Genomic DNA, 72089 nt, shown 5'->3' with positions numbered 1-72089 from the left:
TCCTTGGTAGGGGGAAGGTCCCAGCAATTAATAGCAACAAATAATACGCCACACGGGAAATTCATACCACAATTCCATTAAATGATTGGCGCAATACAAAGCGGGAGGAGGGTCGTGACTAATCATTGGTGGGTTTAGTGAGCTGTCGGGCTTTGAACTGATTGGCTAATGGGTGAAGGGAAAGACCCAATATGGGGTCAGTGGAGAAAGCCGACAAGGGGCCAGACTAACAGGCAAAGAGAAAGACCCAATACGGGGTCAGTGGAGAAAGACCCGACAAGGGGCCAGACGGACAGGCTAACAGGCTTGTGCCTAGTTCGCTGGCCCTCGCAAGTCCGACCTTGTAACTCATGCTCCAGATCCGGGAGTGTCTGGGTCCCCGGGGTTGTAGATTAGCCACGAGAACAGCAGTTACATTCCTCAGGGTTTTAGCAAGCAGGATACATAAGCAGAAAGGCAAGTTAAGAAAATACAAGTATACCTTTTATTAATTACAATAAAAAATATATATTTTAAAAAATACAAGTATAAAAATACAAATGAATACAAGTATAAAAATACAAATGGCTAGCATAGGTTTATAGAAAATATATAGATATTTTCTACGCTCCTCATAAACTAACTTATTAAGGTGTAGATACTAACAGAAAACATTTATTGCAGCTAATATAGAGAGTCAAACACAGCAAGTCAGCGACATATTTTAACATGTAGCTTTCAAATGTAATTTACAAGAGAGCAGTTAATAGAGAGTGAATTTGTTTGGGGTTACATTAACTATATGCATGTAGGGGAATACAACTAAAATATGCTAATAAAAATGTTAAAGAGGGCAGGGAGTGTGGCCTAGTGGCACAGTGCTCGCCTAGCCTGCTCCAAGTCCTGGGTTTGATTCCTTGGTACCACATATACAGAAAAGGCTGGAAATGGCACTTTGGCTTCAAGTGGCAGAGCACTGGCTTTGAACAAAAGTGTCCAAGGATAGTGCCCAGGCCCTGACTTCAAGCCCCAGGACTGGCAAAAAAAATGTAAAAGAAAGAAGTAGCTCCATGGCTCAAGTGGCAGAGCACTAGTCTTGAGGCTGAAGACCTCAAGGATAGCACCTAGGCCCAAAGTTCAAGCCCTGTGATGGACCAAAAAAGAAAAAAAGCATAAAAAAATCATCAACCTGGGTTAGTAATGAGCCAATCCCCCCTCCCTCTCTCTCTCTCTCTCTAAACATATATTGGCCAGTTCTGGGACTTGAACTCAGGGCCTGGGTACTGTCTTTAGGCTTTCTCAAGGCTAGTGCTCTGTCACTTGAGCCACAGCATCACTTTTGGCATTTTCTGTCTATGTGGTACTGAGAAATTAAACCCAGGTCTTCGTGCATGGCTAGGCAAGCCACATTCCCAGCCCCTCCCTCATTACATTTGAAAAGATCTCATAAGATCTCCCTGAGCCAGTTATATGGTCCAGAAGGTTTAGCCAGCATCCAGAATGTTTTCAGTTACACACAGTGATTTTCTTCCTTCCTTCCTTCCTTCCTTCCTTCCTTCCTTCCTTCCTTCCTTCCGTCCTTCCTTCCTTCCACAGTGATTTTCTTCCTTCCTTCCTTTCTTCCTTCCTTCCTTCCTTCCTTCTTGCTAGCACTGAAGCTTGAACTCAGGACCACATGCCTTCATTTAACTTTTTCTCTCAAGTCTGATGCTCTACCAGTTGAGCCACAACACCACTTCCATCTTATTTCTGTTTAATTGAACACGAGTCTCACAGACTTTCTGCCTGAGATAGTTTCAAACCATTGATCCTCAGATCTCAGCCTACAAAGTAGCTAGGATTTCAGGTATGACCAACCAACACCAGACTGGTTTCTGTAGGAATCTCTTGGTGGACATTCTGCTTATCAATTACACAGGCCATTTTATCACATTTCAGTTCAGAGCTGTTAGTGCTAAGGCTGAACCAGCTCACATAAATAGGTTTCAGATTAGTCAGGTACAACAATCAATTGGTATCTGCAAAATCAGTATTTCAAGGAAGAAAGAAGCTCTTCTTAGTCACCAGCAAGGGGTATACATTGCAGAAATATTCAGCTGTGTTCCATATTCAAGTGACAAGCTAGACTTTTTTTTGCCAGTCTTGGGGCTTGAGCTCAGGGCCTGAGCACTGTCCTTGAGCTTTCTGAAGGCTAGAGCTCTTCCACTTGAGCTTTCATAGTACCACTTCTGGCTTTTTCTGTGTATGTGTTACTGAGGAATCGAAACAGGGTCTTCGTGCATACTAGGCAATACTCTACCACTAGGCTAAGTTCCTGCCCTGACAAGTAAGACTTTTTTTTGCCAGTCCTGGGCTTGAGCTCAGGGCCTGAGCACTGTCCTTGGACTTTCTCAAGGCTAGAATCGAATCCAGGTGTTTGTGCATGCTAGGCAAGCACTCTACCACTAGGTCAAACTCCCAGTCCCAAGCAAGACTTTTGTAAAACATTTTTGATCTTGTCAGTCTGAGTCCAAAATTTGACTTCCTCAAAGCTATGCACATAGAAAACAAATCAACAGCCTCCGATGGTCAGACATTTTGATTTTGAGAACGATTCATCAGGAAAGTAAAAGCTAAAACTATATTTTAGGGGCTGGGAGTGGGGCCTACTGGTAGAGTGCTTGCACAAAGCCCTGGGTTCTATTCCTTGGTACCACATACACAGAAAAAGCTGAAAGTGGTGCTATGGCCTATGTGGTAGAGAGCTAGCCTGGAGAAAATCAAGGACAGTGCCCAGGTCCTGAGTTCAAGCCCCAGAACTGGGGAAAAAATAAAATAAAATAATACTACATTTGATAATCCAAAGGCATATCTCCATGTGAATTTGCTACTCTTTTCATGATATCTGTCTTTTTCTACAGGCTCTAGAAACTAATAATCATATCAAAATAATAAGTTATATGGACTTACTCTCTTCTTGATGCCCAAAGAGTTTAAATTCCAATCTCCTCATGAGCTGGGTCGTGTTCCCTTTTTGCGTTTGCTGAGTTCCCGAACCATGATGATCTCACTATCATTTATGAAATTTCAAGCATATACATTCTGCATATATTTTATTGGCCATGTGCATACAATAGCTACACAATAGAAAGTTGATTTTCTTCCAGTAATACTTTAATTTTTTTTCAGTAATATAAGCTTATAGTCAACTATCTTGGCAAAAAACACTGAGAAACTTACAATCCAGAAGTCACCCAGAGTAGGCTAGTTGAACTAAAACTACAAAACAAAATATCAGCAGTATATTCCCTCCATATTAATAACTTTGCTGAGCTCCTCTATTCTAATTGTTTATTAATGGAATTTTGAACTCAAGCCTCATCCCTGTTAGGCAAGAGCTCTACCAGTACTTTTCTGCTTTAGTTATATTTTATACATCATACACCCTTTTTGCCTGAGGCCTGCCTCAGATTACAGTTCTACTTATGCCACTCATGTAACTGTAATTAAAAGTTTGAATCACATGCCCAGCTTGCTTCTTAAAAGAAAGTCTCTTTTGGGGGCCAGGAGTTTGGCCTAGTGGTATAGTGCTTACCTAGCATGCACAAAGACCCAGGTTCAATTCCTTTGTACCACATACATAGAAAAAGGCCAGAAGTGGTGCTGTGACTCAAGTGGTATAGCCCTAGCCTTGAGAAAACCCAAGGACAGTGCTCAGGACCTGAGGCCAAGCCCAGGACTGGCCAAAAAAAAACCAGTCTCACAAACTTTAGCACCAGACTGGCTTTAACCTGCTATCCTCTGCATCTGTCTCCTAAATATTTATGATTATAGGCATGTGCAATCACGGTCACCTGGGTCTTTCTTTATAAAAGATCATATCAACTACAGTGATAATTTGACTTCTCCTTTTCCAGTTCTGATGTTCTGTATTTCTTTCTCTTGTTAATTGTTTTAGCAAGAACATCCAGCACCACGCTGAATAAGTGTTGAAAATATGAATCCTTGTCTTGTTTCAGACCTTAAAGGCATTCAGAATTTCCCTCATATGGTATGTTGTTAGCTATTAGATTATTATATATTGTCTTTATTGTGTTGAAACCAACTTCTGTGTGCCCAGTTTCAGAATTTTTACCATGAAGAGGTAGTTAATTTGACCAAGTTCTTTTTTTTCTGTGTGAAGTGTGATGACTGTATGGCTTTGTACTCCAGTCTGTTAATGTAGTGTACACTTTTATTTATTTGTATATATTAAACATATACTTGTGACAACATTCTCCACTTGCATCACTGGGATAACCCCTATGTGATAATGGTGAATAATATTTGTTATTTGCTAAGCTTAGCTTAGTAATATTTTGTTGAGTCTCTTTGTATGTATGTTTTTCAAGGATATTGGCCTATAATTTCTTTGTTGCGTCCTTACCTGGTTTTCGTGTCAGAGTAATCTGGTCTCAGAGAATATGTTTGGATGACTTCATTCTTCAATTTCTGGAATAAAATAAGGAAAATCACAGAATGAAGCCATGTGGTTCTGTGGGGTTTTTTTGAATGGCAAGGCTGTGTTTGTGGCGGGACCAGTTATTCGGGGGAACCGAGGGGGACACAGCCTGAAAATAAGAAGGGTGAGAAAGAAGAGCGAGACCAAGCAATATGTTGTCAAGGTCTGTTTATTAAAAATTTTTAGCAGGCTTTTAAGAAGTAGCTAAGAGGAAATAGGGAGGGGGAAGCAGGGCGGTGGCATTCCGCTTGCTGACGTTTACGGTGAGTCTCTACCTATGTAAAATATCTGGTGATCAGGTCATTGTGACAATTCTCAGAATAATATGACTCATGAATGTTGCCAGGTGAATGGCCGCCAGTCTTTAAGGTTAAGCAAGGACTTGAGGGAAATGGCTTCCTACCCAGGCTAGGGTCTCCAACACTCAGGACCTGAGTTCAAGCCCTAAGGCTGTCAAAAAAAGAGCCAGCGCAGTGGCTCACACCTGTAATCCTAGCTACTCAGGAGGCTGAGATCTGAGGATCAAAGTTCAAAGCCAGCCCAGGCACAACTTCTAGAAAATGGGAAGTGGGGCTTGGCTCAAGGGTAGGGTAGTAGCCTTGAGCTGAAGAGCTCAGGGACAGCACCTAGGCTGAGTTCAAGCCACATGACCCCCCCCACACACACACACAAAAAGATGATCAGTCTTAATAGCATATAATAATTAATAATAATCTCTTATTTTGTACTTCTGTGTATCACTTACATTTCCCTTCTCATCACTCATCTTATTTATTTGAGTCTTCTCCCTTCTTTTTTTTAAATATTTTTAAAAATTTTATTGTCCGGATAATGTGTAGAGGGGTTACAGTTACATTCGTCAGGTAGTAGGTGCATTATTTCTCGCACATTGATACCCCTTCTCATGTTTTTTTCCATTTCCCTCCCCCACCCTCTCCCTATTTTAAATAAACAACTAAACGTATATACAATATACCAGATATCAAAGTCAGATACAGTAACAACATATGATTAACCATAAGGGCAAAAAAGAGAAGAGAAATGACATAGTACATTAAGAACAGCAATCACACAAGATAAAGCTCCTGTTTCCATATCCTAGAGTTCCTTTCTTTTAGTCTCATTCTATATGTCCTTATATACATAGATTTGGGGCTATTGTAATCCTCTGCTAGGAGAGTCCTAGATGTGTACTAATTATTATCTCCTTTTTTGTAGTTAATCTAGCTGCAAGTTTGTAAATTTTGCCAGGTACCGAATGGCTCACATCTGTAATCCTAGCTATTCAAGAGGCTGAGATCTGAGGATCATAGTTGGAAGCCAGCCTGGGCAGGGGAGTCCATGACACTCTTCTCTCCAATAAACTACTCCAAAAAAGACTGAAGTATCCCTGTGGCTCAAGTGGTGGAGCACTAGTCTTGAGCAGAAGAAGCTCAAAGACAGCACCCAGGCTGAGTACAAGCCCCAGGATAAGCAAAATATTTTTGTATATTTTTTTATTTATTTTTTTTTGCCAGTCCTAGGCTTGAGCTCAGGGCCTGAGCACTGTCCTCAGACTTTCTCGAGGCTAGAACTCTACGACTTGAGCCTCAGCACCACTTCCGGCTTTTCCTATATATGTGGTACCAAGGAATCGAACCCGGGTCTTTGTGCATGCTAGGCAAGCACTTTAACCACTAGGCCAAATTCCCGGCCCTATATTTTTGTATATTTTATTTCTTCAAAGGAACTGCACTTACCAAGTGCCAGTGACTCATGCCTGTATACTAGATAGGAGGCTGAGATCTGAGGAGTGTGGGTTCGGATCCAGCCTAAGCAGAAAACTCCATGAGACTCTTATCTCCAGTAAGCCAGAAGAGGATTTTTGGGCTCAAGTGGTATAGCACAACATTGGGCACAAAAGTTCAGGACAGTTCCCAGGCTCTGAGTTTAAGCTTCAGTACTACCAAAAAGAACCTGCTCTTGGTTTCATTGATTGCTTTATTATTTGAAATCTTCATTTATTTCTGGTCTGATTTTATTTTACTTTTTGTGCTGGTACTGAGACTTGAACTTCCACCTGCTGAGTTTGCTTGCCAGGGTGGCACTTGAGCCACGCCTCCAATCTAGCAATTTGCTGGTTAATTGGAGAGAGTCTTGCCAGCTTTTCTGCCTGAGCTAGCTTTGAATCATAATTTTCCAGACCCCAGCCTCCTGAATAGTTAGGTTTACATGACTGGTACTACTCTGGCCTTTGTTATATTTTCTTTATACTAATTAGGGGTTTGGTTTGTACTTATTTCAATAGTTCCTTGTAATGCAGTGACAGGTTGTTTATCTGATATCATTTTATTTTTGTTCAAAAAAGGTTTAGAGCAGTACCCACAGTTGATAGCCTGTCCCCACAAGCTTCTCTGTGGGGCCGGGATGGGCACAGATTCCTCATCCAGGTCTGTAGTCAGATGCTACAGGAATTTTCTAGACTCTGATCAGTCACTATAGATAGGCCAACCCCAGGCTGCTCAGCAACACCTCTTGTCACCAAAGCTTCTGAGCGGTGTCAGATCCGGAACCTACACCCCACGGAGAATAACATCACCTATTGAATTCATGGTAACAAGCCCCAGGCCATGCTAGCTGGAATAGAAATCTAATCTTCTGAGACAGTGTGTTTTCCTAGGACACTGGAGATGTTCTAGAAGTTGTCCACAGGCAGATCTGAAGATGGAGAGCTTTTAGTATCTGACAGTGTGTCACCAGTTACAGCACAAGGTTCCAGGGCAGTTTTGTATTTGTTACTCTGTCCTACCTCCCCCAAACTGGGGTTTCACCTGATGTTATGCTGTGTGAGGTTGGTATAATGTTGGTGAACACTTAGCCATCTAGGCTAGTGTTAAGCTGGGTCATGTCTGTGTCTCACAGTCTCAAGGACCTTCACAGTCTCAGGGATGCATGTGATGATGTTGCAGGTGAAACCTGGATCTATCTCACTGAGGCAGAGATCTCTTCCTGGTGGCAGGGAAGTTCTGGACACTCCTCTTGAGTACTGGCCTAATGAGATTTGTGCTGCTGAAGCTAGATGATGGGTGGTAGAAATAACCCTTTTACCACCAAAGCTTATACTAAGCTGAGTCTCACCTAGATTTCTTAGTTGCAAAGGCCTGTAGAATCTTGGAAGTAGGGAAGGTATTCAGTAGGCCCAATCCAAAGGTAGAACTAATGTACGGAAAACTCAGGTCTGTCCTGCAGGCATTTATATCTCTGTCTGATGCTGGAGCTGGTGTAAAGATTCTGAATGTGAGCCTTTACTCTGGCCTATATACACAGCCTGTATCTCCTCAGTGCTTGGCTTAAGCAAGACAGGCCTGATTCTAGGTTCTGAGAAAAAACTCTTATGCTAGCTTTTGTGCACTGATACCCAGTGAGTGAAATCCTATTTGCCATTCTATTACTAATGTTGGAGGAGGGGTCAGAGAAGTGTTTTTGTTATCTGCTGAAAGCTGTTCAAGCAGGGTGCTGTAATCCTAGCTACTCGGGAGACTGAGATCTGAGGATCAAGGTTCAACGGCAGCCTGAGCACATAAGTCCATGAGACTTTTATCTGCAATTAACCACCAGAAAACTGGAAGTGGCTCTGTGGCTCAAAGTGGTAAAGTACTAGCCTTGAGCTGGCCCAGAGTTCAAGCCCTACTACTGACAGAATGAAGGAAAGGAAAGGAAAGGAAAGGAAAGGAAAGGAAAGGAAAGGAAAGGAAAGGAAAGAAGGAAGAAAGGAAGGAAGGAAGGAAGGAAGGAAGGAAGGAAGGAAGGAAGGAAGGAAGGAAGGAAGGAAGAAAGGAAGGAAGCAGCAAACTATTCAAGCAGCTTAGTCTGTAGGCATTGACTTGTTAGAAAAGGTCACAGGGCTTTACTCAGCCCTGAGTTTCCCTATGGCATATCTGAGGCTCAGTTTCTAAGACCTGTACTCAACTTGCTCTCCCAAGTGGGAGGCTCCTTGCAAAACACTGGGCTGCTTTGAGTGAGAGTAGGAAGCAACACTTCCCTTCCTGCTTTCTTCAATATATTATTATTATTATTATTATTATTATTATTATTATTATTATTTGTGAATCAAGGGGCTTGAACTCGGCTTGGGCGCTGTCCATGAGCTCTTCAGCTCAAGGCTACGGCCCTTCCCTTGAGCCAAGCCCCACTTCCCATTTTCTAGACATTAATTGAGATAAGAGTCTCAGGTCCTTTTGTGCCCGGGCTGGCTTTGTACCTTGCTCCTCAGATCTCAATCTCCTGAGTAGCTAGGATTGCAGGCATGAACCACCGTGCCCAGCTTATTTTCTTATACTAAAAGGAGGTCTGTGGTCTCTTGCCTGATCTTCTTGTCCTGGTAGCTTTTCCCCTGGTAGTTTGGTATGTAACTCACTATTCAAGGTCATGTCTGGAAGGAGATATTTTGAGATACTCTTACCCCCCCCATTTTGTTTCATCCGCTCTAAGGTGATTTTTTAACCCCCTCCCTTCTTTTTTAACCATCTCCAGTTTATCCAGACTTCTGATAGAAGTTTTCAGGGTAAACAGTGCAATTTCTGAAAATTCTGAATTGAATTCCATGTGAAGTAGGAGAGTAGTTGAAGTATGTTCTATTTAATGAATAAAAAAACACTTTCTTTAATTTTTTTCTTTTCATCTGGTTGATCTAAAACATTGCTGCAGTCTGGAGATTATTTTACCTTTTCTTCTCCACTCCCACCAGAAAGAAATAGCAACACATGCTCTTTAGACATGTCTAGCCCCCCTTTGAGTTTCTCTTTAGACATGCATGAACTTTTTCCCCCTCCTTCTTGGAGAATAGAACAAAATCATGAAGATATAAATCAAGCAGTGCTTTTAATCTTTTTATTTTAGCTCGCTGGTAAGGCCAGAATAGTGATCAGGACAAACAATCTTCTGTGGTTGTATTTGTCACTTGACCATTCTACAGGTAACTTTTAAATCTTACAACAGAGCACAGCTCAGATGATATTTCACACTGTGGATCAGTCTGTGACACCCAGTCATCAAAGGATCTCCCTTGCCATATCATCCTTCCTTTGCCAAATGTACCTGTGATATTTCAGTGAATCTGAGTCATTCTATCCAAGCCTACTTTTAAAGCCAATAGCGTCAGAAGTCCCTCAAGACTACTGCCTGGACTAGTGATTCACTAGAATGACGCACATATTGTCATACTCAGGCTAAGATTTGTTACAGTGAACAGAGACCAAGAAAATCAGAAAAGAAGGTTTGGGAAAGACTAGAGAAATCTATCATGACTTTTTAAGATTCCCTTTCAGTGGAGTCAAGTAAGGATACATTTCATAAAAGTTGTGACAATGCCTGAAAAATGTCATCATATCAGGAAACTCTTTAGAGACTGATGTCCAGTTTGTTTTTTGCTTTGCTTTAGGAGGGTGCATCTGGTCCTATAGACACCAAATGTTTAACATGAACTAAATTTACATACTCAGAAGGAAAACAGGTGTCTATCATATATCAGACTCTGCAATCACTGACACACAATGAGCCATATTTATCAGTTAAAGGAAGTTCATCAGTGTAGAAAACAATATACTAACAAAGTTCCAGAAAGCCAACTAAGTCCAGCCTTGCAAGCTTCCATTTCTAAGTGTAAGGCCTGCTATTTAGCCCTTTTGTTCATATTCATCTACTGATAGTAGCTCATGCTTACAATCCTGGCTGGTATTCAGGTGGTTGAGATCTAAGGATCACAGTTTGAAGCCAGCACAAGCAGGAAAGTATATAATACTCTTACCTTCAATTAACCACTAAAAATCTGGAAGTGGATCTGTGGTCCAAATGGTAGATATTTAAAAACCTCAGAGATGGGGCTGGGGAACCTCAAAGATGGGCTGGGAATGTGGCTTAGTGGTAGAGTGCTTGCCTAGCGTGCATGAAGCCCTGGGTTCCATTTCTCAGTACCACATACACAGAAAAAGCCACAAGTGGTACTGTGTTTCAAGTGGTAGGGTGCTAGCCTTGTGCAAAAAGAAGCTCAGGAACAGTACTCAGACCCTGAGTTCATCAAGTCACAGAACTGGGAAAAAAATCTCAAAGACAATTCCAAGGTCCTAAATTCAAGCATCAAGACTGGCACAAAATAAGAAACACCCCACACTAAAGTCAGGAGCCTGTGGCTCATGCCTATGATCCTAACTGCTCAGGAAGCTGAGATCTAGAGAATAACAGCTTGAATCCAGCTTGAACAGTAAAGCCCAAGAGACTCCAACCCCAAAATAACCGTAAAAATCCAGGCTCAAGTGGTCAACTAACGGCAGAGCAAGAATTAGGCCCGGAGTTCAAGCCCCACTAGTGACATAAGGAAATTGAGAGAAGGAAAAGAGAAAAGAGAAAGAGAGAGAGAGAGAGAGAGAGAGAGAGAGAGAGAGAGAGAGAGAGAGAGAGAGAGAGAGAGAGAGAGAATGTTAGAGAATTTTCCTAACTTAATTAAAGTCATCAAATTACTCAGAGAACCTCAAGCAGAATAAATACCAAAAGGCAAAACCTACACATGTTCAGAATACAGAAAAATCAGATGACGGGGGCCGGGAGTTTGGCCTAGTGGTTAAAGTGCTTGCCTAGCATGCATGAAGACCCGGGTTCGATTCCTCGGTACCCCACATACATAGCAAAAAGCCAGAAGTGGTGCTGAGGCTCAAGTGGTAGAGCTCTAGCCTTGAGAAAGTCCAAGGACAGTGCTCAAGCCCTGAGCTCAAGCCCAGGACTGGCAAAAAAAAAAAGAAATTATAAGAGGAAAGTCCTAACATACAAAGGAACAAGAATAAGAATTTGGGGCTAAGAGTTTGGCCTAGTAGTAGAGTGCATATCTAGCATGCACAAAGACTCAGGTTCGATTCCTCAGTACCACATACACAGAAGAAAAGCCAGAAGTGGTGCTATGGCTCAAGGGGTAAAGGGGTAGCTTTGAGAAAGTCCAAGGACAGTGCTCAAGCTCGGAGTTCAAGTTCCAGGATTGGCAAAAAATTAAATAAAAAGAATTAACTATGACTTGTCTAAAAAAACTGTAAAGGGAAGAAGAGAGTAGAGTTCAATGTTAAATTGTTAAATGATGGAATATGCCAGAACACCACCAGCTTAACACCACCAACTTAGACTTTTGTGTCAAAAACTATCATTCCTAACAGCATTTTTTTTAATCGAGGGGAAAATACTCTTTAAGAAAAGCAAATCTGGATCCAGGTACTGGTGGCTCATGCCTGTAATCCTAGCTAATCAAGAGCTAACAGCTGAAGAATGTGGTTCAAAGTCAGCCCAGGGACAGCACCTAGGCCTAGAGTTCAAGCCCCACAACCAACAAAAAAGAAAAGAAAAGAAAAAAATGGAGTGAATTTGTAAACATTGCATTTGTCTTGCAAGAAAATGTACATAATGTTTTTCAGAGAGAATGAAAATAATATGCTTCACAAAATTAGATGTATCTACTACCTCCCCTCCTGGTCAGATATTCAAATTTGCAGTTAGTTTTAAAAGTCATTCATTAACCCTGCCCTGTTGGTCAACCGGTGTGGTAGGCTCCACTGCACACTCCTAACTACAGCATCTGCCAGCCATATTGTCTAACAGATGATGCTACCAGTATTCGTGAATAATCATAAAACATTTGAATCATTTCTGCATAAGGCAAAACACTGTAACATTAATTGTTAAATATAAATCTAGTACTTCTGGCTTCTTAAAATTAAATTTTAAAGACGCAGTATATTTGAGCTTTTCAACAAATGTATTTTCCTAAAAAGTTGGTATTTGGCCAATAATTCAAGATTGCTTTTTTTGAGTCTTTACTTAAAAATAAAATTATTAAAATCTTGATACTCTAAGAAACATATATATATATATATGAAAAGACCACAAAATAAAATTAGGATGCATTTTGATGAGAATAACTAAACGAAAACTACAAAATATATTCTTTTATTGAGATAAGAAAAATGTTTTGGATAAAAAAAGGATTCTGTTTGGTGTAATGTTTTTCTTAAATTCAAATGACTGAATTGAACTGGATGCCATTGACTTGTGCCTGCAATCTAACTACACGGGAGGCTGAAATCTGAAAATCACAGTACAAAGTCAAGCCAGACAGGAATGTCTGGGAGACTTCTACCCTCCATTAAACTAGCAAAAAAGCCAGAAGTAGAGCTGAGGCTCTAATGGTAGAGCAATAGCCTTAAGTAAAAAAGCTCAGGGACAGTGCCCAGGCCCTGAATTCAAGCCCCCAGGATGGACACCAAAAATAAAATAAAATAAAATAAAATAGCTGACTTGTTCCAGAATAGGGGGAAAGATAAGGCAAAAAGACGTTTAAGCAAATAAGAAAAGATTGAGCAGTTTGCAAATGGATGAATTTTATGACAGAATGCTTGTGTGTGATAAACAACTATAATTAGAAATCTATTTATATGGTTTTTCTAAGAATTGAATCTTAATACACTAGTAGAAAAAAACCACAGTCTAATTCTCTATGTTTAAAGCAACAAGCTTTTCTTGAATATATGGAGTTATTAGTAAAATTGACAAGTCTCATGGTCCTGGTATAATTCTGTCAATACTGATTAGTCTTTTATTTTTCCATATATTTTTTTGTAATTATTAGAAGGGTTACATTATATTCACCAGATAGAAGGTGCATTACTTCACATTGATACCCTTTCTCATGTCTTGGTTACTGATTAGTCTTAAACTATTGAAGGCAGTGAAAATAACTTCTTTGTCAACAGTTTTGTGTGATCCAGTCCTAGAGCTTGAACTCAGAACCTGTGTACTACCCTTGAGCTTTGTGCTCAAGGCTAGCATTCTACCACGTGAGCCACAGTTCCCTTTTCAGTTTTGAGTGATTAACTACAGATCAGAATCTCTTAGACTTTCCCGCCTGAGCTGGCTTTGAACTGTGATCTTCAGTTCTCAGTCTCTGAGAGAGCCATAGGTTTCATCAACATTTTTTGCCAGTCCTGGGCTTGAGCTCAGGGCCTGAGCACTGTTCTTGGACTTTCTCAAGGCTAGAGCTCTACTACTTGAGCCTCAGCACCACTTCCGGCTTTTTGCTATGTATGTGGTACCAAGGAATCAAACCCAGGTCTTCGTGCATGCTGGGCAAGCACTCTACCACTAGGCTAAACTCCCAGCACCTTCATCAACATTTTAAGCATGGCTATTCTAAGTATTTTGTCACCCACAATTTTGCTCTTTAAGCATTTTCATTTGGAGTTATGAAAAAGACTCAGCTGTTACTTTTAAGTAGTTTTTAATACAATTAAGCTCAATTTATAAAGTATATTTTATCAGTGATAAAAACTGATATGAGGGCTAAAAGTTTGGCCTAGTGGTTAAAGTGCTTGCCTAGCATGCATGAAGACCCGGGTTCGATTCCTCGGTACCACATACATAGAAAAAAGCCGGAAGTGGTGCTGAGGCTCAAGTGGTAGAGCTCTAGCCTTGAGAAAGTCCAAGGACAGTGCTCAGGCCCTGAGCTCAAGCCCACAACTGGCAAAAAAAAAAAATACTGACACCTATCTGGCAATAGCCTGTTAGATCTTGGACTAATCCCACTCTTACTATTAATCATCATGGCCAAAGATGGTTGTTCTTTTTCCTTTGCCTATATAATTCTTGAAAACTAAGCTCCATTTGCCTACTGGCAGAACAAGAAGACATATGCATAATTAGTAACACCTGCTGCTACACATGAGTAAACACCTTAGGAGAAGTGAAAGTAAATATAAAAATCATTTATAAGGAAGGCCAAAAAAATATATACGAATTCTACCCAAATGAAAACACTACCTCTAAAATGTGAGAAATAATAAAAGCTAAAAAATGGGAGAGATATTGTCTCTCCATTCTTGAGACTCTTATTGGCCATTCTCCTCTTGAAGTAGGTTAGATATAGGGAAAACCAATTTCCTCTCCTAGTCACACTTTGAAAACACCCATGAGTACTACCTCCACCCTACTGTTCCCAGGGTCACTCTTGTGGGCATTTAGTGGTCTGTTTGAGAGGAAAACTTCTCCTTAGAGGTAGAAAACCCTTTCCCAATCAAGGCACTAGCACAGTAGAAATTTCATTGTTAGGTGATCTGAGCTTTTCAGACCAAACACTTTCTGAACAGTCTATGCATATGGGTTGCATCTCATACATATGCTTAAAATTATGGAGTGGCATCTTTGTACATGTGCAGATTCCTTCAGAAAATCTGCCAAATCATAATCCTCATTTCCCTAAGATCAGCCCACTATTACTACTGTGAATTCCTTCTAAACTCTCCTCCTAGCCTCAGACGGTTGACCTTTTGTAATCACATGCTCATTCATAGCATGTTTTCTCTCTCTACTAAATTCCTTGTTTTTCTACTTCACACTGGAGTTAAGAACCCTTGCCTACTATGTCTGTGTATTGGCTTGTTCGATCTCATGAGAGCTTTTCTGACCACTTTGTCTCTGTTTATCTTTCTTTTCACTTTGATGCCTCTCTGTCATAGTCTCAATTGCTTTCCTTTCTGTTAGTTTTGCATCTGAGAAGAAATCCTGCTCCTTTAAAAAAATTATTGTAATTAATAGAAGGGTTACATTACATTTGTCAGATAGAAGGTACATTTCTTAACAATCATTGCTACCCCTTCTCATGTTTCTGTCCCATTTCCCTCCCCCGTCTCCTCCCCTCATCTTGTCTTCCCCCATTCCATATCCCATTTCAAATAAACATATATACAATATATCAGATAACAAGGTAAGATGGGAAATAACATTAAGAACAACAGTCACAGCCAGGTGATGGAAACAATCCAGATGCCCTACTTCAGATGAATGGATACAGAAAATGGAATTCTACACAAGCAACAGACAAGATAAAATTATGGCATTTGCAAGGAAGTGGATGAATCTAGAGTGAATCATGTTGAGTGAGACAAGACAAGACCAAAGGAACAAAAGGTGCATGGTATCCTTAATATGTGGCTATTAGATCCAAACAGTACAAGAGTGAGGACTCAATATTTGCATACCCAGTGCTATGGACATGGTATTGGAAATATAAACACAACTACATAGACATAAAAATTTGTGACTCCATAGACATAATGTTTTATTACATAGATTAATATTTATATATGACATACAAGCCCTCAGCCTAATTTTAATTATGTTCTCAAATCTAAGTGTCAGTGATTGTATATAGAGATTCCCTTCCTGAATACTTGTTTGTTAAATACATCATTTAAAATATGATGTAAAAATAAATGTTAATAAATTCCTTTTTTTTTGCCAGTCCTGGGCTTGAGCTCAGGGCTTGAGCACTGTCCTTGGACTTTCTCAAGGCTGGAGCTCTACCATGTGAGCCACAGCACCACTTCCGGCTTTTTTCTATGTATGTGGTACCAAGGAATCGAACCCGGGTCTTCGTGCATGCTAGACAAGCACTCTACCACTAGGCCAAACTCCCGGCCCGTTAATAAATTCTTTAATTAAAGAATAACAGTCACACCTTATATGGCTCTTGTTTCTATATCTTGGAGGTCCTTTCATTTAGCCTCATCCTGTATGACCTTATGTATCTAGGTTTTGCCCTTTTGTAAACCTCTAGGAGAGTCCTAGGAGAGTCCAAGGTTTATACTGATTATGACAAATGGAAATCCTGCTCCTTTTTGTCTTTTCTTGCTTGTACCCTGATACTTTGGGCCTTCTCTGTTGGTCTGTTTTCAGATTTCTCTTGTGAACTAGGTTTCTCTGATATCCACTAAAGCACTTGATTCCTCTAAATAGTTTGGGCTTTTTTTGATATCTCTACGCCATGTTCCCCTATGCTCTCTGAGGCTGGAATGTTATAATAGCCTCCTTTATGCTAGCAACCAAGGTAGTCTCCCAAATAGACCAATTTAAATAGGAAATAGATTTTAGAGCATACTGCTTGGCCAGTGGTGCACCCATTTGCAATAGGAGTTCTACACCTCCTCCTACTCAGAGATGTGTGAAATCTAACAAGGGGATCCTCCATGCCCTTAGGTTCTGAGTGTTCCACCGAAACACCTGATCTCCAGAGACCCACCACTCCGTTAGTAACAGTAGTCCCTATTAGAGAAGTAAGGCAGAAGTAGATGAAAAAAGACTCGTTATCAGCCAGGTTTTATTGAAGAGAGAAAACCTGTGGTTGGGGATGTCCAGCAAAAATCAGAGCCCCACTGTCAGAGATCACAGAGGAAAAAGAACATAATCAGTCCTTTATCCAGTATTTGAGGATTACTATCACTACCTTCTTTTGGTGTTACCCTCTTGAGTACTGTCTTTTCTTTCTCTCGATAGTTCTGGTGCTGGTACCCCTAATTACTGAAATTGGGTGACTGGCTGAACAACCATGAAACGTGCATCTGTATATATGTCAGTACAACTTGCCAAGACACTCAGTGAATGATCTAATGAGTTCTAGGCTTCTATACTGACCCACTAGTAGATTTGTTGATAGGTATTGTTTGACAAACTAATAGTCCCAGATTTGTTAACATCTGGGGGAAATGTTTTTATGTTACTATCTCGGGAAACATCATAGATTATGTAAACTAGGCCTCTTATCTAGTACACAAAGTTATCACTGTATATGGATGGTAGGGCTCTTATAAGGACCGGCTCCTAAAATAGCCATGACTATCAATCACTAATTAATCCTCCTGCTTATTTTCCTCCACTTTGGACCATGTCTACTGCAACTACATATTAAGGCTGTAGCCTTGAGCTGAAGAGCTCAGCGACAGCGCCCAGGCCAAGTTCAAGTTCCATGAGCCACCAAAAAAAAATATGAGATAGCAACTGTGTACGTATATCAATTGTTTCCAAAAACATGGAATTTTCACTACGTGAAATATGAAATTTCACTAAGATCAGCCCACTATAATTACTATGAGTTCTTCCCACACTCTTACAGTCCTAGAAAGCTGAATTAGAACTGAACTGGAGCTTCTAGCTCCAGCTAGCTGTTTCTCTTACCAGTGATCTTTCTCTACAAAATTCCTGGTATTGTCACACTACTTTTGTAGGTGTCTTCATTCAGTTCTTTGTTTGACACGTAAGAATCTGGGATTTTTCACCTCCGTGACCACTTTATTTTTTGCCATTCCTGGGGCTTGAACTCAGGGCCTGGGCACTGTCCATGGGCTTTCTCAAGGCTAGAGCTGTACCACTTGAGCCACAGCACCACTTCTGGCTTTTTCTGTGTATATGGTACCAAGAATCAACCCCAGGGCTTTGAGCCTGCTAGGCAAGCATTCTACCACTAGGCCACACTCTTGGCCCTCTGTGACCACTTTGGCTAATATTCTTATTAAATTTTGAACCATGTAAGCAAAAGGCTTAAATCTATTAAACTCCAGATGGTTGTGGCTGAGGGATAAGAGCAACTGGGATTTCAACCTAGTAGAAAGTGCCTTTATCTTAAGCTATCTAGTAAAAGGGTCCACTCTTTTATAGGCCCTATGATCGTGTACATCATCATCAGTAGGATCTATAGAAGCCAGACCAGGGGTCTGGGAGTTTGGCCTAGTTGTAGAGTGCTTGCCTAGCATGCATGAAGCTCTGGGTTCAATTCCTTGGTACCACAAACCCAGAAAAAGCTGGAAGTATTTGTAAGGAAATGGAATGACTTAGAAAAAAATAATATTAAGTGAAGTAAGCCAGACTCAAAGGAACATAGGCTCAATGGTTTCCCTCATTTGTCATAATCAGTAGAAACCTTGGGCTCTCCTAGCAGAGATTTGCAATAGAACAAAACCTAGATACATAAGGCCATGTAGTATGATGCTAAATGAAAGGACCTCCAGGATATAGAAACAAAAGCCATATAATGAGTGAGTTGGCCTTAATGTACTATGTTATCTCTCATCTCTTTTTCTGTCCCTTGGTTATCTCATATTGTTACTGTATTTCACCTGGTTATCTGATATATCGTATATATGCATATTTGGTTGTTTGAAGTTGGATAGGGAAGGGAAGAAAACAAGATGAGGGGCAGGGGTGGGGGAGGGAAATGAGGACCAAGACATGAGAAAGGGCATCAATGTATGTGAAGAAATGCACCTTCTATCTGGTGAATATAATATAACCCTTCTATTAATTATAATAAAAAAATATGTGAAAAAACTGGAACTTGTGCTGTGGCTCAAGTGGTAGAGTGCTAACCTTGAGAAAGCCCAAGGACAGTGCTCAGGCCCTGAGTTCAAGGAAATATACATACATATATATATATATATGAATGTAAAAAGCCAGGCCCATCTTTCCTTGGTATTCCTCAAGAAGGAAGAGTAGAACATAGATGGAGGAGGGAAATTGTCAAACAGTCCCCAGTAACTTTACTTCTTGGTGTTTTTTTGTTTGTTTTTCTTGCTGGTCCTGGGGCTTGAACTCAGGGACTGGGCTCTGTCTCAGAGTCTCTTTATGCTCAAGGCCAGTATTCTACCATTTGAATCACAGTGCACTTCTGGCTTTATGGTAGTCAATTGGAGGTAAGAGTTTATTGAATTTACCTTCCCAGGCTGGTTTCTCAGTCTCCTGAGTAGCTAATATTACAGGCATGAGCCACTGACCCCTAGTACTTCTTATTTTTTTAAGAGATGCTTTAAGACTACTTTTTTCTGAGAAACATTGACTTCTTACTGAGACACATAAATTGACACAGAACAGGCTAAAATCTAGGCAGCTTAGACAACTTATTTTTAAATCTATGTCCTTTATCCTGAGCCATTCTCTTCTGCAGCCCTTTATAGATATTTTGCAATCAAGGCTGGACTGAGACACCTCCCAGTCATCAATGGATTGTTGTAACAAGGCTCCTTCTGAGGCCACCTCTGACCACCTCCAAACAGGCCTGTGACGTGGTCTGTGTTAATCATACATACATTTCACACTTTCTGCCCTCCCAGTCAATTCTCCCTGTTTAACATATCACTGAAGTTGTCTGAAGATAGCTAAACGTGTATAGCTAAGCCTTTGCATCGCTGCCACATAGCAAACCACATCCTGCCATTCATCACATCTCTTTATTTGGCATATGGGTGAAATGTGGAACCCCTAGAGTTTCAGCCTGAGGTGTAAAACTCTAGTTGCTGCCATGGATAATTGCTCTTAGAACTGTGCTTGTCCAATAAAAATCAAGGCAGAAGTCCAGATAAATAACTAACCATAAAACCAGCCAGAATCAGAAAAATCCAAGGTGGTGATAGACTGTGCAAAAAGATGGTAATTATAAAAGAAGCAGACCGGTACACAATTTTTTCCTACCTGGTCCCATGGCATCTACCCTCTTTTGCTATAAAAGCAAAATTCTCTTGCCCAACCTCTGGGAGAAGGTGTCTTTACAACATGACCTCTTCCTTCTCTATTCTTTGACCAAAGAATAAAGTTTCTACTCTTCTTTATCAAAGCTAAATTAATTTTACTGGCATGAGAAACATGTGCAAAAAAACTTTCTGGGAGAGTCGGTGACATATTCTTGTGGGAATAATGATACAAATGAGTAGAAAAGTAGGCTTCACTTCAGAAGAACAATTCCTTTTCTTTCTTTTTTTCTTGCCAATCCTGGGCTTGAGCTCAGGGCCTAAGCACTGACCTTGGACTTTCTCAAGGCCAGAGCTCTACCACTTGAGCCTCAGCACCACTTCTGGTTTTTCTCTGTGTATGTGGTATCGAGGAATAAACCCAGGGCTTTGGGCGTGCTAGGCAAGCACTCTACCACTTGGCCACATTCCCAGACCGTCTTTCATTTTTATTTAAATTAGACACAGAATGAAGTGATATTATTTTTGCCAAAACCAGATGATCATTTGAGCCGTATGGAACCATTATTAATAATACTCAAGAAGCTGAGCTCTGAGGATTACAGTTCGAAGCAAGCCCCATTGGGAAAGGAAATGAGACTCATCTTCCATTAACCACTAGAAAACTGGAAATGGAATTGTGGCATAAAGTGGTAAAGAGGTAGCCTTGAGCACCAAAGCTCAGAAACAGCCTTGAGAACCTGAGTTCAAGCCCCACGACTGACAAAAATTTTCTTAATTTTTTTTTGCCCACTACTGTATATAATTTGAATATCTTTTTTTTCCTTTTGCCAGTCCTGGGCCTTGAGTTCAGGGCCAGAGCACTGTCCTTGGGCTTTCTCAAGGCTAGAGCTCTACCACTTGAGCCACAGCACCACTTCCGGCTTTTTTTTCTATGTATATGGTACTGACGAATCAAACCCTGGTCTTCCTGCATACTAGGCAAGCACTCTACCTCTAGGCCAGACTCCCGGCCCTATAATTTGAATATGTTTACTTATAAAACAATAAAGACCTATATAGTAGCATTATGTGCTATGCATACTTTCTAGCACTATACATGATAAACTTTATGAGATAAATTTACACTTAGTATATTCTTTTTACAGACGTGAACACACAGGTATTCAAAATGACATTGACAAGGTCACTCATCAATGGAATTGTATATAGGGTTAGAACTGAAATCTAGGCAGCCTGGCTTCAAAGCCTAAGCATTCTGCTGTACAATACTGAAGATCATAATTTATGCTGCTTTTATTTACCCAGAAATTTTTTTGCCAGTCCTAGGGCTTGAAATTCAGAGTCTAAGCACTGCCCTTGGGCTTTCTCAGGGCTAGAGCCACACCACCATTTATGGCTTTTTCTATGTATGTGGTACCAAGGAATTGAACCCAGCTCTTCGTGCATGCTAGACAAGCACTCTACCACTAGGACACCCGGTCCAGAAATTGAATTGTATTGGGTTTATATGTTTCACAGTATGTCCTGGGAATATAAAAAAATTTTTTTGCCAGTTCTGGGGCTTGAACTTAGGGCCTGAGCACTGTCCTTGGGCTTTCTCAAGTCTAGAGCTCTACCACTTGAGCCACAGCACCATTTCTGGCTTTTTTCTATGTATGTGGTACCGAGGAATCAAACCTGGGTCTCTGTGCATACTAGGCAAGCACACACTCCCAGCCAGGAATACAAAAATTCTAACAAGGTATCTCAACACACTTTCCAGGACAATGCTAAAAACAAAAATGCATTTTAAGCCAGGTGCTAGTGGCTAACACCTACAAATTCTAGCTACAAAAGAGGCTAAGATCTGAGGATCACTGTTCAAAGCTAGCCCAGGCAGGAAAATCCATAAGACTCTTACCTCTAATAAACCATCAAAAAGCTTGAAATGGCAGCTGGGAGTTTGGCCTCATGGTAGAGTACTTGGCTAGCATGAACAAAGACCGGGGTTCAATTCCTTGGTACCACATACATAAAAAGAAGCCAGGAGGCTGGAAGTTTGGCCTAGTGGTAGAGTGCTTGCCTAGCATGCACAAAGTCCTGGGTTCAATTCTTTGGTACCACATACATAGAAAAAAGCCAGAAATGGTGCTGTGGCACAAGTGGTAGAGCTCTAGACTTGAGAAAGCCCAAGGACACGGGGCTGGGAGTTTGGCCTGGTGGTTAAAGTGCTTGCCTAGCATGCATGAAGACCCGGGTTCGATTCCTCGGTACCACATACATTAAAAAAAAAGCCAGAAGTGGTGCTGAGGCTCAAGTGGTAGAGCTCTAGCCTTGAGAAAGTCCAAGGACAGTGCTCAGGCCCTGAGTTTAAGGCCAGGGAATGGCAGAATAATAAAGCTTGAAATGGAACTGTAGATCAAGTGACAGAGTATAGTCTTGAGCATAAAAGCTCAGGAACAATGCCTAAGCCCTGAGTTCAGGACCCAGGACCAGCTCCCCCAAAAAAGTCAGTTAGAAAAGATAATTTTAAAATAAAGTAAATTTTATTATTTTTTCATTATTTTTATTTTTATTTTTTGCCAGTCCTGAGGCTTGAACTCAGGGCCTGAGCACTGTCGTTGGGCTTTCCTCAAGGCTAATGCTCTACTTCTTGAGCCACAGCAACACTTCTGACTTTTTTTCTATGTATGTGGTACGAAGGAATGGAACCCAGGTCTTCATGCATGCTAGGCAAGCACTCTACCACTAGGCCAAACTCCAGGTTCTAAATTTTTAATTTGTAGACACATTTTGGTTCTAAACTCTAGGAAAAAGTACTGTCTGGTATCCTGTGGCTGGTGGCCTACCCTTATATCTTAAAGGACCCTTACACTAGTCCCAAATGTTATAGGAGTAATGACAGCCTCAAAGGAAAATCAGAAGCAGTCCTAATATCAAGAAGCTAACCTAACCTGGTTAGCTAGGTTATGTTATTCTCCCGTGACACAGAAAACATTTCATAGAATACTAATGTCAAACAAAGTTTCTGCAGAATAACAAATGGAGATATAGCAAGGTGTCTTGTCTTCATTTTGTCTTAGCATGGAGAAAACAAGTCACTGGGCAACCCACATACAAACCCCCACCCAAAACAATGTATGTTAAAATGAGTAGATACAATTCCTTTATAAAGCATAGTTTTATCTTTGTTCTTGCTTATCCTCTCTATGCTTAAAATTCACTCATCTATTCATAATAAAACAGCCTCAATTATCTGTTAGTATTCCCTCAAGAGCAAGCTCCTACTTTTTTTGTCAGTCATAGGGCTTGAACTCCTAGGCTAGGCACTCTCCTTGAGGTTTCTCAAAGCAAGTGCTCTACCTCCTGAACCACAGCACCATTTCTGTCTTTTTCTGTGTATATGGTACCAAGGAATCCAACACAGGACTTCATGTGTGCTAGGCAAGTACTGTACCAATAGGCCAAACTCCTGGCCGGGGCCCCTACTTTTTTTTTTTTCCACCAGTCCTGGGCTTGAGCTCAGGGCTTCAGCAATCTCCTTTGGTTTTCTCAAGGCTAGAGCTCTACCAGTTGAGCCATAGCACCATTTCTGGCCTTTTCCTATATGTGTGGTACCAAGGAATAGAACCCAGATCTTTGTGCATGCTAGGCAAACACTCTACCACTAGGCCAAAGTCCCAGCCCCCGAGCCCCTACTTTTTAAGACACTTTTATTTTCCAGTCCTGGGGCTTGAATTAAGGGCTTGGGCACTGTCCTTGGGCACTTTTTGCTCAAGGGTAGAGCTCTGCCACTTGAGCCACAGCACCACTTCTGGCTTTTTCTCTGTGTGTGGTACCAAGGAATTGACCCCAGGACTTCGTGCATGCTAGGTGAGCACTCTACCATTAGGCTATGCTCCCATCCTCTTAAGACACTTCTAAATCCCACAACCAAAGACCAAATTCTGAAATATGTCCTCCTTAATCCACACTTCCTGATTCATTCCATAGGTGTTCTTCAGTGCTGCAGTGAGTAATAAAGAAAACATTTGGGAATGTAGCCTAGAGGTAGAGTGTTTGCCTAGCATGCACAAAGTCCTGGGTTTGATTCCTCGGTACCACATACATTGAAAAAAGCTGGAAATGGTGCTGCGGCTCAAGTGGTAGAGCTCTAGCCTTGAGAAAGCTGAAGGACAGTGCTCAGGCCCTGAGCTCAAGTCCGGGACTGGCAAAAAAAAAAATAGAAAACCTGTTCAACCATACATGTGCCTGCCTTTGGCTGGAGACGTGTGGCAGAAGAACTATCACTAATGTATCCTGGGCTGTCCTCCATGAAAATGGAGAAGGAACACCTTTACCATTGTAGTTCATGGACAAGAGAAACTGCAGTGACCGCTGTGAAATAGGAGGGGGGGGTGCTGCGGGGTCTTACTGGGGTTTGAACTCAGGGATTCACCTTTACTAGGCAGGCACTCTATCCCTGGATCCATGGCCCTATCACTGTTTCTGATGATTGTATTTTGCCAGTCCTGGGGCTTGGACTTAGGGCCTAAGTACTGTCCTTGGGCTTTCTCAAGGCTAGAGCTCTAACACTTGAGCAACAACACCACTTCTGGCTTTTTCTATGTATGTGGTACCAAGGAATTGAACCTGGGTCTTCATGTATGGTAGGCAAACACTCTACCACTAGGCCATGGTCCCAGCCCCTGTTCCTAATATTTTTAATGCATATTAACAATATTCCTAATTTAAAAGGGCCTACCTTTGTGGGAGGAGTTTGGGGAAGTTAAAATTGAAGTTTTTGTTTCCTTACAATCCTGTGGCATGGAAATGGACTTGAGATTAGAATGACATCAGTTATAAATAACAGAAGATATGCTTCCTTGTACATCTTAGTATAGTGCTGATATATATACATATATTTAGTGCATATGTATATAAGCACATACCAAAATAATTGTGAGAAATAAAAATATAAACAGTGCTTATCTTTGGTGAAGTATTACATGGCTTTGGGGGAGGAGGAATGTAGGGATTTGAAATCAGGGTCCCATGTTTACCAGTCAAACTCTGTACCACTGGAGCCATGCCTCCAGTCCTTGACTTGTAGTTTTAATTAATATAAATGTTTAATATTTTGCATATTCCCTCCAATAAGCATGCTATTTTTAACTGAAAAAATCAATTTTAAAGCATGAAATGCCCTGAAATTTTTATTCATTTTATTTTGCAGTGAAGAAACATGAAATAAATATCTTTCCAACATGATAAAATGTCCACTTTCAGTGGATGATTGAATCTAATGCAGAAAAAGTGTTATACATTGGAATCACAGTTTATACAGTTACACAGAACAGTATTTGCAAACTTTGGGAAAATATTGTTACTAACACTTCCTTAGTGAACAGGAATCTCAATACAGCTAGGTTTTATTATTTATCACAGTCACATAAAATACAAGTCTGTTTACAAGCTATTAATAACAATAAATGTGGTTTTTACCTGAAATTCTTAACCATATACAGATCTCTTCTTAAGCATTCAAGCTTAAAATTGCACTAAATTTCTACTGCAGAAAAAAAAGGAAGCAATCACAACAAAATGAAACCCACTAGCTAAAGGACTAAGAAAAATAAAACCAAACAAAAATCCCTAATCAGCAGTAAAACCTTTTGGGTTAGTTCCCAAGATTTTTCTGTCCAAACGAATATTGATTTCATTTAGCATTTTCAATAATATTTACAGGCACAGATTAATAGTTACATGACAACAGGACTTCAGGAGGATTAAACTACATAGCACTGTGTTAATGTCTTAAATCATGTATCACAGTCTACATGCCTTAAACACATTCTTCTACTATAATGCAAGGCCAAATTCATTAAAATTTGAGTTTTTAATATTTCTGAGACATATACATTCTTACAGTACAAGAGAAATACAGAACACAAGACTGCAATTGATTTTTTGTATCTTGAGTAGCTAGATAATTTCAGGGCATCTGTATGCACTAGGCTTTAACGATCAATATCTTCCACCAACGCCTCAAGATTTTTGCAGCAGGCTTTAACCTCCTCAATGGCAGCCATCCAATTATCATAAATAATTTTATCATAAATTGCATCATTAACTTCCCTAATTACACCCTCCTGCTGAGACTCAAGTGCATCACCGGAAAAAAATAACACTGATCTTGGAATTATGTAGGTACGCAGATTGTGACCAAGCAGAAAATCTTCATGTCTATTTCCTCCCTTCAAGTTGATGCCACGAGGAGAGAAGAAATTGAAGAATGAGTGCTTGGGGAAATCCTCAGTCACAGTACGGATTGTTCCCCAGATGCGATGTTTCTGCTTCTTCGTGATGGTTTTGATGGTGACATTCTTCCCTTCATTCCAATCTATGTCACAGCCTTTGGAATACTCGATTGCGGTTCCCCTGTAGGGATGGGGATCGTAGCAATCCAGCCTCGACTTCAGCACGTAGGTTTTGGTCAGCAGCTCATTTTTAAAATATTCATTGGGCTTGAAGTGGAATTCCAGGGTGAAACTGAGCGGCTCGCCGGGTTCCGAAAGCTTGACTTTAATATCGGTCAGGAGCTTGAGAATTGGCTCGTCATGTTTCTTGATCAAGGGAGTGAGGACTTCAACGTTTTTTAAAACAGTCAGCCAAAAATCTGGAATCCCCTTAGGATCCTCCTTATTCTCTTCTCCTGCAGGGGCCGCAGCGCCTCCAGCTTCCTCCTCCTCCTCCACCTCCTCCTCCTCCTCTTCAATGGCATAGTCATAATAATAGTCCTCATAATCCTCCTCTTCATTTACAAACTCATGTACCATGGCCTCCTCATGATAAGGGATGTCTTCGCTGTCATCCATTTCTTCTTCTTCCTCCTCCTCCTCATCTTCGGGCTCTAATTTATATCTGCATTCCTCTTCTGTAGGCTCATAGATTGCATTGATGATCTGACGTCTCTTTTCTAATAAAGGTTGATACATTTCCGCAAACTTTCTTTCAATGTGATGAAATTCCCTCAGGAATTTCGATTCTAAATTGGCCGCTCGAGTTTGCAGCTTTTTAAGGGCTAACACCCGGTACTTCACTTTCACAGGGAGACTTTCAACAAAGTCAGTATCTAAAAGATAACCCATGATCGCTTTGGGGCGATCTGCTTCTGCCTTCTCCGCCTCATCTTTGTCAGAGCAGGATGCGACAGCAGCGCCTTCATTTTTCTCCCCTTCTTCCCCGAGCCCAGCAGTGGCTCCTTCAGCCTGCGGCTCCCTATCATCTGCAGGCCCAGCGGCAGCATTTTCACTGCGCTCCCCGTCATCTGCAGGCCCAGCGGCAGCATCTTCACTGCCCTCCATTTGTTCCCCACATTCCTCCATCATTACGCTGCTGTCAACCTCTTCTGGACTGCATTCGGGCAGTTCTTTGGGTTCGGCTAACTCAGCCATTTTTTCCCCCAACCGCACTCGCCTAAGGTGAGGATCCCTGAGATCAGGAAATCTGACACTCACCAAAATATCCGCAGCAGAGCTTGGGAGTCGGTTGCCGTGGGGACAAACCCGCAGTGCTGAGGCAGGGAGAGAGAGAGAGAGCTGGGAACCGGAGCAGCAGTGGCCTGGGCGGGGATGGAGATGGCGATGGCGATGGCTGCTGTGATGGTCCTGAAGGAGTGCGTCAACGACTGCAGAGAGCCGCAGTGGGCAGTTCCTAGGCGAGCAGATGCTGCAGACAGGAGAGCAAAAGAAAAGCCAATAAGAAACCCCCAGTGCCGCAATATGATGGCGCAGCTGTCTCTGGGCTGAATTTTCTTGGTGCATCTAGCCTGCTGCGTCACCCCTTTCCCCCTCCCCACAACTCTGCTCTAATCTCATTTGCCAGGATGCTATGATTGGCAGCCGTAGAGCCAGTAAATTATGAGCTCTATCAAACTGCCAGCTCTGCTCACCTTCCCAGGTTCTCTAATATGGCTGATTCACTCCACACACACCCCGCGCCCACCATCCTCCATTCCATCTCCCTATAGCGTTTTCTAGAAATCCAGTGTTTAATAGTCATTCCAGTCTTCCAAATGACATACTTTTCTAAGAAAATAGTCATTAAAAGCCTGCTAGAAAGTGGAAGAAAATAAAGCACCCACCTGTTCTCTATCCCTTTGATTATTAACCCAGAGGCAAACTTACAAAACAATCCAAGGACATTTACAAACATCAAACAAATTAGCCATTGTGGATGATGTAACTCCTAGTGATTTACATAGTCTGTATTCCATTTTTCTGTATTTTCTACAAGGTATATGATTTAAAATAGGAAATTTTTCATTTACAATAAGAGAAGGAGGATGTGAGGAAAAAATGAAGGTGACCAGCCCGAGTAAAAACAAATATAATGTCTCCACCCAAGTGACTGGTGAGCCCCTAAGAGAGGCAACAAGTTGCCTGACTGATCAATAAATAATCACAGTGTTAAACTGACTGTATTTCCTCTTTGTTCATACTTACTCTAAAACTCACGAGGAATTTTTTAAAGAAAAGTCCAAAATATCAACTAATATTTTAAGTAGTATTATTTTGCTAAATGGAAATCATTGGTTATGTTTATTTTCTTCATATTTCCCATTGTGATCATGTATGTATGTATGTATGTATGTATGTATGTATGTATGTGTGTATCTCTGTATGCATGCATGCATACATTTTTATGCTGGTACTACAGCTGTAACTCAAGGTCTGAGCATGATCCTTTAGTTTTTCCACTCAAAGCTAGTACTCCACAACTGGAGCCATACCTCCACTTCCAGCTTTGTAGTGGTTTATAACAGTCTCATAAACTTTCCTACCCAGGCTGGTTTCAAATGGCAATCATCAAATCTTAGTGTCCCGAGTAACCAGGAAAATAGGCATAAGCCACCACTGCTGGGCTACTGGACATTTATGAATTATGCAAGGTTTATACTTTTAAGGCTGTATTTTTGTTTTTCAGACTTAGTTTTTATTGTTCTATCACAAACATCAACTGTTAAGCACTATATTTATTCTAGACTATGTCACATTAGAGATACATTCCTCAATTTATTTTCATATGCCATTAGCAATCTAGTATTTCTATAGTTACGAATCTTGTTCTACAAAGTTTCCCTTTCTATTTTTCTTGTTGTAACATTCCCTGAATAATGTGGACAGTAGGATCCTTTTCTTTCTTTTTTAGCATGTTTGTTTTTAGTCTGAAAATTTATTTTTTCTAGGTCATGGGGCTTGAACTCAGCGTGGGCGCTGTCCTAGAGCTCTTCAGTTCAAGGCTACTGCACTACCCTTGAGCCAAGCCCCATTTCTCATTTTCTAGAGGTTAATTGGAGATAAGGGTCTCAGGTGCTTTTGTGCCCTGGCTGGCTTTGAACCTAGATCCTCAGATCTCAGCCTCCTGAGTAGATAGGATTACACGCATGAGCAAAACTGAGATAGACTGGTTTATTAGTACATCTTAATGTCCTTAAATACTTTCTAACAATATAATTTTAAATAAAATTCATTGCTACTATTGTGCTGTACCTGTGGCTTATGCCTGTCATCCTAACTACCCAGGAGGCTGAGATTTGAGGTCATGGTTCAAAACCAGTCTAGCGGGAAATGTCATGAGACTCTTATCTCCAATTAACCACCAAAAAGGCCAGACGTAGAGCTGTGTCTCAAAGTGGTAAAGCCTTAAATAAAAGGAAATCAGGGACAGTTGCCCAGGCCTGGAGTTCAAGCCCTAGGACCACCACCACCAACAACAACAACAAAAACAAAAACAACAGACCTGCAATTCTAAAGCACTGGGATTTCAAGGAAGCAACCAAACCTGTCTTGTCCCAGTACTTCCTAAACATCTGGTTTTCATACTACTCTAGTTGCAAGTCCTGTTTTCAAGGCTGCAGTGGGGTAGGGAATTTAAGTGTGATAAAGTTTATTGTTCTTAGTGAAAATAAACCATTTTTAAAATAAAATGGCAAATATTTGTACTTGTTAATTTCTAGTAAACAGAAAATTTAGTTCTGCAAATGTTAAAAAAATTCATTGCTACTTAAACATTTTGTGTAGTTAGAGTAAATATGCTATAAAAAATAAAGACAAAAGATTTTGATTTATTTTCTCTGCTTTATTCCCTCAGAACTGAGTAGTGAACCCAGACTATTGTGCATGATAAGCACACCTCCCAGTGAGCTACATTCCCAGTCCTGAAATAGCAAGTTTTTTTAGCCAGTCATAGGGCTTGAATTCAGGGCCTGAGCATTATCCTTGGGCTTTCTCAAGGCTAGTGCTCTACCACTTGAACCACAGTTCCACTTCCAGTTTTTTCTGTGTATGTGGTACCGAGGAATCGAACCCAAGGCTTCATGAATGCAATGCAAGCACTTTACCACTAGGCTATGCTCCCAGCCCTGAAATGACCAGTTTTTAATGTATATTTTTACCATAATGAAACAACAAAAGACAAAACAGTATGATGAAAATGCCAAGTAAGGGTGACATTGATCAACATGCATTTTACTCACAAATTGACCTGTTGCCACAGCATGCATGAACAAACAGCATACAAGAGGGACTCAAATGATGAGTTCTCTCCAAAGAAAGTTAAGGGAAAGCACCTAAAAATGTAAGAAACAGGGGGCCAGGAGTTTGGCCTACTGGCATAGTGCTCACCACACATGCACAAAGATCCAGGTTTGATTCCTTGGTACTACATACATAGAAAAAGATGGACGTGGTGCTGTGACTCAAGTGGTAGAGCTCTAATCTTGAGAAAGCCCAAGGACAGTGTTCAGTTCCTGAGTTCAAGCCTCAGGACTGGAAAAAAAGTAAAGGAAAAGAAAAAGAGATTAGGGGCCGGGAGTTTGGCCTAGTGGTTAAAGTGCTTGCCTAGCATGCATGAAGACCTGGGTTCGATTCCTCGGTACCACATACATAGAAAAAAAAGCCGGAAGTGGTGCTGAGGCTCAAGTGGTAGAGCTCTAGCCTTGAGAAAGTCCAAGGACAGTGCTCAGGCCCTGAGCTCAAGCCCAGGACTGGCAAAAAAAAAAAAAGAAAAAGAAAAAGAGATTAGAAGAACAAAGTGGAAGAAAAGTTGAATTGGGTCAAAAGACTGCTTTACAGGTTGGACAAAGTGGTACTTCCACTTTCCTTCAAACCAATTGCATAACTGTTGTACATGGAACCAAAACAAACAGCAATGAAAAATCCTGAATTGCTGGCACTGTGGTTCATGCCTGTAATCCCAGCTACTCAGGAGGCTGAGATCTGAGGATCAAGGTTCAAAGCCAGCCCTGGCACAAAAGGACTTGAGACCCTTATCTCCAATTAACCTCTAGAAAATGGGAAGTGGGGCTTGGCTCAAGGGTAGGGTGGTAGCCTTGAGCTGAAGAGCTCAGGGACAACGCCCAGGCCCAGGGGTAGGGAGATAGTGTTGAGCTGAAGTGCCTGGGCCGAGTTCAAGCCCCATGATCCACAAAAAGCAAACAAGCAAACAAAAAAAAACATGAATTAACTTGATATTTTTGTGAAATATTTTACAAAGCAATTAAAATCTGCAAAATTGGATGTGAAGAAAAAAAAACTGACCTGTTACATTGAAACCCATTTGTACAACCACTTAAAGATAATAAAAATAAATGAATAAACAGAAATGAGTAATAATATTCTTATATACATAATTATGCAAAGCAAATAACTGCTTACTCTAAGTAAATGTCATGGCTGAATTAATAGTAAATTCCAAGCTTTTAGTGGTAGCACACATTTTATTATCCTTACTCATGAAGCAGAAGCAAAAGGATTATGAGTTCAAAGCAGCTAGTGACCCCTAGATCAAAAATAAAGTGCAGGGCCGGGAGTTTGGCCTAGTGGTTCAGTGCTGGCCTAGTATGCACGAAGACCCAGATTTGATTCCTCAGTACCACATACATAGCCGGAAGTGGTGCTGTGTCTTAAGTGGTATAGTTCTAGCCTTGAGAAAGCCTAAGGACAGTGCTCAGGCCCTGAGCTCAAGGCCAAGGACTGGCAAAAATAAATAAATGAATGAATGAATGAATGAATGAATGCAAAAGGAGCTGGGCCACTGGCTGCATTGGGAGAATGGCTGCCTAGCATGGGCAAGGCCCACAGTTCAATTCCAGAGCATGAAAAATGTAAAGTTTAATAATACCAAATTTTTGCAAAGGTATAGAAAAAATAAGATATATGTAGTATACATGTATACTGTATATATACAACCTATATATATGTATACGCAACAAATAAGTACATGTGTGTGTATATATATATATATATATATAACACATTATATTTTGGTGGTACTGGAGGTTTAAACTCAGGACCATGTACTTGATTAATAACTAACCTACCATTTGAACCATATCCCCAGCAGTTATTGGTGGTAGTGGTGGTAATTTTACTTGTTCTATGACTTGAGTTCAGGGAGCTCATGCTTGGGTGGTCTGTTTGTTTATAGTTTATATTCTACAACTTGAGCCACATCTCCGGCCTGATTTTTTTTTTGCTAGTTAATTGTTGATGAAGTCTTAAGAACTTTTCTACCTGGTCTGGCTTTGAATTGGATTTCTCATGTCCCAACCTCCGGGGTAGCTATAATTATAGATTAGCGACTAGCATCCGGCTGCTTTAAATTTTTTCTTGGTCGGTCATGGGGCTTGAACTCTGGGCCTGGGCGCTGTCCTTAAGCTCTTCAACTCAAGGCTACCACCCTATCTCTTGAGCCACAGTGCCACTTCTGGTTTTCTCGTGGTTAATAGGAGATAAGACTCTCACGGACTTTAGTGCCCAGGCTGGCTTTGAACAGCGATCCTAAGATATCAGCCTCCTGAGTAGCTAGGATTACAGGTGTGAGCCACTGTACCAGGTGGCTCCTTTAAATTTTTTAGATAGGTCTTATGTTTCCCCAGGGACAGTCCTCTACTATTTGCATAGTTGAGATGGGAATATTAGTGCATACTACCATGCCCAGCTTGTTTATTGAAATGAGAGTCTCATTAACATTTTGCCTAGACTGCCCTCAAACTTGGTTACTTTAGGTCTTTACCTCCTGATTACATGCATATACCACTATACCTGGCTAAGACTCTTAGGTATTGTTAGTGGGAGCATAAACTGTTTTAAAGTCATTAAAACACTATTTGACAGTATGAACTAAGTCTGAACACATGACTCCTCTAGAACTGAAAATTTTCCGATTTAGTTATACTACAAGTGTTCTTATCACCTTTGTTTTAAAAATAACTCCATTAAAGGTATATTTTTTTCTGACATGTAATATACTCTTGTGTGACATGTAATACACAAGTCAATATTTTTTTAAATTACATTTACTAAGTTGTTGATCACCTCTATAAATTAGATGCAGAACACAAATAACAAATGTTGGTGAGGATGCAGAGAAAAAGAACTCTTTAAAAAATCTACTGTTGCTGGGCGCGGTGGCTCACACCTACTCAGGATCAAGGCTCAAATCCAACCTGGGTACAAAAGGACCTGAGATTCTTATCTCCAATTAGCCTCTAGAAAACGGGAAGTGGGGCTTGGCAAAAACTACTGGTGGTGAGATAGTGAATGAGTACAATCATTATAGAAATTAGTACGGATACTTGTAAAAAAAAAACTAAAAGGGATTGGAAATGCAACTTAGTAGTAAAGTGCTTGTTTAGCATGCATGAGGCTCTAGGTTTGATTCCTCAGTACCATATAAACAGAAAAAGCCAGAAGTGGTGCTGTGGCTCAAGTGACAGAGTGCTATCCTTGAGCAAAAGAAGCTCAGGGACAGTGCCCAGGCCCTAAGTTCAAGCCCCAGGACTGGAACAAAAAAAAGTAGAGCTACTGTATGGTCCAGCTATATGCTAGCATGCAAAAAGGGCTAATCACATTCTTGTTTATTGTCTAGTCCACAGTAGCTAAGGTATAAATGATAAGAGGCGTATAGCAGGTACCTAATAACCTATCAACTGACAGATAAAGAAAATATAATATGCATAGCCATAAGAAGAATTAAGTTCAATCATTTCAAATGCAATGGTTGGAAATGAAAGATAATTTGTTAATTGGAATAAGCCAAATACACAAAAACAACCCTCATGTTCTCATATCTGGAAACCACAATACAAAGGTAGTACCATTAAGTAGCGGGCTGATAGAAGAGTGGATATCGACCATGCTCATATACACATGTGTGCAAATGTCCCAGGGAATGTCATGAATTTGTACAATTGATATATGTTACTAATAAGGATCTAAGCATAAGACCCTTCTACCTTTTTTCTTAGAAGAAAAGTTAAAGAATGTTTTATGATGTTGGTGTTGGCACTGATTCAATAGGAATGACCTCAAAAGCACAAGTAACCAAAGCAAAGACAGAAAAGAAAAGAAAGGATAGCAAGCTTTTTATTTTTTAATTTTATAGTTGGGGTGATGTGTAGAGGAGTTAGTTATATTTGTCAGGTGGTGGGTACATTACTTCTTGAAAAACATTCTCATGTTTTTCTTCCACTCCCCCTTTCTCCAACCCCTCCCACTCATCTTGGCTTTTTCCTTCTCTTCCCTATTTCAAATAAACAAATAAATGTATGTGCAATACATCAGGTACCAAAGTGAGATACAGTAAGTACATAAGATAAACCATAAGGGGAAATAAAAGAGGAAAAAAATAACCACATAGTACCTTAAGAACAAAAATCACAAAGATAAACCTCTTGTTTCTCTATCCTGGAGTGCATTTCCCTTAGCTTCATACTATACAGCCGTATATACATAGCTTTGAGCTACTGAGATCCTGTGCTAGGAGAATCCTAGACGTATACTAATTGTTACAAATGAGGGAAACCATGGAGTGTATGTTTCTTTGAGTCTGGCTTACTTAATATGTTTTCTAAGTCTTTCCATTTCCTTATGAATGAGGTGATAGCATTCTTTCTGATGACAGCGTAGAATTCCATTGTGTATAAACACCACACCTTCTTGATCCATTCATCTACTGAGGGGCATCTGGGTTGATTCCATATCTTAGCTATGGTAAATAATGCTGCAGTGGTTGTGGCTTAGTATGACCTTGTTTCTGGACATTTGGGTAAATGCCAAGGAGTAGAATTACTGGGTCATAGAGGAGCTCTATGTTTAGTCTTTCGAGGAACTGCCAGACTGCTTTCCAGAGTAGTTGAATGTTCTTACACTCCCACCAACAGTGTAGTAGTGATCCCTTCTGGCCACATCCCCACAAGCTTCTGTTATTAGATTTCTTGATAATGGCCATTCTAACTGGGATGAGGGAAAATCTCAAAGTTGTTTTGATTTGCATTTCTTTTATGGCCAGAGATGTTGAGCATTTCTTTATGTGTCTATTGGCCATTCTTATTTCCTCTGCAGAGAAGTCTCTCTTCAAGTCTTTAGCCCACCTTTTAAAAACAGCAAGCTTTTAATGCACAAGTCAGTATAGTTGCAGAATACAAAGTCATCATACAAAATTGTTGTATTTCTCTATACTGAACCAGAATTGCCCAAAAAGAAAATTAAGAAAATAATCTGTTTAACATAAAAAAATGTTTAAGTCCATCAAGGATGTAAAAGACCTGTATACTGCCAGGCGCCGTGGCTCACACCTCTAATCCTAAATACTCAGGAGGCTGAGATCTGAGGATTGCAGTTCAAAGCCAGCCCAGGCACTAAAATGTCTGTAAGACTCTTATCTTCAATTAACCACCAGAAAAATCAGAAGTGGCACTGTGGCTTAAGGAGTAGGGTAGTAGCCTTGAGCTAAAGAGCTCAGGGACAGTTCCCAGGCCCAGAGTTCAAGTCTCACGGTTGATGACAAAAAAAAAATCCCTGTATACTGGAAACTACAATAGACTGATAAAACAATTTAAATAAAGCGCAAATGAATAGAAAAGTATTCTATGTTCATGCAGAGTGCCATACTTAATAATAGCTGCACTAACTAAAGAGACCTACAGGGCTGGGAGTGTGGCCTAGTGGTAGAATGCTCGTGTAGCATGCATGACATCCTGGAAATGTTTCATAAAGTGATGAAGTCTCAAGAAGATAAATGCAACATGATCTCACTTCTATACAGTATTGTATCTAATGTGGTCAAGACCAGAGGATGGGTAGGAAATGGGGAGATGTTAATGTGTCAAGTGTCTGGTTTGTTTTTTGTTTTTGTTTGTTTGTTTTTGGCCAGTCCTGGCTTGAACTCAGGGCCTGAATATTGTCCTTGGGCTTTCCGAAGGTTAGAGTTCTACTACTTGAGACACAGCACCACTTCCAGATTTTTTCTATGTATGTGATACATAGGAATCAAACTGGGTCTTTGTGCATGCTAGGCAAGCACTCTACCACTAGGCCAAACTCCCAGACCCTCAATATTTTTGAGTTCTTAATTTTGAAATATGTTCAAAGGTTATTGAACTACAAAGTATTCCCATTTACAATGTCCACTAGCCTTACAAATTAGTCCTTGAATTCTCAGGCCTTAATATACATGTGTTTACATACACATTTGTTGAACCATATGCTTATATATGTCTTGATATGTGTATATTTAATTGGATCTTGGGGAAACTAATTCAACTCTTAGAAAAAAATATATTTTACAGTAGAGGAAAGAAATGTAAACTTCTTTAGTGTCAGTCCTGGGACTTGAACTCAAGGCCTGAGCACTGTCCTTGGGCTTTTTCAAGGCTAGAGCTCTACCACTTGAGCCACAGCATCACTTCTGGCTTTTTCTGTGAATGAGGTAGTGAGGAATTGAACCTGGGTCTTTATGCATGCTGGGCAATCACTCTACCACCAGGCCAAACTCCAGACCCCAACTCTGACTTTCAATGTGGAACTGATACTCCTTTATTTCCCAGTAAGAACTAAGTCAGTGATCTTACCAAGAGGGAATCTGCTTGCCTCTCCATTTACGAAGCTCTCAAATGTCTCATCTACTTGGCGGCTCCTTTCCCACTGAGGCTCCAGGCTGAAGCTGAGCAGATCTAAATACAAAACTTGCCTACTAGTCTGGAGAAGAAGCAAATTGTTATCTGTTGTCAAACATCTTGTGGACACCAGGTGGCGGTAGCTCACACCTATAATCCTAGCTACTCAGGAGGCTGAGATCTGAGGATCAGTTCAAAGCCAGCCTGGGCACAAAAGTTTCTGAGACTCCTCAGCTTTTATTTGTGTGGGGGGGGTTATGGGACTTGAACTGTGGGCTTTGTCCCTGTGCTCTTCAGCCCTACCCCTTGAGCCACAGCCCTACTTCCTCTTTTCTAGTGATTAATTGGAGATCAGATTCTCTTGTTCTTTAGTGCAGGGGCTGGCTTTGAACGTAATCCTCAGATATCAGCCTCCTGAGTAGCTAGGAATACAGGCATGAGCCACCGTACCCACCTTGACACTCACCACCAATTAACCACCAGAAAACTCAAAGTGGCACTGTGGCTCAAATAGTCGAGCACTAGCCTTGAGCTGAAGAGCTCAAAGACAATGCCTAGGTCCAGAGTTCAAAAAAAAGCCATCATGTGGGCTTTGGGTCTGGTCTCTGGATTTCTGGATACATTTTGATAGCTCTCTATTCATCTGTGTCTACATAAATTGGGAAATAGGTATCTGAGCAGAAATAATAAGCAATGTTCTTTCTTCCTCCTGCTACAATGAGACTTGGTGTTGGAAGATGAAAAAGTATAGAAATATATTATGCAATTATGTGAATGCATTTAATCACCAGTTAGGGGCTAATTTTATGTTTTGCCTTTTTCCACAATTTACATTTTCAGTGATAAAAATGCATAGCTGTTGTTAAAGTGGTACAAATGAATTGCCTATCTGACAGGAGCTGTGCTAGTCAGCTTTTTATTGAAGTGACAAAATTATTGAAATAACATATGAAGAGGAAAAGTTTGCTGGGACCTGGGGGCTCATGCCTACAATCTTGGCTATTCAGGAGGCTGAGATCTGAGGGTCACAGTTCAAAGCCAGCCCAGACATGAAAATCTGAGACTCTTAGTTCCAATCAGTCACCAAAATACCCAGAAGTGGAGCTGTGGTTCAAGTGGTAGAGTACTAACCTTGAGCAAAAAGCTCAGAGACAGTGTCTAGGTTGTTCAGTCCCAACAACCAGCACACACACACACACACACACACACACACACACACACACACACACACACACACACAGAGGAAAGGCTTAACAACTTGGGAAGCAAAGATGAGAAGGGTCAATTTGAGGCTAGTCCAGGACAAAAAAAATTCATGAGACTTCATATCTCATCTAATAAATGGGTACAGTGATATATACAATTCCAGGGACACTGGAGGTTTAGGTTGGGATATTTAGAATTCTAGGTCAGCTGCTGGGTATGGTGGCTCGATGCCATAGCTCATGCCTGTAATCCTAGCTACCCAGGAGGTTGAGATCTGAGGGTCAAGGTTCAAAGCCAACCCAGGCACAAAAGGACCAGATACTCTTACCCAGAGACTCTTATCTCCAATTAACCTCTAGAAAACAGGAAGTGGGGCTTGGCCCTAGGGTAGGCCTGTAGCCTTGGGCTGAAGAGCTCAGGGACAATGCCCAGCTGAGTTCAAGCCCCATGACCCACCCCAAAAATAAAAGAATTCTAGGCCAGCCCATGCATGAATACAAGACCCCACTTGAAAAATAACAAAGGCAGGGCCTGGAGTTTGGCCTAGTGGTGGAGTGCTTGCCTAGCATGCACAAAGATCCAGGTTCGATTCCTTGATACCACATACATAGAAAAAGCCAGAAGTGACGCAGTGGCTCAAGTGGTAGAGTGCTAGCCTTGAGCAAAAGAAGCTCAGGGACAGCGCCCAGGCCCTGAGTTCAAGCCCCAGGACTGGCAAAAAAATAAATAACAAAGGCAAAACTGGTAGAATACCTGGCTTGCAAGTACAAGACCCTGAGTTCTAACCCTAATACCAGAAAGCTGTGTATGTGATTTAACATACTATTTCTATATGAAGTTTGATTTTGCATTTAAGAGGCTGTATGTGTATCTTCCTGACGAAATCTTGTCTAGAGATAATATAATTTTCTATTAGAATCTTTATGGGATGTTACTGTAGACACTCATGTTCTGTTGAGGTTACATGTGTCATCTTTCACCTATTTGTATTTCACCTATTGATATTCTTATTTTCCTTTTAATAACTTCTAATCTCTGATTTTTTTTGCCAGTCCTGGGCCTTGAACTCAGGGCCTGAGCACCATCCTTGGGCTTTCCTCAAGGCCAGTGCTCTAACCTTGAGCCACAGTACCACTTTTGGCTTTTTTCAGTGTATACGGTATCAAGGAATCAAACCCAGAGTGTCGTGCATTTGAGGCAAGCACTCTACCACCAGGCCAAACTCAGCCCCAACTTCTGATTCTTTATGCGCTGGTTGTGGGGTTTGAAGTCAGAGCCTGGGCCTATACACGAATTTTTTTCTTTTTTGCTCAAGGCTAATGTTCTGTAACTTGAGCCACAGCTCCACTTCGGGTTTTTTTTTCTTTTTTGGTGGTTAATTGATTAATTGGAAATAAAAGTCTTCATGGACTTCTGCCTGGGCTGGTTTCAAAAACTAATTATCAGGGGCCGGGAGTTTGGCCAAGTGGTAGAGTGCTTGCCTAGCATTCATGAAGACCTGGGATAGATTCCTTGGTACCACATATACATAGAAAAAGCCAGAAATGGTCCTGTGGCTCAAGTGGTAGAGCTCTAGCCTTGAGAAAGTCCAAGGACAGTGCTCAGGCCCTGAGTTCCAGGCCTGGGACTGGCAAAACACAAAACAAACAAACAAAAACAAAAAATGAATTCTCAGATCTTAGCCTCCTGAGTAGCTAGGATTACAGGAATGAGCTATGACATCTGGAAATACTAATTGGCTTTATTTTGCCAGTCCTGGAGCTTGAAATCTGGGCCTGGTCGCTGTCCCTAAGCTTCTTTTGCTCAATGCCAGTGCTCTTACCACTTAAGCCACAGCACCACTTCTGGCTTTTTTCTCAGTAGATCATTGAAGAGTTCTTATGGACTTTGCTGCCATGATCCTCAAGATCTCAACCTCCTGAGTAGGTAGGACTACAGGTCTGAGTCACCGGTACCAGAATTAGTTGATTTTTTTCCATTTCATTTCATGTATTACTTATTCATGTATTACTTATAAGTGAGAACTTAAAGTTGTCATTGGTAGTTTAAATTCCTCATTTTTGACATTACTGCCCTCTTTTAAGATATTTTCTACAGTATTCTTCTAAGATATTTTCTGCTTTACCAATTTAATGTCCTTACCATTGCTTTCAGTATATTTTTTTCTTACTAGTTAGGCAGTTTCTCTTCTTTTGCCAGTCCTGGGACTTGAACTCAGGGCCTGGGCAGACCCTGAGCTTCTTTTGCTCAAGGCTAGCACTCTACCACTTGATCCACAGCACCATTTCTGGCTTTTTCTGTTTTATGTGGTACTGAGAAACTGAACCCAGGGCTTCATGCATGCTAGGCAAGCTCTCTACCACTAAGCAACATTCCCAGCCAGGGAAGCTTCTTATAAAACTGAATTATGTGACCCAGAATCTGGTCTTGCACATTCCTAGAAATTTAATATCTATATTTTACACAAAATACTGAGTGGAATTTTTTTTACAGCTTTACAAGCATAAGTGTAATATCCCAGCTATTTTGGAGGGCCCTGAAATCCCTAGCAATAGAGTCACCAGCACTCAGTGAACAGAGCTAGAAGTCAATTCTAGCAGCACAGCAGCAACTCGCAACCCTTGGGCTGAGAGAAGTCCGGACCTTCCCTGGGGCTGAGTTTTTAAAGGAGAGTACCACACACAGGTGGTCCTGTTCACTAGGAAAACACCACACACAGGTGATCAAACAGTTTACGTATTTTTTCAAAAGCGAAAACAGCATTAGACAGCTAATCCTGACAGGTTACTACGTACCTAAATCCTTTTTTGTATATAATCAAGTCTTTGATAGAAGACAATAGGCCAGGTCAAAGCTACAGTGACTCAAGGCTTCCACAAAAATAAAGACTCATGCCAATTGTCATTCTCCTGTCTCATTTTTTCTCTGTCCTGCCTCATTAAAAAAAAAATGACTCGTTTGTTGAATTGATGGGTGAAGATTCTCATCTTCTGTAACTTCTTCAAGCTGACACAGGGGCTTTTACCCTCCCTACCCAAAAACCTATAGCCTTAGTCTATTTTGCTAATGGTTGTTTTAATACTTTTTACACTTCAGCATTTGTTTTCATTTGAAGCCTTGAAGCACTAGAAACAGCACATTGCCTTCATTCACCTTTTTAAAATAGGCCATTTTTTCCAGTCTTTTATTTTTGAGTTTAAATCTTGAGAGAACCATTGAACTCAAATGATGGTTTTTCCTTAATGTAAGAATTAGAAGCACCATCACGGTACTAAGAATTCCAGACTAGCATATGCCTCTTTTAAAAGAAATTCATTCAAGGGCCAGGAGTTTGGCCTAGTAGTAGAGTGCTTGCCTAGCATGCACAAAGATCAGGGTTCAATTCCTCAGTACCACATATATACAAAAACACTGGAAATGGTGCTATGGCTTAAGTGGTAGAGGTCTAGCCTTGAGAAAGCCCAAGGACAGCACTCAGGCCCTGAGCTCAAGCCCCAGAACTGGCATTAAAAAAAGAAATTACATAGATTAATATATATCTATGGCATACAAAACCTCAGCTTAATTTTAATTATATTCTATAATCTATGTGCCAGTGATCATATATAGAGATTCCCTTCTTGAATACTTGTTTGTTAAACATGACATTTGAAATATAATGTAAATATCAACGCTAATAAATTCTTAAAAAAAATAAAATACATATCAAACTAACAAAAAAATGAACCAATTACAAAAATAGTATTGGGACCAAATTATAAGTGTTGAGACCAAATTACATCACACAGAAGCTTTTTGGCCATCTCTTAAACCATTTTGATCCCTCTTTTTAAATTTTCCTAAGGGGCAATTTTTAGAAACATTCACATCACATTTCCAGTGTTAGTGTGCAAGGAAAAGAGTATTAAGTTGGTCCACTCAGGCCATCTGACTAGGTTTAGCTGAACTGTCTTCATGTCAGCTTATTCTCTTCCAACATGTGTGGACTTCTAGGGTCTGTTCCTTTCTCTCAGTACTGAAGATACTCAGAACAGACTACGTTTCTGATACTAATAGACCTTCACATTTTTTTGTGGGTCATGGGGCTTGAACTCTGGGCCTGGGCATTGTCCCTGAGCTCTTCACCTCAAGGCTACCACCCTACCTTTGAGTCAAGCCCTACTTCCCATTTTCTGGTGGTGTCTCAGGTCCTTTTGTGCCCTGGCTGGCTTTAAACCAGGATCCTCACAGCTCAGCCTCTTGAGTAGCTAGGGTTACAATTGGGTAAAGCTGTTTCCCCCGTGTGTTGTTTTGATGTGCTTGATGCACAAGTTTTCCAAATGCACAAAAAATTTAAATTCTTTGGTCTTCTCAAATCTTCAACCCGAAGGCAAAGTATTTAGAAGCATTTGTTGTTCCAGCTGTAAGACCTCATCTAAGTAAGCAGGCTTTGGGAGAGTTCTGGGAAGAGGGGTCACGACTAAAACATCGATAGTCTTTACCTCTATTAGGGTACAGCCCCCCAATATTAGGGTCCGTGATCAAAGGAAACAGTCTGGCACAAAAAAGGAAGTTAAACAATTTTATTCCTCACCTAGCATCGAGAATCATACTGACCGGTCAGGGCCATCTCTAAGATGGGGGGGAGGGAGAGAGAGAGAGAGATACAGAGAGAGAGAGAGACAGACAGACAGACAGAGACAGAGACAGAGAGAGACCCAAGTCCTGAGCCAGCACCCCTTTAGCCATTCCCTTTTGCTCAGAGACAGAAAGCTGGAAAAGGTTTTTGCAAATTGGGAAGGGCCAAGGCTTGTGCCAATATTAGGGCTGCTTTAATATTAGAGTCAAAGGCTGTCGTTGCTCCTAACTACTCCTCCAATTTGAGTGTATTTCCTTCAGTTGTAGTCAAACACAAAAGGCTTAGCTACTTCATGGAATCCTGGTTGAATTGGGAGGATCTTTAGAATGGCTTCAATTCTCTTTGGACAGGGTTCAAAGTTCCTCCAACTAATAGCCCACCAACTAATACCACCTGTGCCTGGTATGCACAGGTGGTCCTATTCACCAGGAAAATACCACACAGGTGGTCCAGCAGCTTAAGTACTTTAACAAAAAACAAGATTAGACACTTATCCTGACAGGTTACTACAGACTAGATTTGGGATTTCAAAGGGAGAGAGTTCTTAAAACCTTGCAGAAGGGCTGGGAGTTTAGCGTAGTGGTAGAGTGCTAGCCTAGCATGCATGAATACCCAGGTTTGATTCCTCAGTGCCACATACATAGAAACATAACAAAAAGAGCCAGAAGTGGTACTGAGGCTCAAGTGGTAGAGCTCTGGCCTTGAGAAAGCCCAAATCTCTGCTCAGGCCCTGAGCTCAACCCCAGGACTGGCAAAAATGTTAAAAAAAAAAAAAACCAAAAACACCTCGTAGAAGCACCTGGTTCAGGGGAAGCCACCTCCTTGGTCTGTCCATTCAAATGTAAAGATGAACTGAAGGGCTTTTGCCAAGGGCAGATGTCATGCTGTTTTGTTTGTCCTCTGGATGGTTTGTCTCCTGGAAGGCGATAATGGCATGCACCTTTTTTTTTTTGTCAGTTTTGGGGCTTGAAGGCAGGAAGCTTTGAAGCCACCAGATGGCTCCCGATTCCACTGCTTGAAGATAAAGTTCTGAAAAACCTGGTGTCAATCATTCCAAGTAGGTTAATGAGTAAAGAAAATCTAGGAGTTAAAGCCTGGGGTAAGTCATCCTCCAAGTTCCTGTACTCCTGAATACCTGGGGGACCTGGCATGGATAACCAGGCTTCTGAAGATGAACCTATGAACTGTATAAAGAAGGGGCAGATTAAAAGAACCCTTATGTGGCCAGTTTACATTGAATTCCTGCCATTCAAGCTCACCAGAAAGCCCAGAGATGGCCCATGAGCACTGGATGTACTGTTGAAATCAAACATTCAAGCATTAATTCCACCAGGGTAGGGACTGATGTCAATTGGCCCATGCTCCCTCATTGATAAAATGATTTTTTTAAAAAAAAGCTGTACATAGAGACAAGGAACAAAAGTGACCACACAGACAAGCTTCAGGTGGGACTCAAACCCACCCAAAATCAGCTTTCCTGGTCCAGTTCAGGTTCATTTTGTATGCAGAACAGAAAACACTCAATGTAACTGCTACCAACCTGTTTCAGTTCCAACTCTATAGACACTTCACCAGTCTGTTTCAACCAGTGCCAATTAGGTTCAACTTAGTCTGACTGCAGTAAGTAACCTGTCAGAATTATCTAGGTTGGGAGGTTGGTAAAAAGATACTTGGGGACCCCAAAATGGCTGTGATATTACATAACAGTGGGGCAAGGTCCCACTACCACCTCAGGTTGGGGTGTACAGTCACGTCCAGCTCACCCATGAACCTATCCAAGGCTGGCACACACCGGCCTGTTTCAGCCACTATACAAAACACTCACCAGTCTGTTTCAACCTGTGAACAGGACACTAGATGTTCAGCAGTCTGTCAGTACATAAAATACAGAGCACTCAACAATTTCAGTCACTATACAAATTGCTCACCTCCAGAGGATTTTAGACAGACTCCTGCTTAACATTGACCACGGGAAGTATCTGGCCGGGAAAAGCTATCACCCTTCTCTGGGGCTGGGAGGAATTTCTCTCCATGGACACACTCTTTGAATGGTCGGGGCTCACTCATCCTGGACTTCTCTAAATCAAGGCCTGAGGCTGGGCTCTCACTAGGGCCTCCTTAAAAACTTAACTATTTGGGGAGGGACGGAACCCTCCCAACAATAGAGTCACAGCACTCAGTGGAGGGAGCTAGGACTCAATTTCATAGCACAGTGGCTACTCTCCACCTCCGGGCTGATAGAGAGCAGCCCCAACCTTCAGTGGGGCTGAGCTTTCAAAGGAGAGTACCACACACAGGTGGTCCTGTTCCCCAGGAAAATACCACAGGCAGGTGGTCAAGCAGCTTAAGTATTCTTACAACAAAACAAAACAAAAACAGAATTAGATAGCTAAACCTGACAGCTTAAAACAATAAGTCCCAAACTGGCTGCAACACTTATCTCTTCAACACACTATAGTATATGTATTATTACACACTATAGTATATGTATTATTACTTACTGAAAAAAATTAAACCCCCTTGAATGTATTTTCTTGATTGAATTACCAGAATAATATGCTTAGCAGAAAAAAAAACCAAGTTATTCCCAAAATTTACATAATGAAAAATATCATCCACACATTTAAGTGATCAAGTCACAGAACTCTAAGGCAGATTATCAGCCCCAGAGGTGAAGGGTAAGTTGATAGGAAGGAGGTAGATGTGATCACGAGACTGCTCAGTCTTGGATATCTAATACACCTGAAATAACTGAAACAAATGATTTCATTCTATAAAATCTGAGACATATGCACAAAATAAGTACAAATAAAAATTGGGAAGTTTAAGGGTATATTTGTCCACATCCATGTTTTGGTTGTGATATAATACTATAGTTTTACAAAATAATACTAGTAATAAAAACTGAAACAAGTATTCATGGAAGCTCTCTGTCCTGGGGCTAGTTGTCCATGAGTATTTTATTTTCTCAAGGTTCTGTAGCTTGAGCCACAAGCTTCCCTTCTGGCTTTTTGATGGTTAGAGATAAGAATCTCATGGACTTTCTTGCCAGAGCTGGCTCTGAACCTCAATCCTCAGATCTCAGCCAACTGCATTTAAATCTGTAATTAGAACAATAAAAATTTTAACATGACCAGGCACTGGTGGCTCGTGCCTATAATCCTAGCTATTCAAGAGGCTGAAATCTGAGAACCACTACTTGCATATCCGTGTCATAGAAAATATTACTTATAACATTACAATTAGAAACAATCCAAGCTGGGCGCCAGTGGCTCATGCCTGTAATCCTAGCTACTCAGGTGGCGAAGATATGAGTATCAAGGTTCAAAGCCAGCCCAGGCACAAAAGGACCTGAGACTCCTATCTCCAGTTAACTCTAGAAAATTGGTAGGGCGGGTAGCGCTGAAGCCTAGAGCTGAAGCGCTCAGAGACAACACCCAGGCCCAGGGATAAGGCACTAGCCTTGAGCTGAAGAGCTCAGGGACAGCACCCAGGCCAAATTCAAGCCCCATGACCCACATGAAAAAAAAAGAAAAAAGAAAAGAAACAATCCAGATAGCCTTCAGTGTATGATTGGTTGAGGTGGTCCATTCACTCTTTGGAAGATAGCTGAACAATTGAGAAAATTGACTGATACATGCAATAACATAAATGAATCTTGAGGTATACTGAGTAAAAAAGTCAAAGACTACAAAAGATCAAGTACCATATGACTCCATTTTTAACATTCTCAAAGTAACTAAATGACTCAGATGGAGAACAGATTGATTAATGGATTGATTAATTGATTAATGGATGCTAGGGACAGAGAGATAAGGTTCACATGGGAAGGCAGGGGATATGAAAATGCTAAAATATGGGGGGAGGCTTTGTGGTGATAGAACTTTTCTGTATCCTGATGGTGAAGGTATATACAAGAATCAACATTCAAGATAAAATTGCACCGAAAAAAAGCACACACACACACACACACACACACACACACACACACACAGGTACCTAATAAAACATAGGAAATGTAAATAAGATGGATGACTTGTATTTACATTCATATTCTAATTGCAATACTGTACTTATAAAATTGTGTTCCAAGATTTTTTAATTTTTTTTTTTTTGCCAGTCGTGGGCTTGGACTCAGGGCCTGAGCACTGTCCTTGGGTTCTTTTTCTCAAGGCCAGAGCTCTACTACTTGAGCCTCAGCACCATTTCTGGCTTTTTTCTACGTATGTGGTACCAAGGAATCGAATCCAGATCTTTGTGCATGGTAGGCAAGCACTCTGACTATGCCAAACTCCTTGCCCTAATTTTTTGTTATTAGGAAATATAAATAAGGTGGATGACTTGTATCTACATTGATATTCTAATTGGAATGTTGGACTTATAAAATTGTGTTCTAGGATTTTTTTAAATTTGTTATTAAGATGGTAGACAAAAGGGTTACTATTTCGTAAGTCAGGTAATGAGTACAATTCAATGTCACCCCTTTCTTCATTGTCTCCTAATTCTCCCTCCCATTCCTGCTCCAAATACATTCAACATAGTGTTTACTGAGTGCCACTGCTGCACTTGTTCATCCTTTGTCCATTTCTGTGCCATGATTTCTTAAGGAAGTCAATAGACATGGAACTTCTCTACATAATTCTTTAAAAGGTAAATGACTCTACAATTATCTCACAATAACATTTTTAAACATAAGCTTTTAAAATAGGAAGTTGATCTACATGTAATTTTGCTGATGTGGTTGCTTTTTGTGGGTCATGGGGCTTGGACTGTGGGCCTGGGCGTTGTCCTTGAGCTCTTCAGCTTAAGGCTACCGACCTACACCTTGAGCCACAGCCCCACTTCCCGTTTCCTAGTGATTAACTGGAGATGAGTCTCATATTCTTTAGTGCCCAGGCTGGCTTTGAACCTCAATCCTTAGATTTCAGCCTCCTGAGTAGCTAGGGTTACAGGCATGAGCCACCGCACCCAGCTTACATGTAACATTTTTGCTGAAAAGCAAAACAAAACAAACCATTAACCCTCTTTAGAGATGAAAAAGCACAACAGGAAAAATGGCTAATTCACAAAAACCAACAACTCTTTTCGGCTGGTTATTTTCATTTTTACGAGGTTATACATTTTACATAGATTTTCCATTAAAACAATATTTTCAATGTAGTGGGAGTAAAGATAATTATTTCCATAAGGGACTTGATTTAAGTCCAAACAAGAGCTTTTGATTTGTTTCCATTATTGGACCAAGTCCGGTTCAAAGTCAGTCATAGGACGAATCCTAGGCCTGATGGAAGACTGGCCTTGTGATGAGGTTATAGTAGATTGAACATGGTATTGGTTATGCTTCTCTTCAAAATCCTCATCGACAGGCCCATATGTAACTATTTTCGGAGAGATTTTAGATGCATACACTTTGGCTATTGGTAGCAGGTGGAATCTCTCCTTTTGCGTTAGAGGACGATATTGGAATCTTACTGAATCAACTGGGGTATGAGTGTGGGCCCTCATCCTCTGACGGTATTGAGAAGAGATTCTCCATGGTTCAACTGTTCCAGTTGGAGGAATCCATGTGCTACCAGCAATTTGTGAATCCGCACTTTCCCCTTTAAAAACAGTATGCCAAGTTTTAGCTCTCTTCATGGTTTCATCTGCTGTCAAAGAATCCCAGGGCACCTCTGAAGGAACTTTTGGTGGTTTTACCGTAGTAGTTTCACTCCAAGACTTAGCCGTATAAGACATTAAGGAATCCATGTACCGCTCCAAATTTTCTGTAGTGTCTGTAGCATATTGACTTGTGCTGTCACTAGATTGAACCCAAGGTGCGGGAGTTCTAGGACCATGGGCATTTGTGGATTCAACCACTTCATCTAAGGGTGGACTCCACTGTTTGATTATTTCGGCCATGACTCGGTTCCAAGTTTCCTCAGAGGCACTCAAAGATTTTCCTGTGTCAGGCCTATTGGAATCATATGGTGCAGATGTATCAGAAATAAGCTGAGTTAAAGAAGATTTGGCTGTGGAAGCTACTACAGAATCCCTTGGAGTGCCCTTAATAGGTGGAGGGGTGGCTCGATGATATTGGAATGAATTATTTCTGTCACTTTCTGAAAATCTGACAATAGGGACAGTCCGCATTGGTTCAACTAGAAATTTGCCTAATTTTGAAACCTGGCTTCTTCCAAGAGTATGTTGAGGACTTTCAGTGGAAGTTTCTGCCTCTTTCAAAGTGAACATTCCAGAGGAATCTTTTAATGGTTTCGTTGGTACAGCAATATCCGAGGAATCTATCGGATTCTGACTTGAAGCCATGGTTGGGGTATATTCTGGGCCGTGCAAGATTGGGGGAATATAATCATTCTCTGCCTTACAACGGAAATTTGTTGAAGTGGGATTCAGTTGTTTCTTGGATGCCTTAATAAATCGTTTCATCCACGTAAAGTAGGGAGCTGTCCTGACAATGATGGCAGGAAAATGACATATATTTGAGGCCCTATGTACCAGGCCCACCAGTTCCAAGTGGTTCTTTAGAAAACATAGAATGGGACTAGATTGCTGTACCTGAGAAAGGAAACCAAGAAAAAACAATATATATATATATATATGAGTATATAGTATTAAGTACATGTATACATGTATATATATATATATATATGTATCACTTATGTAGTCAGCTGTGCTGCAGATTAGCACAGGACTGATATTCAGTATATCTATAGAAATAATATCAACACTTTATCTCTTGCGATTGATTGTTCAGGAGTCCTAGCTATTACCTCCTTAATTTTGTGTTCACTGCTTACCTCTCCATGAGATAAGATTCCATTCAAGTTTACCTAAGTCCTAATCTCTCAGTAACATCACATCCCTCACTAATGCAGTTAACGATCTCCTCCATTTAAGTTCAAGTCTATCTTGAAATATTTCATTATGTGTGTACATGCTTTCAACTTATCCAGGATATCTTACGAAGTTTTATATGCCCACACATAAGTTTGAACCATCCTCTATTTAGTATAGTGCTTACAAAGAGGCAGCAATATTATTTAAAACATCTAATATATTTTCATGTCTTTTTTTCTTTTTCTTTTTCTTTTTTGCCAGTCCTGGTCCTTGAACTCAGGGCCTGAGCACTGTCCTTGGGCTTTCTCAAGGACAGAGCTCTACCACTTGAGCTACAGCACCATTTCCAGCTTTTTTTCTATGTATATGGTACTGAGGGTCTTCGTACCACTAGGCCAAACTCCCAGCCCCATTTTCATGTCTTTTTTTTTTTGCCAGTCCTGGGCTTGAGCTCAGAGCCTGAGCACTGTCCTTGGACTTTCTCAAGGCTACAGCTCTACCACTTGAGCCTCAGCACCACTTCTGGCTTTTTTCTATGTATGTGGTACCAAGGAATTGAACTCGGGTCTTCATGCATGCTAGGCAAGCACTCTACCACTAGGCCAAACTCCCGGCCCCCATTTTCATGTCTTTTTTTGCACTACTGAGACTTTGAACTCAGGCCTTCATCTAAGCAGGCATCTAGCTCTTGATCCATGAGCCCCTGCTCACGTTTTGCTGACTGGCCTACTTATGTCTTCTATGTAGATGAAACGACACACGTATGTCACCCCACTCAGCTTATTGGCTGCAATGAAGCCTCACTAAGTTTTTGCCTAGGCTTGCCTTTAACAGTAAAATTTACCCCATTTCCACTTCCTAAATAGCATTCAACTACTTTTTTCTGTGTTGAATCACTAGCTTCAAAAGTGTTCTTTGTGGTAAAAATCTATGCCTCTCAAATATCCAATGAAACTTCCCACTTGCCTTAGTCAAACTGCCCAGTGACCTGTTATCTACAATTCACCCTTACATTTATAGAATTCTATATTTTTACATTTTCCTCCCATTCTTCCTATTGTTCTAGTGGTATAAATACCCAACAGTCCTGGAGTAGTTGGCCTTGAACACAAAATCCTTCATTCTTCTTCAGGTCAGATTGTTCATGGTGGCACACCGATAGATCCAGAAGATGAACTGGTACTTTCTTCACTCGGGCAGATACAAAATCTTTGCCACCTGAGGTAATGAATGGTAATGATATTGAGATACAGGCCACCCAATCTCTGGCTTGATTTTCCATCACTCACTTAAAATGCAAATCTTAGTCTTCACAAGACATTTTCCCTTTCATCTCTTTTTTCTTCCTCTCCTTTCACACCATATATTTTTTCCTTGTGCTTTCTGAGCCTTTCCTGCCTGTTTTCATCTGCTTTATACTTATTGGTTGAAATACTTTTTTTGTGGGTCACGAGGCTTGAACTCAGCCTGGGCCTGGGCGCTGTCCCTGAGCTCTTCAGCTCAAGACTACTGCCCTACCCCTGGGCCAAACCCCACTTCCCGTTTTCTAGAGGTTCCCGCCCAGAGATAAGAGTCTCAGGTCTTTTTGTTCCCTGGGCTGGCTTTGAACCTTGAGCCTCAGATCTCAGCCTCCTGAGTAGCTAGCACCACAGGCATGAGCTACTATTCCCAGCTGGTTAAAATATTTATACTCAGGGATAGTCTGTTCCTCCCTTACGCTGGTTTAATCTCTAATGAATTGGGGAGTCCTGGACTTAAGATCTCCAATATTTCTTCCAGATTTTTCTCTTCAAAATATTATTTCCTTGTAAAAGTAATTACTGAAGCTAAACTTACAAAATAAGTTCCTTCCTTTTACTTACTCTTAAATTGATACACCTGGCAATTGTCATATTGGCATTTAGCACAGCTCTTCAAGGACACGTTTGGAGCCTGAGACAGTGATATAGCATCAGATTCGAGGGGCTCATCAAGAAGAATCAGGCCAATATCTGCTCTCACTGGATCTTTGCCACCTTCAGGATCAAATTTAGGATGTATACATACACGCTGCCCATGTTGGATATTCTCTGGATCATTGATTCCTGAAATATCCATGTGAGACATTTTCCTAAAGAAAAGATTCACAATGCAAATGAAAATTCTGGGCTGGGAAGTGTGGCCTAGTGGTAGTGTGCTTGCCTACCATGTACAAAGCCCTGGGTTTGATTCCTTAGTACCACATATACAGAAAAAGCTAGAACTGGTGCTGTGGCTCAAATGGTAGAGTGCTAGCCTTGTGAAAAGTTCAAGGACATTACCCGGGCCCCGAGTTCAAGCTCCAGGTCTGGCAAAAAAAGGAAAATTCTCCAGTACACTTTCTCATGTGTAAGTACATGTCAAAAGTATAAATGACCCAATTTTTACCTTGCTGAATAAGCAACAGATTATCTTAATTCACGAATCTATTATTAAACTGTCATACATGCTATACTGTACTTGTGCATGGCATTATACTGAGTTCTGACTCCTTCACATTTTCACTGCTTCCCCCACAAACTGATTCTAAGAAAGTTGTGTTGTGCCAGGCACTGGTGGCTCACACTTGTAATCCTAGCTACTTAGGAGACTAAAATCTGAGGATTTCAGTTTGAAGCCAGCCAGGGTAGGAATGTCAGTGAGACTTTCATGAACAATCAAGAAGCAAAAAGCCACAAGTGGAGCTGTTGCAAGTGTTAGTGTATAAGCCTTGAGTGAAAAAGTTAGGTAACAGTGCTGAGGTCATATTGTATGTTTCATCTTAGTGATCTCAAGATGAGTGGTACTCAATTGAAACTGTATGTCTGATTTAACGTTTTCTAAATTGAAAAGTAATTCCAAAGAGTTAAAGGATCAAAGCAGATTGGTAGCTGGTGACTCATGCCTGTAATCATAGCTACTCAGGAGGCTGAGATCTGAGGGTCACAGTGCAAAGCCAGCCCAGGCACTAAAGTCCATGACTCTTCTCCAATTAACCACCAGAAAACCGGAAGTGGTGCTATGGCTCAAAGTGCTAGAACACTAGCCTTAAGCTGAAGAGCTCAGGGACAGTGGCCAGGCCCCAGAATTCAAGCCTCACAATCAATAAAAACAGAGATTTCTATGAGTAAGGGTATAGTGGAAGTAAGACTAAAATACTGACACTTATTAACATAGTGATGATTAAAAAGAAATTCTCTTTAGTTGGGAGTTTGATATTTTCCAGACTAAAATGTTAAATACAATATTGCATGAAAAAGAAATGCTAACACCTGTACAGTTGCAGTTGATGGCAATATGCAATTTGGAAAGTAAATTATTAAAAATTCTGGAATGTCAGACAAGGGAAAGTGCTTATTTAGTTTCAAAAGTTATACAACAAAGTTAGGAAAGTGACAAGCTATCCTAAAATTAGCACCATAAATATCTGAATTAAGAACCACGGTAGTAACATAGAGCTCCCCTATGACCCAGCAATTCCACTACTTGGCATTTACCCAATCGTCCAGAAACAAGGACATACTAAATCCACTAGCACAACAATGTTCATTGCAGCACTATTTACCATAGCAAAGATATGGAACCAACCCAGATGCCCCTCAGTTGATGAGTGGATCAACAAGATGTGGTATTTATACACAATGGAATTCTATGCTGCTGTCAGAAAAAACGACATCGCCCCATTTGTAAGGAAATGGAAAGACTTAGAAAAAATCATATTAAATGAAGGAAGCCAGACTCACAGGCTCAATGGTTTCCCTCATTTGTCATAATCAGTAGAAACCTTGAGCTCTCCTAGCAGAGATTTACAATAGAACAAAACCTAGATACATAAGGCCATATAGAATGATGCTAAATGAAAGGACCTCCAGGATATAGAAACAAAAGCCATATAATGAGTGATTGTTGCCCTTAATGTACTATGTTATCTCTCATCTCTTTTTGCTGTCCCTTGATTATTTCATATTGTTACAATATTTCACCTTGTTATCTGATATATTTTATATATGCTTAATTGGTTATTTGAAATTGGATATGGAAGGGGGAAATCAAGATGCACGGGGGAGGGGAAGAGGGGAGGGAAATGGGGACCATGTCATGAGAAAGGGTATCAATGTTTGTGAAGTAATACACCTTCTATCTGGTGAATATAATGTAACCCTTCTATTAATTACAATAAAAATATATGAAAATAACAGAACCCAGTAGTAAGGAATAAAAGTAAAGACATCAGAGGGAAATAAATCAGCAGGAGCTTGCAACTGATTTGGTTTAAGATTAGATAATAATGGAAGAATTATGCTTTAAAATCTTTGTGATATAGAAGATGGTATTGATTAAAGTCAGAAGAGTTTGTAGTTCTCATATTTGTGATAAAATGCAGTTTCTTTAGATGGCAGAGACTTTCCATTATCTTTGATTAAATATACTATGATTCTCATTAAGACTAGCAAGAAAGAGAATATGTCTTTCAAGTGTGGCTCTGCAAGACTTAGTTTTGAGTCTGACAAAGAGCACTTTACAGTTTTTAAGAGAATGAATTATAGTGAGATTGAGGGAGTAATAGATAAAGTGCATGAGTAACTAAAGAGGCTAACAAAGGGATAGTAACAAGCCCATTATTTGATTTCAGTACCAAAAATTCTGTTTCTCTGAAAGGATCTACCAGTAGGAGTCAGGGAAAGAAAACTCATCTAATCCCCTCCCCTCTGGCCCTTAGAACACTGCTTCTTCCCCTACTTACTTCTTCCTGACACAATTCGCAGTAGACAGGATCCACCATCGATTCATAACAATTCCTTGACAAGTTCCAGATATTGAAACCATCCATGGTATTTCACTTAGGCTATCCAGAGACGCTGTGCTTAGAATCATTGAGCTCTCGCCCAATGTTGAATCTTTAGGCACTGTTAAGGAAAAATTTTAAAAAGCATGCATGGTAAGAATGAGAAGGGAAAGGGACCAGGAGTTTGGCCTGGTGGTAGAGTGCTTGACTAGTATGCCCAAAAACCCTGGATTTGATTCCTCAGTACCACATACATAGAAAAAATCTGAAAGTGGTGCTGTGGCTTAAGTGGTAGAGTGCTATCCTTGATAAAGTCCAAGGACAGTGCCCAGGCCCTGAGTTCAAGCCCTAGGACTAGAAAAAAATGAGAAGGAAAAAAATTAAAAAAAAAACCATTTCTTTTTTTTAATGCTATCATATTTCTAGTTTTAGAATTAGCCTACTCAGTTTGGATGGCCTCAACTAGAAAGTTTCAGTTCCCTACTCACTATGGCCTGATTTCCACATTGCTTATTGTATTATTACTTATGTGTGAGTGAATGTGAATGTAATATTCTATCCATTACCACAACCTGATACTTTGGTTTGTCTCTTCTTTCCTGAGCATTTATTAAAGAAAATCTAGAATTTGAATAAATGATAGTACTCCCCAAATGTTCCATCTAACCCAGGGCAATTAAAAACCAGTAGAAAGTAGAGGAAGGAAGTGAAGAAGAAAGGGAAATATAAAATCAGAATAGGGTGAGAAGAGAAACAGCCACTGGAGAAGAGATGTATGTGAAATAATCTAGAGAGGAATAGAAAGTAACAGAAGGGAGATTGGGCAACAGAAGGTGGGACTTAAGACATCAAAGGGGAAAAGAAAGTCTGATACCTGTTTACATTCCTGTGACTTACCGACAAAGCAGTAAGGCAGAAGAAATAAAACATAGTAGAGACGAAGTAGAGTCTCCATACTGGCTCCAGAAGTAAGAGACTGAGTATTCCTGGGGCACCAGCAGCTCTACTGGCTTAGAGACAGAATTCATAGGAAATAAGAATATATGACATAATAAAGGCTGTTGTGACATCACTTCCTCTTTCCCAGTTACCTTAGTGCTGCTGGAGGTGAGGGAGTTGGCATAGCAGCATAGATTTTTTTTTCAGCATAGATTTTTTTTATCTAGAGGAAATATTTTTGTTATTGTAGAGTTGATATACAGAAGGGTTATAGTTGCATAAATCTGATAATGAGTACAATTTTTTTTGCCAGTCCTGAGGCTTGAACTCACGGCCTGGGCACTGTCCTTGGACACTTTTTGCTCAAGGCTAGCACCCCCTGCCACTTGAGCCACAGCACCACTTCTGGTTTTCTCTGAGTATGTGGTACTGAGGAATCGAACCCGGGGCTTCATGCATGCTAGGAGAGCATTCTACCACTAGGTTATGCTCCCTCCCTAGTACAATTCTTTTTGAAACATGTCTTCCTCTTCAATTGCACTCAGCAACATAGTTTAAAATGAAACATTATAACATTTAAGTCTTTAACATATTCTTTAGGCAGAGGAAAGGTTACATAGGTTTCAGCCAGTTGTAAGATGCTCTTCCATCCATTACAACGACTAGGCTGTTAACACATCATTACTACTTTTGTGTGCCTTAACCTAATCACTTCATTTAAAATCAAGTACTTTCTATAGATGCTTTTCACTTCGTTTTTTATTGTTGTTGGGTTTTTTGTTTTTTAACAGTCCTGGGCTTTGAAATCAAGGCACTGGCACTGTTCTTGAGCTGTGTGTGTGTGTGTGTGTGTGTGTGTGTGTGTGTGTGTGTGTGTGTGTGTGTGTGTGTGTGTGTGTGTGTGTGTGTGTGCTCCAATCCAGGGGCTTAAACTCAAGCCTGGGCATTATCCCTGCCCTTTTGTGTTCAAGGCTAGCACTCTACCACTTAAAGCCATAGCACCACTTCCAGTTTTCTAGGGGTTAATTGGAGATAAAAGTCTTTCTGCCTAGGGCTGGCTTTAAACCATGATCCTCAGAGATCCATCGGCCTTCTGAGTAGCTAAGATTACAGGCATAAGCCACTGGCGCTCAGCTTTCCTGAGCCTTTTCTTTTTCCATGATAGTCCTGAGGCTTGAACTCAGGGCCTGAGCTCTGTCCCTGAGCTTCTTTAACTCAAGGCTATTGCTTTATCACTTGAGCCACAGCTTCACTTCTGACACTTTTTTGGTAGTTTAGTGGTGATACAGTTATACAGAAGCCAGGCACTGGTGGCTCACACCTGTGAGACTCTTATTTCCAATTGATCATTGGAAAACTGAACAAGGCACTGTGGCTCAAAGTGGTAAAATTCTACCTTTGAGCAAAGGAGTTCAGGGACAGTGCCCATGTCCCGAGTTCTAGCCCTGTGACAGATTTTTTTTGCCAGTCCTGGGCTTGAGCTCAGGGCCTGAGCACGGTCCCTGGATTTTCTGAAGGCTAGAGCTCTACCACTTGAGCCTCAGCACCACTTCTGGCTTTTTGCTACGTATGTGGTACTGAGGAATCGAACCCGGGTCTTCGTGCATGCTAGGCAAGCACTCTACCACTAGGCCAAACTCCCGGCCCCCTGTGACAGATTTTTTAAAAGGAGTCTCACAAACTTTCCTTCTGGACCTGATTTTGAATGCGATCCTCAGATACCAGACTCCTGAGTAACTAGAATTAGAAGAGTAAACCACTGGCACACAGTGCTTTTCACTTCTTTCATATTTGTTAATTTAAATGTTATTGTAAAGGTGATGTACAGAAGGGTTACAGTTACATAAGTCAGGTGATAAGTACATTTCTTTTTTTTGCCAGTCCTGGGCTTGAGCTCAGGGCCTGAGCACTGTCCTTGGACTTTCTCAAGGCTAGAGCTCTACCACTTGAGCCTCAGCACCACTTCTGGCTTTTTTCTGTGTATGTGGTACCAAGGAATCGAACCCGGGTCTTCATGCATGCTAGGCAAGCACTTTAACCACTAGTCCAAACTCCTGGCCCCGTACATTTCTTTTTGAACAGTGTTATTCCTCCCTCATTTTCTCCTAGAGTATCAACTCCCAACCCCCCTCCACTCCCAGGTTGTATAGTTCATTTCTGCTGAATTTGTTCACCCTTTGTCTCAGCATTTCTGTGCTTCATATTTCCCTGCCTAATCCGATAAACTGATATGCAGAACATTCACAAAATATTCTTAGAAGAGTATCACAGGGGCTCAGTAGCTATGTGTATATGATTATATAAAATGATGTTTGTCAAAATGAACTTCAAGAAATGGAAAGAGGGTTTCTTGGTACTGTTTGCAGTTATTTACTCCACTTGTTTCTTCCCTTTTGTCACAGATTTTTATTCCTGTACCTTTTGTTTATATGTTTATCTTGCACATTTTTATCATGGTTTATATATTAACATATCTCAAGTAATTTGGCCACATATACTCACTATTTCATTATCTGGTTAGTATTGAGGAAAGAATATTCATTTTTAATATTATTTCATTTTTATTGTTATTATAAAGGTGATGTACAGAGGAGTTGCTGTTTCATGAATAGAATGAGTATACTTCCTTTTGAATCATGTCTCCCCTTCCCTTGGAGAACATTCATTTTTCTATTCTCACTAGTTCTAGAGATTTTTATTTTTTGGTGGGTCATGGGGCTTGAACTCAGCCTGGGTGCTGTCCCTGAACTCTTCAGCTCAAGGCTACTGCCCTACCATTGAGCCAAGCCCCATTTCCTGTTTTCTCCCAGTTAATTAAAGATAACAGTCTCAGGTCCTTTTGTGCCCAGGCTGGCTTTGAATTGTGATCCTCAGATCTCAGCCTCCTGAGTAGCTAGGATTACAGGCATGAGCCACCTTAGAGACTTCATTAATAAGATCCAATTTTAACAATCTTTTTTTTGCCAGTCCTGGGCCTTGAACTCAGGGCCTGAGCACTGTCCTTGGGCTTTCTCAAGGCTAGAGCTCTACCACTTGAGCCACAGCACCATTTCTGGCTTTTTTTCTATGTTTGTGGTACCGAGGAATAAAGCGTGGGCATTTGTGCATGCTAGGCAAGCACTCTACCACTAGGCCAAATTCCCGGCCCCCAATTTTAACAATCTTGATGCTCTAGAATATTACTTAAGAAAAAAAACATTATGAATAATTTCAGCCATTGTAATGATTCGTGAGGGACTGATGCTAAGTGGAAAGACTCAAATGATATTATATTATTATTCCATTTGTGTAACATTCCTGAAAATTTGATAGAGATGAACAAATTAGTAATTTCCCTGGTTTAGGGAAGGAAGCGGTGTCAAAAAGGAAGAACATTCCTATGATAGAATAATAGAGAGGGGAAATATACAGTGCTAAATTTTATACTTTAGTGGTTATAATAATCTACATATCTGGTAAACATAGAACCACACACAATTACAGAAACAAGTGCACATAATGTAGTGACAGCTAAATAAACTATGTACTGTACTAAAGCCAATGGACTGGTTTGATGTTATCCTATAGTTATGCGAGATTTTATTATTGGGGCTGAATTAACTTAATATAAGAACTATGACATCACTTATTGTGAGTATACACTTACTTCAAAATTTTAAAAATGTCATTTTCCACTTATTTTATTAATTTTATGTTTATGTTCTATGGAGGAATTGAACCCAGGGCCTCATATATGGCAGGCAAGCATTCTACCATTAGGCCACCTTCCCAGCCCCAAAATTAAAAATTTAAAAATCATTTGCATATTGTCTTAGTTCATTCAGGCTACTATAGTAAAATACCATAGACGCGCATGGTGGCTTATGCTTGTAATCCTACCTACTCAGGAGGCTGAGATCTGAGGATCACAGTTCAAAGCCAGCAGGCAATACAAAGCTATGAGACTCTTGTCTTCAATTAATCACTAGAAAATGGGAAGTGCAGCTATGGCTAAAGGGCAGGGTGGTTGCCTTGAGCTGAAGAGCTCAGGGACATTGCCCAGGCCCAGAATTCAAGCTCCCTGACCCTCCCCCCAAATACCATTGACTGAATATAGAGAATAAAATTGTATTTCTTTTTCATTTTGTTACAGTCCTGGAGTTTGAACTCAGGGCCTGGGTACTGTCTCTGAGCTTTTGTAATCAAGGCTAGTGCTCTACCACTTGAGCCACAGCTCCACTTCCAGCTTTTTTGGTAGTTAATTGGAGATAAGAATCTCACAGACTTTTCCTGCCTGGGCTAGCTTTAAACCATGATCCTCAGATCTCTGCCTCTAGAGTCACTAGGATTACAGATGTGAGCCACTGGCATCAAGCCAGAAACTTATTTCTCATAGAAGCTGGGAGGCTCAAGATCATTGTGACAGCAAGTTCAATGTCTGCTGAAACTCATTGCTCATAGATGGCATTATCTAGGTACTCTGCCATGGCAGAAAGGAGGGAAAGGCAAAGGGATAAGTGTTGTGTTATTACATAACAGAAGAGTAAGGATAGAGTGCTACATTTAAATAAGCTAACCCTTTTTTTAAGGACATTAATTGGGCAGGAGGTATGGCTCAGTGGTAGAGTGCTTGCCTACAATTCACGAAGCCCTGGGTTCAATTACTCATTATCACATACACAGAGAAAGCCAGAAGTGGTCCTGTGGCTCAAGTGGTAGAACACTAGCTTTGACCAACAACAACAAAAAAAACTCATGGACAATACCCAGGCCCTGAGTTCAGAATTGTCAGGAAAAAAAAGATGTTAACCACATTTATTATGGCAGAGGTCTCTTGAGTTAATTATTTCCCAATGGCCACACTTCTTAACATTGTTGCATTGAGGTAAAGTTTCAACATCAAATTCGGAAGGGACACCAGCATTCAAGCCAAAGCATTATATCAACTCTGGATTCCTGAAAAGTCATGTCCTTCTCACATAAACTAGCACATTTATTCCATCTCTGTAGCTCCAACAAGTCTTTACTTATTCCAACATCAACTTTTGGTTTTTTGTTTTTGTTTTTTGCCAGTCTTGGGCTTGAGCTCAGGGCCTGAGCACTGTCCTTGGGCTTTCTCAAGGCTAGAACTTTACCACTTGAGCCACAACACCACTTCCAGCTTTTTTCTCTGTATGTGCTACTGAGGAATTGAACCCAGGTCTTCGTGCATGCTAGGCAAGCACACTAGGCCAAACTCCCAGCCCTCAACATCAACTTTTAATTTTAAGGTTCAAGGACTCATCTAAATATCTGAATCAGACGGAGATGAAAGTCAAGTTACGTTCTCAGTGAAATTATCCTTCATCTGTGAAAGCATAAATTACATACTTCCAAAATAAAATGATGAGACAGGTGTTGTGGATAGACATTCCTATTTCAAAAAGAAGCAATAGAAAATATGGCATAACAGATTCCTAATTAACTCCAAAACCCAACAGAGCAAACATTAAAATTTCATTGGCTCCATGTCCCATATTTTGGATACACTTGTAAGGTATCTCTGTCAGTAAGAAACAGATAAGCAACATTTTAAGAGGTAGAACTGGGGGTCTTTATTAGGTGGACTTCTGTCTCAAAGACCAGCAGCCTAGAACAGAGCTTGTGCAAAGCTTTTTTTTTGCCAGTCCTGGGGCTCGAACTCAGGGCCTGAGCACTGTCCTTGGACTTTTTCATGGACAGAGCTCTGCCACTTGAGCCACAGCACCACTTCCAGCTTTTTTCTATGCATGTGGTACAGAGGAATCAAACTCAGGTCTTCGTGCATGCTAGGCAAGCACTCTATCATTAGGCCAAACTCCTAACCCCCACAAAGCTTTGTGTGTGGGGGGGGTCATGGGTCTTGAACTTGGCCTGGGCACTGTCCCTGAGTTTTTCAGCTCAAGGCTACAGCCCTATCCCTGGGCCTGGGCATTGTCTCTGAGCATTTCAGCCCAAGGCTACCACCCTACCCCTTGAACCAAGCCCCACTTCCCATTTTCTAGTGGTTAATTGGAGTCTCACGTTCTTTAGTACCCGGGGTGGCTTTGAACTGAGATCCTCAGATCTCAGCCTCCTGAGTAGCTAAGATTACAGGCGTGAGCCACAGCACCCAGCTCCCCACAAAGCTTTTAAGGACAAAAATGACATGTTTGGGTAGAGCCCTCAAGCTGAACAAAAGCAGATCTTATTAGGGCAGTATCTCAGGTACAAGAAAAAATGTCTGTCTAGGGGCCACCCCTGAGATTTGCCATTTAGGGAAATATTAGATTCACTTGCTGTGAATCAAGCCATTTAGGGGAAACCAAAGCCAGCAATTTTTGAAGCAAAATTTTCCTGAGGCTATGACACCTTCATTTCTCTGAGGCTGAGCTCTTCTAGCTCACCCTGAGATAGGCATTTGAAAAATCAAGGAATGGCCTCTTCACCTCTAGGCTTTTTGGAACTGGGTGAAGAGTTCCCTCCACCCAACAAGGCACCAGGATGTTTGTGAGAACAAGGGGACATTAGTTAGATTCAGTCTCTTCACTTCATATTTGCCTCAGATCTCACAGGTTGTAGTCTAATTTTTGTAGCAATCCAATTGTGGTTTTTACAGTGGTGAATCTGTGAGGTGTTTGGGACAGTTTTCATCTCCTGACCTTACTAGGCACTGTTCTTGAATGCTCTTGAAATAAGGATACTAGGTCTAACTGGCACCATCTTGGCCACATGGTGATTGATAGGGAATTGGATTTAACTGGTGCCATTTTGTCTTTATGGTGAAGAAAAGTGAAGTTCCACCTCCCAAGTGATGGATATGCCTGAATTTGTAAAGACAGGGGCAGAGGCAGGGATTTGGACACTGGATTCCTGGACCTTCCATTCTTGGATCAGGAACTATCAAGCTCCCTGTTACCCTCCCCCCTGACTAGGACCCTATTTAGGCATGGATCAGCTCAAGTGCTAATGTCTAATGTCTCCTAGCTCTCCTCTGGACACCATAGCTCTCACTTCAGCTCTCCAATGGAGCTGATCTAGTTTGTTGGTATTGTTTTCTTCTCTTTCTTTCCTCTCCTACTCTCGTGGCTCAGTTTTCTGACAGTGTTAACTGTATTGGAGGGGCTGCAGGCCTTTGGGACAGGAGTCTACCTGCAGTCGCCAGCTTTGTAATAAACACTCCCAATTCAACTTCTCAAAATGTGGCTTCTCTATTTCTCATGATTGAATGCCCATGCATTCCCTCTGTGATGGCCTTGACCCAATGTCTCCCTTGGGAATTGTCCTAATGGGAACTCTCTGGATTTGACCCCATACGCATAGCATTCTTTGTGCCTTAGTGATCTGTGAGGTATTTTTGAAAGTGACCATGCCTAACTCAATGCATTCTGTATATCTGCAGAGTTAACACCATATGAGGCTGCCAGGGTCTATGATGTGTGAAGCTGTACCTGGACATATGTAAGAATGTGAGGGCTGGGAATGTGGCTTAGTGATAGAGTGCTTGCCCAGCATGCATGAAGCCCTGAGTTCTATTTCTCAGTACCACATAAGAAGAAAAAGTGAGATGTAGCACTGTGGCTCAAATGATAGAGTGCTAGCCTTGAGCAAAAGAAGCTTAGGGACAGTGCCCAGGCTCTGAGTTCAAGCCCTGGGACTGGCAAAAAAAGAAAGAGTAAGAATGTAGAGTAAGAGTAGCTGAGATATGAGGCAATCCCTGGGCAGTGCACTAGAAGATTCTAAAGAACTTTGTTCTAGGTTCCTCCCTTGAAACCATTCTTCCCTAAAGTCTCTGGTTTTGATGAGTATGAAAACCTCAAAGGTCTCCAGAAAGCCTTCCAGGTCATTCTAACATTATCTTAATGGATACTGTCTGACTTCCTTTCTTTTTTTTTGCCAGTCCTGGGCTTGAGCTCAGGGCTTGAGCACTGTCCTTGGACTTTCTCAAGGGTAGAGCTCTACCACTTGAGCCTCAGCACCACTTCTGGCTTTTAGCTATGTATGTGGGGTACCGAGGAATCGAAACCGGGTCTTCATGCATGCTAGGCAAGCACTTTAACCACTAGGCCAAACTCCCGGCCCCTGACTTCCTTTCTTATCACATTATCAAAAGATTGGTGTGAGCTGGACCCTAGTGGTTTACACCAATAAGCCTAGCTACTAAGAAGATTGAGACCTGAGGATCGTGGTTTAAAGCCAGGCCAGACAGGAAAGTATATGATACCCTTTATCTCTAATTAATTACTCAGCAAAAGTAGGAGTGAAGCTGTGGTTCAAGTGGTACAGCACTAGCCCTGAGTGAAAAAGATAAGGGATAATGCTTGGGCCCTGAGTTCAAGCCCCAAAACCAGCACAAAAATTTAAAAGGTTGCTTAAGTCATTCTCTCCCTAGAGATGGCCAGCTTTCAGTCTACTGGGAATGTGGTCCTTTTCCTAATAAACTTTCCTATCACCTTCACCAAAAAAAAAAAAAAGAACATAAACCTTCAGAAGGGCCAAAGGAGAGAAGCAGCATCCAAGAGCAGGGAACACAGTGCCTAGATCTAGATGTGCTGAGATTCAGAGAGACTTGCCCATCTGGTCTACTTCTAGTTCATCAGGATAAACATCTAGGCCCTACCCACACTTCCACCCCTGCAGCTGGCAGGGAAGAGTCTGCTTCAGGCCAAGATATTGGCCAGCTTTGTTTTTTTTGTTGTTTTTTTTTTTGCCAGTCCTGGGCTTGAACTCAGGGCCTGAGCACTGTCCTTGGACTTTCTCAAGGCTAGAGCTCTGCCACTTGAGCCTCAGCACCACTTCTGGCTTTTTTCTATGTATGTGGTACCGAGGAATCGAACCCGGGTCTTCATGCATGCTAGGCAAGCACTTTAACCACTAGGCCAAACTCCCAGCCCCATTCTTTTTTTTTTTTTGCCAGTCCTGGGCTTGAGCTCAGGGCCTGAGCATAGAGCTCTACCACTTGAGCCTCAGCACCACTTCTGGCTTTTAGCTATGTATGTGGGGTACCGAGGAATCGAACCCGGGTCTTCATGCATGCTAGGCAAGCACTTTAACCACTAGGCCAAACTCCTGGCACCAGCTTTGTTTTGAAGGGATTGCCCATGGAGCTTTTCCCTTCACTGTTCATACAGGTCTTAGACAGGAGAAACACACAGGTCTCAAAGTCCATGGTACAGGTCTGATTCTTCCCTTGCCTCTCCCTGAAGACACTGAAGAAAAGATAAGACCTAAACACTGTACAAAGGGGCTTGAAAGGCTGCTTGCCCAGAAGGTTTGGTCCAGGAAGTAGAAACTCCAAGTACTGGATTGTGGAATGTACACCAGAACTTGGGGCACCCGCTTAGGAGCCATGGCCAGTGACTGCTCACCTCAGCACAAGGAAAGGAATCAAACAGTGAAAATTTATTCAAGGATGCAGGAGCATCACTCCTTGAAGTGATGGTAAGTCTTTGTCTCCAAAGACCTTTAAAAATTTTGTTTCAGCCTAGTGTTGATGACTCTTGCTTGTAATCCTACTGCCTTCGGAGGCTGAGATCTGAGGGGCTCATTTTAAAGCCAGCCTGTGTAGAAAAGTCCATGAGATGCTTATCTCTTATTACCATGAAAAAAAACCAGAAATGGAATTGTGGCTCAAGTGGTAAAGCACCAGTCTTGAGTGATAAAGCCCAGCAAAGAGGGCAAGGACCTGAGTTCAGGCACAAAACTAAAATACTTGTTTGAGTAGACCCAGAACAGAAAATGCTGTAGGATGATGCAAATCAGGGACTGTGAATCTGTAGTACCAGCACTCAGGCGCCCACAACAGCTCTGTTGGACAGAGCTGGTGTATATGCAGGAAGTGGAAGTAAATTGACTCTGGGGTCTATTCACCCTAGCCATGTTTGCAACTCACTTGAGCTAGATGAGAAATTTGCACAGACTTCCTCTTTCAAATCCACATGCTTGAATCTATTTCTCCAAAGCAGCAGGAGCAGCTTGTCAAATTCACTTGTAAGTTGGGCAAACTTAACCACCTTTAGCAGGTCTATATGTATGGTTCCTATTACCTCCAAGGCTGCTTGTACCAAGTACTCAGATTTCTGAAGACATCCATCAAGAAATCACTGCCAACTTGAAGAATCGAATTTGAAGTATCTGTCGAGCTGAGCATCTGCCAGCTAAAACATCTGTATCTGAAAGGTGTTAGACTGGTTTACACATGTCCTGAGCCCTACCAGAGTTTCTGAGTTCTATTAGAATAAGTTGCAGCCACTCTAGTGACATTCAAATTGGGGTATGGTAGAATCAGGGACTTTGAGCTCACTGCTCTCCTGCTTGTCCTGAGCTGCTGCTTCCAGTTCATTATGATATGTTTTTCTTGTTTTGGTGGTTGTGGGGCTTTTTATATGTCGTAAAAATAATAACAGGGCTGGGAGTTTGGCCAGGTGGTAAAGTGCTTGCCTAGCATGCACGAAGACCCAGATTTGATTCCTCAGGACTACATACATAGAAAAGCAAGAAATGGTGCTGTGGCTCAAGTGGTAGAGCTCTAGCCTTGAGTTTAGCCCAAGGACAGTGCTTAGGCCCTGAGTTCAAGCTGCAGGACTGTCAAAAAAATCAAGTATAGAAATCATGTCATTAAGTAATAAGTTAATATCACCAGCTTTGCTGCAGAAAACACCTCTGACATATGGGTCATGATACTGTTTGCCTAAATTGCTCTTCCAGACCCTAGAAGCCACATTTGTCTCTCTCAACTCTTCATTGGGCCAGTACAATTTTCTGATGGATCACCTCTTTATATCAAAGAGCTGAAAACTCCACCCTCAGTTCACACTAGCATCCTAAGAAGTGATATGAAGAACAATTATGCATGTATTCGTTGTTAATTCATTTTTTTACTTAGAATTTTATTTTATTTATTTTTGATGGTGCTGGGGATTAAACTCAGGGCTTTGAGCTCACTCAGCTTGCTTGCTCAGCTAATGCTCTACCACTTAATCCATGCCTCTGGCCTTGCTTTATTTTATATTTTGGAGGTGAAGTCTTATAGAATTTTCTGCCTAGGCTGCCTCCAAACTATGAAGCTCCAGATCTCAGCCTCTTGAGTAGCCAGGATTACCTACACTAGGCACTAGGCAGATTATTTCCTTTTTTTTTTTTGCCAGTCCTGGGCTTGAGCTCAGGGCCTGAGCACTGTCCTTGGACTTTCTCAAGGCTAGAGCTCTACCACTTGAGCCTCAGCACCACTTCTGGCTTTTTTCTATGTATGTGGTACTGAGGAATCGAACCCGGGTCTTCATGCATGCTAGGCAAGCACTTTAACCACTAGGCCAAACTCCCGGCCTCCTTTTTTTTTTTTTAGTAGTATTGAGGTTTGAATTCAGGACCTTGTGCTTGATCTTCTACCACTTGAAGCATACTTCCGACTTTTGCAATTTTGTACATAGACCATCATACCATCTGCAAATAGGGCAGTTTTACTTCTTCTTGTCAAATATTTATGCCTTTTTCTTATTTTCTTGCCTTATTGTTGCTACCTTAAGTATAACTCTAGCCCTATTTTGTCAATTTATTTCATATTCCAATTGATAGAAATTGATTAGTAAACAAATGTGATTCATAGACCATGAAATAAATAGTAAGGAAAAACACAATCAGTGAACAGGAGTCTAATATATATGTGAAAGTTTAATCTGTATAGTAGGATGATGAATTAATGAATGTCATAATCTGTAAATGTAAGGAAAATGGAGGAGAATGGAAAAGGAATAGGCCAGACTCAATTGTCAATAGACAAGGACTGTTTATTGAGGAATAGCGAGGGTCACAGAGCTTCCCGTGTGATTGGAGGTTGTGCTAGGGACTGGATTTGTGGGTAGGCTTATATAGGGCTTAACAAAGAAGCAAAAATAAAATAAAAAATGAGTTATAGGCCAGGCGAGGTGGCTCATGCCTGTAATCCTAGCTACTCAGGAGGCTGAGATCTGAGGATCAAGGTTCAAAGCCAGCCCAGGCACAAAAGGACCTGAGACTCTTATCTCCAATTAACCTCTAGAAAACGGGAAGTGAGGCTTGGCTGAATGGTAGAGAGGTAGCCTTGAGCTAAAGAGCTCAAGGACAGCACCCAGGTGGAGTTCAAGTCCTATGACCCACAAAAAAAAAAGTTAGCCAGGTTTGGTGGCTCATATCTCTAATCCTAGCTACCCAGGAGGCTGAGATCTGAGGATTAAGGTTCAAAGCGAGAGCCCAGGCACAAAAGGACCTGGGACTTCTACCTCCAATGAACCACTAGAAAACGAGAAGTGGGGCTTGGCTCTAGGATAGGGCAGTAGCCTTGAGCTGAAGAGCTCAGGGGCAATGCCCAGATCCAGGGGTAGAGCGGTAGCCTTGATCTGAAGAGCTCAGGGACAGCACCAAGGCCCAGAGTTGAAGCCCCACGACCCACAAAAAAGGGTTATGGTCTCCTGGGGGGCCAGGGTGGAGTCTTTGGCCAGGCCCACAATGGAATGCTCCACCTTGGGTGTGGGGGCCACTGTCCCCTGGGGACCAAGGACAAGCATGTGATCATGCACCTGGTGCTTTGCTTTATCTTGTTGACAAAGGAAGGACTCAATCCTTCAATAAAGAGCTTAAGGAGAAAAATATTTCAATGAATTCATTAGGCAGGCAACTCAGGATAAAAGAGACCAGCATAGATGGAAAAAAAATGTTATTCTTCCTGCTTTTATCCCATTACAATAAGTAACCTAAAATTATTAGGGCCTAAGCCCCCAAATATTAGGGTCCAGGATCAAAGAAAGGAGTCTGACACAAAAGCGGAGGTTAGACAGAGCTTTATTCTGAGGCCTAGCATGGAGAATCATACTGACAGGTCAGGACTGTCTAAGATGTGAGTGAGAGAGCGACTACTATTAATCTCATAGACAATTTTTACAGTCCACCAGCCATGTGGTTGGGCTGGCCAAACACAGGTGGCCAATGGAATCTCAACATACTTGATTGACTGCTGGGGTGACCACTGACACCTTTGCTGTTTGAGCTTCCTGCGCACTGCTCTGATGACAAAGGAAGGAGAGGAGGGGTTTCCTTACCCTGGCAGGCACAGGGGGTGAGGTGGGGGAGGAGCTCTGGTAGCTCCACCTGGTCAGGCTGCTCCTGTAATCTGAGCTCTGTTATCAGGGAATTTACAGCTCCCAGCTGGCATTTGGCAAGTCATGTACTCATTTGTTATGAGGAAGGGAAATGCCTATGGGGATGGAAAAGGGGCCTCAAAGGGGTCTCTATATTTTAGGGGGAAATCTAGAAAGGGGTCCCTTTGGAAAAGGATATCACAGCTTCTCTCAGTGAACCCTCAAGGTGCTATAGACAGAAACTATCTTGAGAAGGGAGCCATTATCTGAATTTGGATCTCAGAAAAGACCACCTATTCCCATTTCTGTGATAACTATAGGCATTCTACTGTGCTAGATTGGAGGTAGTTGACTCATCAACCCCATTTGTTCAACCCAGCTGAGTGATTTGACTCAAAGTCATAGGACATCCTAAACTTCAGGGGATGGGTATTGTGATAAATACAGAAATTCAGATTTAAATTCAGATTTATAAGTGAAACAAAAGAATCTAAAGTAAATGTAAGACTTTGAAAAAAAGGAGAGACACAAGGGTAAGTAGAGGCAAAGGAAAATTTATTAGAGCATGCTCCCGGGCAAACCTTCTGACGGGGACCAGAGAGGCTATCCTGGGTCTGGTTGCAGCAGGGCTTTTAGGGGAATTCTTAACAGGGGTTTATTTAGCTAATTTGAGCAATTAGATTAGCACACCCCAGGAACCACTAAACAGGTGGTGTTTTGTGCAGAGGAGTGGTTCTAGCTGCCTCCCCTTCCCCCAGGCCTTTTAAGTATTATTGGCTGTGTGTGTACACAAAACTTACTCAGGAGCTCACACTTTTGTTCAGCTAGTACTATACCACTTGATCCATATCCCCAATCAGGCATTTTGCTTGTTAATTACAGATGGACTTTTCTGTCTAGGCTAGCTTTAAACACCTCATTCCTCTGGGTCTCAGCCTTCTTAGTAGCTAGGGTTATAGGTGTGAGCCATTGACACCTGGACTCTAGGAATTTTGATTGTCTTGCTGAAGTATAGGGATTTTTGAAACATTTTCATTTGGAAAAATCTCTCAAATTAACATTGTGGATGTTCTGTAAAAAGAAAAGGGATAAAGTGATACATAGTATCCCACAGGAGTTGATAGACAGCCTTAAGTATTGTGATTCATTATATTCAACCAATGGTGGGCCTATGGCTCAGCATTTTAATAAATCCCATTAGTATCTGTTCCTGGGAGACACAAAATCACATACTCTCCAATTTATTCCAATAGTGGTAATACTGTTTCAGGACACTAGATGGCACCTCTGTACAATATGTTGCCAAGAAAGAAAGAAAGGAAGAGAGAAAGGAAGGAAGGAAAGGAAGGAAAGGAAGGAAGGAAGGAAGGAAGGAAGGAAGGAAGGAAGGAAGGAAGGAAGGAAGGAAGGAAGGAAGGAAAAAGAGAGAAAGAAAGAAAGAAAGAAAGAAAGAAAGAAAGAAAGAAAGAAAAGAAAGAAAGAAAGAAAGAAAGAAAGAAAGAAAGAAAGAAAGAAAGAAAGAGAGAAAGAAAGAAAGAAAGGCATATAGGAAACAGGGACCACATATCAGAGATGGAATGGGGAAGAATGTGACTTGTAAACACGTAATATGGGCATGTAGCCCATGGTACAATGCTGATTGTATCTCAACTTCCAGCTGCAAGCATCAAAAATTCTCTGTAGAATTAAAGTTATGTATATAACTTTGTTCCAGCACCAACTTAATAAAGCAACAATGGACAGTTTCAAATTTGAGAGCGCATGAATACATATCCTTCTCAAACATGTTTGTGTCTGTCCTATCACAGCTGCTTTGTACACAGCGTTCTGCAAGGCACACACAGTTCTCAGAGCTGGGCTCGTGGTAGGAGACTAGGCCGAGGCATCAACACCATCTGTTAAAAGGCACCACGTGATAGACACTGGGGCTTCTGGAGACCAACTGGTACAGGTGATTTCCAGATAAATATTTGAACTTTGCCTTCAGCAACATTTAAACAGAAACAGACATGAAAGCCCACTATATTTTACACTTCAAGTTTTGGAAGGCCTGGCTCACACACTCGATCCTTTTAGCAACAGAAAAAAAATTAGGTTCTCAATTTTAATCAATTTCTTGCTGTAACAGAACGTAGTCGAGAAGGGTCACATCTACATTTTAGAGTTGAAAATTAGGATACATTCACACTGTTGACTCAGGGCAGTGAAACTCATTGCCAAGACAAATTTTTTTATTTAAACTTTTAAAAAAGAAGATATGCAGCTGTGATTGTTTGGGCTCTAAAAGCTTCTCACTGTGTCTCTGTCTCCATCTGTCTCATTTCCTGCTTGGCCTAGGATTTGAACTCAGAGACCGGGTGGCTATTTAACTCAAAATTTGTATTCAATTACTTGAGCCACTGCTCCATTTCCAAATATTTTTTTTGGCTGGCCTAGGGCTTGAACTCAGGGCCTAGATGCTTTCCTACCACTCGACCTGCAACACCACTTCCAACTTTATTTTTGTGGTGGGCCTAGGGCTTGAACTCATGCCCTGGGTGCTTTCCCTGAGGTAATTGCTCAGGGATAGCATTCTATCACTTGAGCCACAGCTCCACTTCCAGCTCTTTTTTTGTGTGCGTGCTGGATCTGTGGCTTCAACTGTGGTGTGGGTGTTTTCACTGAACTGTTTTGCTCAAGGTTAGCATTCTACCACTTGAGCCACAACTTTACTTTTTCATTCCCAGCCTAGGTCTTCAACTGATGGCCTGATGCCTGAGCTCTTTTGCTCAAGATTAGAATTTTGCCACTTGAGTCACAACTCTACTCACAACTTCTTCTAAGTGCCAGACTTAGGGCTTGAACTCAGGGCCTGGATGTTTTCCCAAAAGTACTTGCTCAAGGTTAACATTCTTTTTTTTATTTTTAATTTATTTTTATTGTAATCAATAAAAGGGTTACATGATATTTGCCAGATAGAAGGTGCATTAATTCACATATATTGATACCCTTTCACGTCTTGGTCCCCATTACCCTCCCCCCCCCCGTCTTGGTTTTCCCCCCTTCCCTATCCAATTTCAAATAACCAAATACAAATAAATCCAATATATCAGATAACAAAGTGAGATACTGTAACAATATGAGATAACCAAGGGACAGCAAAGGAGATGAGAGACAACATAGTACATTAAGGACAACAATCATTCGTTATATGGCTTTTGTTTCAATATCCTGGAGGTCCTTTCAATTAGCTTCATACTATATGGTCTTATGTATCAAGATTTTGCTCTATTGCAGATCTCTGCTAGGAGAGCCCAAGGTTTCTACTGATTATGACAAATGAGGGGAACCATTGAGCCTAATTTCCTTTGAGTCTAGCTTACTTCACTTAATATGATTTTTTCTAAGTCTTTCCATTTCCTAACAAATGGGGCAATCTCGTTCTTCCTGACTGCAGCATAGAATTCCATTGTGTATAAATACTACATCTTGTTGATCCACTCATCAACTGAGGGGCATCTGGGTTGGTTCCATATCTTTGCTATGGTAAATAGTGCTGCAATGAACATCGCTGTGCTAGTGGATTTAGTATGCCCTTGTTTCTGGACGATTGGGTAAATGCCAAGTAGTGGAATTGCTGGGTCATAGGGGAGCTCTATGTTTAGCCTTTTGAGGCACTGCCTCATGTGATAGAATGCTGACTTGAGATAAATAGCCAGGACAAGCATCCTGAGTTCAAGTTCTAGTGTGAGCATAAAAAATTGTTTGGAAGTGGAGCCTTGGCTCAATGGTAGTATGTTAACCTTGAGTAAATTACTTCAAATGGCTATGGCTCAAGTAATAAAACGCTAACCTCAAGCAAAATATGTCAGGGAAAGGACCAAGGACCTGAGTTCAAATATTCAGTACTGCCAGAAAAAATATATTACATGTGGAGCTGTGACTGAAGTGGTAGAA

At 41.1% G+C, this 72089-nt stretch overlaps 3 protein-coding genes across 3 annotated transcripts in view; all 3 read right to left on the bottom strand.

The window, feature by feature from the left end:
- Positions 1-6216, bottom strand: part of LOC150041039 (nucleosome assembly protein 1-like 2) — a 24050-nt gene extending 17834 nt beyond the window's left edge. Inside the window, 2 exon segments of the mRNA XM_090327115.1 lie at positions 4385-4449; positions 6199-6216. Of these exon segments, the coding sequence (XP_090183241.1) occupies positions 4385-4449; positions 6199-6216 (83 nt within the window).
- Positions 6217-24922: 18706 nt separating this feature from the next.
- Positions 24923-27520, bottom strand: LOC150041038 (nucleosome assembly protein 1-like 2). Its single transcript, XM_090326199.1, has one exon. It carries the CDS (start codon positions 27174-27176, stop codon positions 25740-25742), a length of 1437 nt encoding a protein of 478 aa, XP_090182325.1. The 5' UTR covers positions 27177-27520; the 3' UTR covers positions 24923-25739.
- Positions 27521-47602: 20082 nt separating this feature from the next.
- Positions 47603-55098, bottom strand: LOC150041037 (uncharacterized). Its single transcript, XM_090326019.1, has 5 exons — positions 55024-55098; positions 54085-54247; positions 51206-51453; positions 50422-50561; positions 47603-49061 (listed from the first exon to the last, which is right to left on the bottom strand). The coding sequence occupies exons 1-5, from the start codon at positions 55079-55081 to the stop codon at positions 47739-47741; spliced, it is 1932 nt and encodes a 643-aa protein (XP_090182145.1). The 5' UTR covers positions 55082-55098; the 3' UTR covers positions 47603-47738.
- Between the last annotated feature and the right edge of the window lie 16991 nt (positions 55099-72089).

This window comes from Megascapheus bottae, chromosome X (genome assembly GCF_031878675.1).
Source record: "Megascapheus bottae isolate mThoBot1 chromosome X, mThoBot2.hap1, whole genome shotgun sequence".
In the NCBI taxonomy this organism is placed as follows: Eukaryota; Metazoa; Chordata; class Mammalia; order Rodentia; family Geomyidae; genus Megascapheus; species Megascapheus bottae.
Note: the sequence above shows the minus strand (reverse complement) of the source record. Positions and strands in the feature narration are given on the sequence as shown.

Excerpts from the sequence above, each read along its gene's own strand:
- LOC150041037 (XM_090326019.1), bottom strand. The coding sequence starts at position 55,081 with ATGGAGACTCTACTTCGTCTCTACTATGTTTTATTTCTTCTGCCTTAC. Across the intron at positions 51,454-54,084 it reads GCGAATTGTGTCAGGAAGAA|GAAAATGTCTCACATGGATA; the intron begins GTAAGTAGGGGA and ends TCTTTTCTTTAG. Across the intron at positions 49,062-50,421 it reads AACTACTCCAGGACTGTTGG|GTACAGCAATCTAGTCCCAT; the intron begins GTATTTATACCA and ends TTCCTTTCTCAG.
- LOC150041038 (XM_090326199.1), bottom strand. The coding sequence starts at position 27,176 with ATGGCTGAGTTAGCCGAACCCAAAGAACTGCCCGAATGCAGTCCAGAA.